We start from the raw sequence: 70,314 nt of genomic DNA on the forward strand, positions 1-70,314 counted from the left end.
ACAGAGACATTCTCTCCGGTTGTGAAATTCACCACTGTTCGTATTCTTTTGGCTCTCGCTGTATCAAAAGGATGGGATATGCGGCAATTAGACATTTCCAATGCTTTTCTCCATGGTTTTTTAACAGAAGATTTATATATGGAGCAGCCCAAAGGCTTTGTTGATAGTACTAAGCCAGATTATGTTTGCAAACTTCAGAAATCTCTTTATGGATTAAAACAGGCACCGCGGGTCTGGTTTGAAAGACTCAAGCAATTTCTATGTTCTCTTCAATTTTGCAGCACACAGGCTGATCATTCTTTATTTATATACACCAATGGCGTTGATAAATTATTTGTGCTTGTCTATGTCGATGACATTCTTGTCACAGGAACCAAATCTTCAATCATTGATTGGTTTGATCATAAGCTGGCTACTACCTTTCCTGTTCGCGATCTTGGTGAGATAAATTACTTCCTTGGAGTTGAGGCCACAAAAACGCCAGATGGTTTATTGCTTTCTCAAAGCAAATATCTCTCTGAAATATTACAAGCAACACAGATGGAAGACTCCAAGTCTTGTGCTACACCTATGGCAACTACACCAAATCTTAGTAAACAAATAGGAACTTTATTGCATTCTATGACAGAGTATAGACAAGTGGTTGGGGCTCTACAATACTTAACTCTTACAAGACCTGACATTGCCTTTGCGGTTAACAAATTAGCTCAATTTTTACATTGTGCTACAGATGTTCATTGGCAAGTGATAGGCGGTTGTCGAAGCCGTAAAAAATAACCTATTATCAATCACAAATAAATTTGTAAATAGTGGCAATAGGGTCGAACCACAGGGACTTGACTCCAAGTATCTTCCTAATAATGACTAAGGCAAGTAATAACAAGTAAGTAAAAGAGGGGGGTTTGTTTTGATGAGTTAAAATCTAAAAGCAAAAGAGAACAATAATTTAATTGAAAAGGAATTTCAATGAGAAAGAGATTCTAGCTGAAGTGTGAGTCTGATTCAGTTTGTTCAGAATTGATCATTGATTATTAAAGACTCTTATTTGATTTCAATAAATCAGTTTTGGTTGTGGAAGACACTTCTCACAATCCAAATTCCTCCTTAGTTCTAGTTTGATTAGGAAACGTTCGCTAATCAAACACTGACCAACAAGTTGCCAAGGAACGTCCTTGGGGCATTTAGCATCGAACAACCGTTGATCGCATTAAGACTTAGAGAAACCCAATTCTACCCTTGCCAACCGCGTGGTCAAGGCTAGGTTATGCAATTGATTATATTTATGTTCAAACAATTTAAGCAATTACGGACCTAAATCATTCAAACAATTTATCACTAAAGCAATTTAAAAGCAATGGACCCTTATTGATTCTAAAAGCAAAGTAATAATTATGGAGAAGATCAGATTGCATAAATATTGAAATAAACAAGAGTTCAACAATGGAGTATTAAACCTCCAATTCATCACAAATCTGAATATTCTCAACTTCAACTAGAAAAGATGAAAATTAGCCACACATGGTAGACTAAATACACAAAAGATGAAAAAGAAAAGAAAAGGGAAGAAGCTGCAGAATTTCTGGAGAGTTTCTGACGAGTTGAGTTGCTGATCAAAAGATGATTTTGCTGGTTTGGAGGCTCTCTTTTTATAGCTGCAGAATTTCATCCATCTAGGGTTTCAAAATCCCTTTTTGATTTGGTGTTTGACTCCTCTTATGATGTTGAATTTAATTGCAATTGGAATTCCTTGGATGAGAAACTCTTTCGTGGCTCTTGGTTTTATGTTGGTAGTGATTGGGTTGGATTTGGACTTCTGAAAATTCGGATTTCTGTTTTCTGCCCAATTTCCCGCTCTTCTGTCAGTTTCTGCTGTCAAAGTGATTTGCCTGGTGATTTGAGTGTTTTGGGCAAATCACTGACTCAATCACTTTTCTGTGAGTTAGTCCTCTCTGCCTCTGCGAGTGATTTGCCCAGTTTCTTCGAGTGTCTTGGGCAAATCACTGCCCATATCACTTCTGCCTGTTGCCTCCAGTTTTCTGCTTCAGCTTGATCTGGGCAGATCACTGGGCAAATCACTGACCCAATCACTTTTCTGTCAATTTTCTGCACTTTTTCTCCAATTTTCCAAATTCTTCCTTTTCTGTAAAAACAAGATAAAAACCATAAATTAACCAAAAAGAATGTGTAAATAAACAATAATAATTATGATAAAAATGTGGCTAAATTGTGCTTGATCAGCAAGCATGCAAAAGACTACTACGTTATCTTAATGGTACAGCCACTCAAGGTCTTTTGCTTCGTCCTTCATCAACATTCTCACTACAATGTTATTCAGATAGTGACTGGGCTGGTTATCCCGATGATCGACGGTCAACCGGAGGCTATCTAGTTTATTTTGGTGGTAATTTAATCTCCTGGTCTAGTAAGAAGCAGCCAACGGTAGCACGATCAAGTACAGAAAGTGAATATAAAGCTATTGCGAATGCCACTGCTGAGATAATGTGGGTTACTACTCTTTTACGTGAGATTGGATATGCTCCTGCAGCATCTGCAACTTTATGGTGCAATAATGTTAGTGCTATCTATCTGACTTCAAATCCTATTTTCCATGCTCGAACAAAGCATGTTGAAATTGATTATCATTTTATTCGAGATCAGATACGACTTGGCATTGTTTCTATTCGGTTTCTTAAAAGTGCAGAGCAACTTGCAGATATCATGACTAAACCTTTGGGGCAGCAACTATTTTCAACTCACTCATGCAAGCTTCAACTGCAGTCTCCTGCCCTTCAGCTTGAAGGGACTGTTACAGATAATATTGGTTATATTATTTGTTACTAAATAGCTGTATTAGTTGTATTCTAATGATAGTCTTACACTCTTATACTTATCCTTTGTAACTACACAGAGATGTATAAATAGAGTTGTACTATTCAATACGAAATATATAGAAAAACCTAATTCTCTCTAGTTTGTACACTACTTGGCTATTGGATTAGCCGAGGCAATTATAGATTTTAATTCTGGTAAACTAGTTTGGTCAATTAACAACATAACATGGTTAGCAAACAGAAATAGACCTGTTGGTGAGAATGCTACTTTACAGTTGCTTGCAGATGGAAATTTGATCCTCAGAGATGCAGATGGTGCTTTGGTTTGGTCTACCAGAACATCTAACAAGGCTGTGGTGGGTATGAAGATGACCGAAACAGGAAACCTTGTACTTCATGACAGTGAAAATAATACTGTTTGGCAATCGTTCGACCATCCAACGGACACTGCTCCCAGGGCAGAAACTGGTTCCAGGGCAGAAGCTGGTGGCTAGTGTTTCAGAAACCAATTTGTCTGAAGGAGATTTCTATTTTTCTTTGACATCTGAAGGTCTGTTTGCTTTTTACCAATCTGATGAATTAAATTATTTGAGTTATTTTTTCTCGGAACACATTAAAGGATTTGACTCCGTGGAAAGCATGCAACTAACTGATAAAAGTAAATTTTCTGTGCGAGCTATGGCTATTGACGGCCGAAAGATATCTTACACTTTCCCAAGGTTTCCTAAATATACTAATTATACTAAATATACTAATAATACACTGGTGAAATTCGATCCTGATGGGCATCTCAGACTTTATGATGATGATAATTCCAACTCGACCGACCTGTTGATGGATTATGTCAGTGAATGTGCTTATCCAACAGTTTGTGGTAATTACAGCCTCTGCTCAAATGGAAAGTGTTCGTGCCTTCCCGGGTTTGTTCAAGATGATGTCTCTGAAGCCCAAGGCAATTTCAGATGCAAAGAGATAAGTCCGACCACTTGTGAAAATCCCTTATCCCACTCAATTCTTCCCGTCAAAGGTATCTATTATTCCAATAGTAAAGGTGGAATTCTGAAGGAAACAAACATGGAGGATTGTAAACGGACGTGTTTGAACACCTGTTCATGCAAAGTTGCTGTGTTTCAGTACGACGATAGCAATGTTTCACATGGGGATTGTCTCTTGCCTTCACCAGTTTTTTCACTTACAGATTCACCATTTGTTTCACTTACATATAAAGGAAATGAAGTATATACAAGTGGCCAATTTCAAACGGTAAGCTCATTTGCCCTCATCAAAATTTCAAATGATAGTGGGAGTGGAGGAGGATCTGATGTAGTTTTGACTCCTGAAGAACATAGAGGAGGATCTGATGCAGTTTCGACTTCTGAAGAACATAGAAGAGGATCTGCTAGAAGAAAAATTATAGCAGGAATAACTGCAGTAACCTTTCTACTGGTGGGTCTGACTGTTGGCTTTTCTTGGATAGTTGTTTTTGAAGAAGAAATCTGATGAAGAGGATGGAATGGAAGATTACTTGGACCAACTATAAGGAATGCCTACGAGATTCACTTATGAAGAACTAAAAGCAGCAACTGGAGATTTCCAGAAAAAACTAGGAGGAGGAGGGTTTGGGTCAGTTTTTGAAGGAGATATGGCCACAGGAGATAAAATTGCCGTGAAGCGCCTAGATTCTTTAGGCCAAGGGAAGAAGGAATTCATGGCAGAAGTCAAGACCATAGGAAGCATCCATCATAACAACCTAGTGAGGTTAATTGGCTTCTGTGCAGAAAAATTGCATAGACTCTTGGTGTATGAGTTCATGTGTAATGGGTCCTTGGACAAATGGATTTTTCATAAAGAGCCCTTGAGACCTCCTCTAGATTGGCAAACAAGAAGGACAATTGTTCTAGACATAGCAAAGGGGCTGGCCTATCTCCATGAAGATTGCAGACAGAGAATAGTTCATTTGGATATCAAACCCCAAAACATACTATTGGATGCAGATCTTCATGCGAAGATATCCGACTTTGGATTGTCCAAGTTGATTGATAGGGATCAAAGCCAAGTGGTGACGACAATGAGAGGGACTCCTGGGTATTTGGCTCCTGAATGGTTTAGTTCAGTAATCACAGAGAAGGCAGATGTTTATAGCTTTGGCATTGTAGTAATGGAAGTGGTCTGTGGAAGGAAAAATTTGGACAGGTCACAGCCTGAGGAATTCATGCATTTGCTCCCAATTGTCATGAAAAAAGATGAGAAGGATCAATTGGTGGATGTGGTTGACAGGAGTGAGGATATGCAATTGCACAAGTCAGAAGCTCTGAAGATGATGAAGGTTGCAATTTGGCGTCTGCAGAGTAATTACACAAGTAGGCCTTCCATGTCAATTGTAGTTAAAGTCTTAGAAGGCAATTCCGATGTGGATGCTGAGCTAGACTACAGTGTCCATAATCCAGCAGCAATGGCAGCAATAAAAAGAGAGGCAGAGTTAGGGACAACTCCAGTATTGCCATCTTTTCTATCAGGACCAAGGTGAAGAAAGATGATTTTGGGTTTTCTATTTCCTATTGCCTTTATTTTTCATTTCTATGATCTGTGCTATGTTTTCAATTCAATCTGCTTGGTTCCACTTGTGGAAGAACAGTATAATTTTAGAAGCTATTTGGCTTATTTCTCTTCTGCTTTTTGTTGTGACTGATAATTGTAATAAAAATTTTCTCAAGGCATAATCTAGTTGTTAAATTTGCCTTTCCTCTAATTATCAAGTTGTCTACACATATATCATTCCCCTTCTTCAACAATTGTTTATATTTCCATGTTTATTGATTAGATTTGGACAGCTTGTCGTTTTGGTTCATTGACATTTGAAACTATTTATTAATCAAATTTATATAGAATAAGTGTTATTGGTCATATGGATCTCAGTACATATCATCTAAGCCTCATCAAGAACATCTGCTTGTGTTCCATTACTCTTTATTACAAAAATAATGGGTAATTGCAGCAGTTTGAGTTGGTTAAAGTCTAATTTTTGAGCTTCAAAGAAGTTGGGAAATTTCCTTTTCAATTCTGCGGAGAGCGAATTCAACACAATTTGATTTGCATTGATTTTGTGCTATATGCTTAGAACTTCAAAAGGGGGAGAAGAAGAAGAACAAGTTGTACATTATGCTGATTCTGATAAAAACAAAAAAAGAATATAGAAGACATCAGATTGAATTTTGCTGATTAGCTGAGAATAACAGGGGGGGAAAAAGAACCTTGAAGTTTATGGTATGAATCCTAGTAACTACTGTATTCAAGAAAATAAAAAAGAACCCTTTGGGTTGAGGCCCTAATCTATCTCCCTAAAAAAATCCATTGTTTAGGCTGGAAATTGTAATCTCTTAGCGGGAGTTATTGCTTAGGTACAAGGATGTCGAAGTCTGTAACAGTCCATTCAGCAACCTGATCAGGAGCTTTGAAAATTTCAGTTCCTAAATCAACAGACATCCATTGCCTCCTGGCTGGAGGAGTCCCAGGATCCTGCAAGAATTGTTTTACAGTCACATGTTAAAGTATCAAATGAAGCTTCAACAGTTTCAAGAATCCATTTTTTTTGTCATCAAATTTAGACAAAATTCAAACCTGATAAAAGTAAAGTGATTGTGACAACCTCCCAACATCAAGCTCCCATGTTCTTGGATCACCAATCCAACCCTCACCTTGCTTAGTTGGATATCCATACTCACGCCAAACAGGATGCGGCAAAATCTGCAATATTTCCTGAGGCTGAGGATTGCTGTATGGATCACACAAACTGTAAGGCACCTCAAGATGCTCTGCATTCCCTGGGGAACAATGCAAGTGATAGGCTGCATAAGGGAATTGAGCAGTGTCATTCCGATGAACACGTGTTCCATTGGGAAATGTGTGGTGAGGTGGGCAGAGATTAAGGTTGTCAGGATGGCACCATGAACTTGTATTTGGGTTTATGATCATTTCGCAGTATCGTGTAACGTCTGACGAGACATTTCCATCGCAAGGTTGTCCATTGTTCTTCCAACAGCTTCCTATGTCCAGTAGGTAGAATTGACTGCTAGGACCCCCACCTTTGATTACATTCAAAGTGAACCTCACGTTAAAGTTTGGTGATTCTGGTATCTGCATACATAGTACATGTGTCAGGTACTACAAAATTGTTTTGCTTGTAAGAACAACTTGCACAAAGGGCACATTCAGATAGATTTTCATCTGACTGATAAGCCAAACTTAAGGATATGTTTTAATTAAGCATTACTTACAATTTTGGACATTCCCCTGGTGGGGTAATGATAGCCACCAGAGAGTCCACGCGTTGCATCCGATCTCAAGTAAAGCATCAACCATGGATACTTTGTTGAAGTCCTCAAGACATGGTGGAAAATCCAACTGCCCTTTCCAACTTCCTTCTCCCAACTCACAGAATGGTAAGAAATGTTACCCAAAAGTCCATTTTTCAAATCAGCATCCAAATCCCACGTCCCATAAAACCTACCTTTGAGAGTAGTCCTATTAGGCCCTTGCAGAGTAGTGTAGTCATGATAAATAAACGGTTGGTTCATGCACCCTTTTCCAAAGCAAGGGAACCCAGAATTAGGGCCAAAAGGTCCTATTTTCTGTCCATTTTTTGGGCACTTGGCTGCGTAAGTGTCCATGTTCCCACTCTTGAGCATGACCATCCAGAACTGCCATGGATTTGGACTGTCTTCAACTTGACATTTAGAACCTAAGTAGAGTTCTTTCTCTGCAGCATAAAGATTCACATCATATAGAGACTTTGTCTGCACTCCAGGAAAAGGGTCTCCAACTCCTAGTTTGTTGTCTTCCTCTGTGACCCTGTGCACCAACATATAGGGCAGCAAATTGCAGATGGAGCAATTCTTTTCTACCAAAGTAAGAAAAAGAACAAGAAGACAAAGGAATTATTATGTTGCAATGATCAAGCTCTGGGACCAAGAAATCAAAAAGTTTTAGGAAGAATTACCAAGTCCTATTTCATAAAATCAAACTCCTTGACTATTCTTAAAGAAACCATTAGCGGCTTCAAAGATTTGTACTATTCAATCCCTCTAATTTTAACTATACTTATCATTTGGTCCCCAATAAATTTAAATATCCATATTATTTAGTCCCTCTAATTAATACTAAAATAAATTGACTAACAATTTTTTTGACAGAATGACTGAATAGTTTGATTTTACAAAATACAGAGACATTTTGAAATGAGAACGTAGTAGTAAATTTCCTAAAATCTAAGGGCCTGCTAGTAATTCTTCCAAAGTTTTATTTTAGTAAGAACATGCAAATCCATATTTTCAAATTCCTGCTGGATTGTAATGCATCAGCTGCACCCTTTTTACTGTCATAAACACATTATATGTTCTAAAACAAAAATAAATGCTCATTACAAGGACAAAGATAAACCAAGAAAAACATAGAAAATAATCCAGAGTGCTTACCTTTTGCCTGAGGAGAAGCTTTGTATATGTCAAAGCAATCTGCAGCTCTTGGGCTGCCCATACCAGGAACTTCTTCTCCAACCTCATTGCACTGGTTCCATGACTCTATTGCTAATCTTAGACCATCTTTCCTCATGCCTGGATCACCCACTGCTGATGTATACTCATCTCCAGCTCTAACACACAAAGAACCTGAAAGATAAACCACTGCCAACACAAATAGATAGCAATTTGGCTTCCTCAGTTTAGCCATTGATGAAAATGAACCAGAGTTTGATCTCCTATATATACACATGAACATGAAAAGTTTAATTCATATTCAATAGATGAACTAATTATGGGTTTGAATAGAAATGTGGAATTTGATCTTTATGCATTGTCTTTCACTACAAAAACATTGCTTTGGACTCTAGTCTTAACCTTGAATAGAATGAAACGTACTCTTCCTTATATGCCTTCAAGAAAGAAAAAGGGTTAGTGTTATTAAATGTGTTAGTCTCTGTGGAGTCTAATTATTCTTATTTTACTAAATGAAGGTTTGTTCGTTGCACATTCTGTTTCATACAAGGCTACTTATGCCTTTCTTAAACCAACTTTCTTACCAGAAAAGAAAGGGACAGACCAAACAGGAGCCTTATCATTATTGCTTTATATTTTTCTTTTTGGATAGAACATCTCATTTTCTAGTTAGATTAGCATTTGCAGGAAACTTTCATGTAAAGTATTAAAGAACAGTCTATTTAGAAAATTGGAGCAGTCATTGTCCCAGTGGTAAAAAGTTCAATTTCAGGATTTTCTGTTATGCACTTTTACCTTTTGTTCTTGCTTTTCCCTTCATAACAAAATACAAAAGTTGCCATTTTAACTTCTATTATTAATTCTGTTGATTACTGAAATTTTCCATAATGCTCCATGCACCATGATATATTTCTACATGCTGTGTTTGGAACAAATTCTTGGGAAATTTAGCATATGACATATTAATATATGATATTCAATTAAATTTCATGCAAATATTCAACTTGTATTTTCTGAATCCAAAGAAATTTCATGCAAATATGAGTAGACATTAGCCCTTGCGAAGCAGGGAGAAGAATAATTCATCTGCAAGTGATTTGGGCATTTGCAAAGCCACCACTCTATTAATCAAAAGGAATATAAGGTGATCAAGACTAAAAGAGAAACACCCAGAAATTATATTCTTGAGAGTCTAGTCCTTCTAGCTGATAATTATCAACTTTTTTTTAATTTTTATTTTTATTTTTATTTTTTGGCTGTTCAATTACTTCACATACCAATGAAAAAAACAGTGCACAAACCTAAGATAAGCAGCAACTAACTTAATTTGGTCTTCACACGTAAATTCTGATATTAGCAACCTCACTGTGTCTTACTTAGATGCAGTGGTTGTTGGGTTTCTTTTAAACAAAGTGATGCCTCCATTATAACAGAAGTAAAAGTGAAGTTTCTTTGATTCTGTCCTTCGACTGCAATCCATTTCCAAACGTAACTACTGTGGGTAGATAATCAAGTGGACACTTTGAAAATATTGGTCCAATGTCACCATTGATTTGGGCTTTGCAGCTTTTGTGTGTGCATCTTAGCCCTGGCCCTGTTCCAAAACCTGCCAAAATTGCAACCTTGATCTCTTGTGGACAGCCTAGCGGTGGCAAGACATCTATGTTGAACCTGACAAGTCTTACACTGTGTTTGGAAGAAAGTTTTTGGATGTAAGCTATGGTTTTCTAAAATAATTATCTTATTTAGAAGAAGGTTATTTAAGTAGGATATGATTTTTTGAGGCTTCAAAACTTCCAAAACCCTCATTTTTTCTATCCATCAAATTGGTAAGTTGGTTATTTCTTTTGTCTTACATTATTTTAAAAATCCTCACTTCGCCCCATCCAAACACACTCTTAAACACAAAGAAGTTAGAAGAAAAAAAAAGAAAAATCCCTTGAGGAGATAAGGTCATTGTATCCCTTTTTACCTTCTCTGGCAATAATTAACCACTATGGTGGTCTTTGGCCTAAAGTTTGAAAGAAGGGAAAACAAAATGATAAAAATCTAGAAAATCCAAAAAATAATGATAATGATAATAATAATAAATAAAGCAAAAGGCAAAAGAAGGAACCAATTCCATTTTTACAAACAAAAGACACAGACAAAAGAAAGGAACTCCTTCAAATCAGAAAAGCCAAAAGAGAGAAGTGTCAGTCCTAGTTGTGCAAAATCTGTCTCCACTTCAAAGCCGAGTAGCTGTTTTAGATGACAAAAAGCCAACTATTTCTCAAGGATTTGGGTAGTATGCCTTTTTTTTTTTTTAATTATTTGATAACAAATATATTTTAACTCTAGAATTTATAATTTTAAAAATACCCAATAGTGGAATAATTAAAAACAATATTTAGTTATTAAAAACTCATCTTTAATTCTTTGTGGGCATCTCAAATCCAGTTATCATTACTTAAATACTACTCGAACTTTTTTTTGATTTTATATCTATTAATTAATAATTTATACAAAAAAATATATATATATTAATAAATGAAATTGAATTAAACACCTAAAGATGCTCGGAATGTTGTGATACGATGTGAAGTGTAGGGCAATTATACTGGCCTTTAGTTCATGCAGGCTTAAGCAATTAGTCTTTGTTTGGGTGGGAAGAAAATGAAGTGGATTTTCACTTGTAGTTCTTCTGCTCCAAGAGGTCCCCCATCTACCCATGAATTATTTTTCAAGTACAGACCATAAAGTGGAAAAGAAAATTAAAGTTAGGCAAAGTTGTCACAAGATTTAGAGCGGGTCTTTCTTTTGAAAAAAGAAAATAAATAAATAAATAAATAAATAATCTACCAGAAAACAAGTAAGAAACCCACGTTCCTATTTATAAGCCTAACTGCCCTCTAACTGCTAACCCATTATCATCTTATTCAGGTTCTTATCAACTCTTCTTCTCTGCAACTGCATTAACTTTGACAAACCAAGCAAATTCTCTTTACAAAAAGCTGAGAGAACCCCATTTATCAATACTTGAAAAAAGATGAAGTGGGGCAGAAAGAAACCATCTTCATCTGATTCTTCTCGTTCTTTCTTAATCTCTCAAGTTATACCCAATTCTTGGCTGACGAAGTTCAAGCAAATGAGCATCAACTCAGGCCAGAAACATGCAAAGCAGAAAGTGAAGTGGAATTCTGTGTATACAAACTCCTCCCGCTGTTCTGGTGGCGGAGGTAAATTTTATGGAGGTGATGGTGATGCTTTTTGGAGGCTATCGTTTGGAGATGAGAGTCTTGATGACATGAAGAATAGGAATGTTTTGCGATCAGTCAGGTATAATTCAGACGATGATCTTGGATTGCCACCGTCAAGCTATCATAGATCAAAAGCTTCAACTGTTAATGGAAATGAACAGGCTCAGAAGTTCTGTAACATGGTTTCTCACGCGAGAACAATCAGAGGAATGCCAAAAGAAGAGGCTTTGACAGAAGCTATATGTACAAGGGAGAAGGTAGCAGAAATCAGAACACCAAGGCTGAAAATTGAAAAAGCTAAGAGATTGAAGAAAGGAAATCAAAGGGTTTTCGAAGAAAAACAATTAGAACAAGATGGAAGACCACATGAAGCAGAAAGGATTCCAAGAAATGCAGAAGCGAAGAATATGTATGAAACTGAACCTCGAAGAACAGGTGGGATGGTTGAAAGGGAAGATGTTAAGTTGGCAGCTGCTGATTCAAGGAAAGATTGCTACTTCTCTTCCATGAATTCAAGAGATTCTTATGGAAGAAAAGTTGAAGATTGTGTTTTTGCAGCAGAGAATAACAATGTTGGAATTTCTGCAGAGGAGTTTAGCTTTCAGTGGCAGAAATTGAAAGAAAAGAAGATTGAAGGGCTCAAGACAAGAGGTGAAGAACAGAGGAAATCTCTGTACATAAGCAGGGAGTTGCAGAGGAAAAGACCAAAGCACAACAGCAAAGTAAGAGTTTATTCTCCAAGAACAGCTTCAAAAGCCGAAATCTGCAAAATAAAAGCTCTGGAGGACATGAAGAAAGCCAAATTGAAAATGAAAAAGAAGGCAAAGGAAAAACAAATGGAGGAATTCAAGGGTTTAGAGAGCTTTGCCGTGGTGAAATGTTCATATGATCCCCAGAAGGACTTCAGAGATTCAATGATTGAGATGATTAAAGAGCAGAGGATTAGGCAGCCAGAAGAGCTTGAAGAACTCTTGGCATGCTATCTGACATTGAATTCTGATGAGTACCACGATCTCATCATAAGGGTATTCCGGCAAGTATGGTTCGACCTGAACCGAGCTTGTTTCCATAGTGAATTCGATAATGAAGAGGGTTACTAGGGATTAACGACATCTTTGCTAATGATAGAAAACATGTAAATATGCTGTAGATAGGTTGCTGCTCTAATATTATGCTTCAATTTCAGCACATAAGCAGGATTAGTTAGCTGATCACCTAGCCATAAACAACTTCAAGAAATATCCTGACTAGCTAGGGTAAATGTAAATCAAGTAAAGAAGAATCCAGACAACATACCTGTTTACTGCAACTGTTGCTACTAGCTAGGGGGACTTTTGCAATATCATGACTCAATTATATAACAAGTACTTTTTTCCTTTTTCTTTTCAAATTATATTGGCCATAGTACAAGTCTTTTTCAGCAGCCAAAGAAAAATGTAATGGTAGAAGTATAGGTGCAGTGCAATGAACCATCCCAAAATCAAATCCAATGGTGATGGGCAGCAAAGCAAGAATGTCCTTATCGTGAATAGAGCCATCAATAGGTGCAGATTCTCAGGGAAGTAAAATGGGTCACAAGTCCTGAGAATTGTACTTCAGGAGTCCGCTAATAGGTTTCTGCAAGCATCTCAAGAATCTCCCTTGTGAATGCAAGGGTGCATAAACCAGCAATGGTGAAATTGAACTTCTTATTCTTCCTGAAAATTGTAGTCACATTGACAATACATGTAAAAGAGGAGTTGCAGGAAAGCAATTCATATGAACGGCATTACTTTCCAATAATTAAGTACCAACTAGGAAGCCATTTTTATAATAGGAAGCCATTTTTATAAAAGTAGGAAAAGCAAGAAAAAGGATGATTCCATCTTCAGAAAACAGGATTTGATTGATACAATTAAGGAACATATGTACACCAGATTAAGAAAGCTTGCAGTACAGAAGTCAGCTTGTAGCTATCTAGCTAGCGTGGCTACTGCTAATCTAACCGCCTGCTATATGAGAGTGGCCTTGCAAGTTGCAACTAGATTTTGACTTGCATAATGTCATGATACAGGATTATGCATTCATATTCATTTGACTGCTGATGAAGAAAAGAGACCACATAAAACAGAGCTCAGGATAAGGGCAATATTTTTTCACCTAACATCAAGTACATTTCTATTGTTTTAAATTTGTATCTTTAGGGAGAGAGACAGGCTGGCATGGAAAACAGAGCAAGGTTCAGTTGCAAAGGCTTCAGTTTCAGGATTTTGGAGCATTCAGGCCATCAGCATGATGCCCAAAAACAAATAGAAAATATATATTTAAAAAAAGAAATAGAAGGGGAGAAAAAAGCACCAAAACAAATGGTCATTGAATTTTGCAATTTGGTTTTATCTGCCACCACTTAATGAATGATCACCAAATTCAATGATTAGATGCCAAGCCAGCATATATAATCCAATATGACTGCAGACTCTGTTTTCGCCATGTCTCCAAAGATTACCCCTTGGAGCCGAAACGAAAATTCCCCGGCAGTCACCTTCAAAAGACACACACTAACATGCATAAATCGCCCAGTTCTTTTTATTCTTAAAAAGAAAAACATGTTAATTTGCATGTTAAAAAATATCAAGTTGGTTTGAAATCAACCTGCAAGATTCAACAACGTTAGATCTCTTAAGTTGGGCTTCCATTTTCAGCACTACCTGCTTGACTCAACAAGCTAGTACTGTTAATTCCATCATCTCCAGAGTAAGAAACTACGACCACAACAAGAGATGTCCCCGACCATCACTCCTATCCAGACTCATACCGTGACTTGGCATCCTGGTATAAACTAAACCATATCTATTGCTCTCATATTTATTGTGCGTCCAACAGTGATGCAGACTGCTAACTAATGAAGCAGTTAGGTCTACCATGGGTGTTCACTATCTTGCTTATCCTCCGCCTGGGCTGGCTTCCAGCTCCTTCATGATTCGATCAGGGTTGAGCATCCCCCTTCTGCTTGTATCTAGTCGCTCTTGAGACTAATGATGAGAATCCCATCATGAAGCATTTTACCTAGTAATAATCAGAAGTAGCAAACCATTTGAATTTGACAGATGAGAGTGGCTAAAAGCTACAACAGCGCCAGAACGTTTAAGCTTATTAACATTACCAACATTTGCTGATTTTGATTTCCAGTGTGTTGTATCCACCATCAATCCAAATTTGAAAGTAAAGAAAAAGAGAACAGAATAAAACGAATATACATCTTCCCAAATAAGATAAAAGTTTCAATTTCTACTGGAAAATACTCAAGTATGCAACACAATAACACTTTTCTTGATAAACAAAGAATGAGATCAAATGCACACGAAATAAACAGAAGGTAGATGAAAAAGGTGCACCAACTGAATCCAGCATAACCAAACTGTGCACGAAAATTATGACAATTCAAAATTTGTTGTTTAAAAAAAATTAAATAACATGGAAAAATTGGGGCACAAAATATTCCCCCAGCTTAATACACACACAGTGTCTAAATTGCTTCTCCAAGACAGATACCTTCACATTCATTTGCAGCTCATTCCCGCAGTGAACCTTAATATGATCATTCTTCATCTTATAAACAATTTGAACAAAAAAAGAGTAAAAGATAAAAAATTTCTTGTGAACAACCATTAACAGCTAGAGCACCAACAGACCTTGTTCAAATTCCACTACATTTTTCTCAGTTGGTCAGTGCCATTTTTTACCAAGCTAGCTAGATTGTAGAATTAATTACATAGGAAATATCAAAGCTATAGTTAACTAAGCTAGATAGGACAGAGATCATTCACCGACCATAATTTGGCCTCATCTATCTAATCTTTGACATTGAAAGTAACATCATCTGAAGTGTGACACAAATAGAAACAGAAAGCACAAGAGGGACACTTAAAAAACACCTCTAATAAACTATTTCAGAATTATGTACCAAAATCAACTTCATTGCAAAGCTAGCTGACATTTGCTTCTGAGTGTGATAGGCGTTAAACTCATATAACAACCAAAGCATAATTAAACTGAAGGAAAATGCAAAACCTAGTAAATATAGTAGCACTTAAAAGAACCATGGAGAATGCGATCAATAAAGAAAACCTATTATTACCGTATCAAACAAATCATACCTAAACTTATTACAAGTGAGGCTCTGAGGCACCAGAGCCAGAAAAACAATCAAAGCAAATTTCAAGTTCTCTCTGCAGGAGTAAGATGCTCCATCTGTTCAGCAAGATTATTTACATTCCTCATGTTCCACCAAAATTTTCCCTGATCACTGGGTTTCATCTCATTTTTTCTTTCACCAGAATCCTTTCTTTCAGATTGAACTTCCTGTGCATCAGTTGAACCAGGATTCTCAGTCAAAAACTGTTCCCAGAATATATCATTGACTCCAGCTGCCACAGTAGGAGCAGTTCCAGTTGTTTGTTCCTTCAGGGGTTCAGGCTCTGGAACAGAAGCTACAGCAGGCTCAGAATTCATGTCGATAGCAGGAGACTTGGGCCGAATATCAACACTAAATTGTACACAAGATATGGCTGGGCTTTCAGCACAGCTTGTAGATTCATCCAACTCCAAGTTTGAATTGCTTTGCATTTTGTTTTCGACGTCATTTGCAATACTCTCCCAAAATGTCAGAGATGACTCCAATTGCTCAAACTGTTCCATGTTTGACAGTGCAGCAGTATTACTATCCACATTCTCTCTAGTTTGGCAAGTAACCATTTGATTCTCCTCCATGCTGGCCTCGTCATAGAAATAACCAATTCTTGGCAACCTTCTCTTTCTATCATGGCCTGGTTCCAACTGCGACATGAGATTCAGAGCAAGCCCAGGTTTTTGTAAGACTTGAGCCACAAAAGACACCATAGTTTGCTGCCTTCGCTCCATCTGTTGCAATTTCTCCTTCAAAGCCTGCATTTGCATCTCAAATCCCTTTCTCTCCTGTTCATGCCTCTGTAAGTCCGAGATAAGCACTTCTTTCTCACGTTGAAGCCTCTCTATGTCATCCCTCAAAGTCTGTCTTTCTGGATCAGTTAATGTATAAGATCCCTGTCCTTGGAGATTTTGCATAGAATGGCTGTGAACCGGCTTCCTCCTGTGAATGTTCTTCATAAGGTGTGGTTGACCTCTTATAAAATCTTCATTTGCAAATTCCCATTGTTCTGGATCAATCTTTCTAAAGCCCTAATCAGAACATCCCAATTCAACAAGCATGTTAAAAAAGGACGAGTATAAAAGACAAAAGAAAAAGAATTGCTTACATATGTGTTGAGCTGTCTGATGAAGCTTGAGAAGTTATTGTGCTTAAAGAATCTCGGGAGCAAATCCCTTGCAAACTCTGGCGGATTCCATACAATAAAGCTTTTATTGCTCTGACTCCATGAAACTACTGAATCCGTAGAAGGATCATCCACCATCTCATATGTCTTTGAAAGGAAAGGTGGCAATGAATTGGAGCTGCCCTGAGATTCATCCATCCTAATTCCAACTTCTAATCAGAACTGCAACATCAAGCCTCCAAGATTCACTAATTGAATATGAAAATTTTCAGTTTCCCTATAATTCAATTGCAAAAACCCCAAATGAGCCAAAATCTCTATTCCCATAAAGACCCAAAATTCACAAAAAGAAAAACCCAACTCACAACCATGAATTCGCACTGGAAACTTCTCAAGTCAAATCAAAACAAAATAACCCAATAAAGCCCTCTTCTGCTTGGACGACAATACCCTATCAAAAATCAGCTCCACTTTTTTTTTTTTTTCTTGGCCTCTCCTATAGTTCACTTCTGACCAATCAACCGTCCCTTGAAAAATCCTAAAAACCCAGTTCAAAGCCCTAAACTCTTCCCAGAGTTACATACAAATTCAAGTAAAACCCTATTATCCCGAGAGAATTACAAACAATCGCGAAACCCAAATTGGAATTTGCTTCCAATTCTTAAATAATACAGATATCTACAAAAATCAAATGACCCACTTCCCAGCGCCCAATTGAGAAGAAGACAAGAAGAAAAACCCAAGTAAACTCAATAATCCCAAACGCAACAGTGGCGGCTTCCTGTATTTATATAAAAAACAACAAAATTAAAGAGTTTAGTAATGTTATTAGTTGAAAATATCATGGAGGCCCCATTTGCCAAGCCGTTAAACATCACTAATTTATAATCATAATATCATAAATCAAACGAGAGCTATAATTTTTAGACAAACAAAATAAAAATAAAAAATAAAACTTGGAGCTGAAGCAAAAGTTGATTAATTTAGTAATGACTTTCTTTTAGTAAAATCCAATAATAACTTTAAAAAATAAATAAATAGTTGTATTTCACCTTCGACGACGAAGTTGCAGAGAAAGCGTGGATGATTTTGGCGAGGCGAAAACGATTTGTTTCGTTGTCGTTTAAGAAGTTTATTTTGGGGATTCTCTCTCTTGAAGACTTGAACGGTGCGAGAGTTTTCTAGGGGTTTTTAATTCTTTAGAGTGAACCCAAACATTATTATTATTGTGAAAGTTAATTTTTATTAAAATGTTTTATAAATTTTGATTTTGTTAATGATTTTCAATCTTTACTCCCTACTCGTTAGTTAAAAATACTTGAAGAAAAAAATTGTCTTAGAAATTTTATTATAAAATAACATTTTAATTAATTTAAATAATTATAAGTTAAACAAACACTTAATAAAATTTTAAATATGAAGTACATTGAAGTATTATTAATAATAAATATTTTTATTATTGATGAGTGTCGTTTATATTGATAATTTTTCTAATCGTATTCTTTTATTTGTATAATTTTATTTGTGATCTATTATTTATGTGTGAGATTGTGAATTTATAAATTTATATCGTTGATATTATTGTAATTTTATTTTTAGTTTGTATGTGATTGTCGATATTGAAATTAATAGCGATTTTTATCGATAATTGATTACGTGATTAAATTTTAATGTTTGTATTATTTTTCTGATCGATTATTATTTTAGATGATAAAATTTGATAGATTATTGAATGTTAGAGTGCATAATACCTTTTTGAAATTGCTCTATAGCTATCTCATACTGAAATTGCATTCACATTATTTCTTTGCCTTTAATTTTGATCAGCGAAATTAATTTTTTAAGGTATACTAAGAGTTGAGTAATATTTTTGTGTTTTAGATTGCTTTCTTCCTCGCCTTTCAGGCTGCAGCTTTGTGTGTTTGGCTTATGGATTTAGCCTTCTATGTGTGTATTTTGAATTGTTGACTTCGCATGTGTGGTTGACAGCAGTTTTTACTCTTTATCATTGTTGCTTGTCGTTGCCGTTGATGAAGATGAAGCGGTGCACTTAGTTTAATAATTCTCTTTCGGCTTGGATTCTGTTTTATCATACTCATGAGTTAGATTTTCTAGGCCAAACTGGACTTATAATTAAGTGTTCAATTTTAATTTTATATGGTAAAAAAATAATTTACAGAAACATAAATATCCATTAAATGAAAAATTTAAAAATAAAATTATCAACTCAAATCTTTTACACAATAAAAAAAACAAATAAATTATGCATAGTACAACTTATTTTCTTTATATTTAGTACTTATATGCTATTTGATAAAATTTTAAAAGTATAGAAATATAAATTTCAATTTCAATTAAACATAGAATATATTTCCATATGAAGGTATAGACATGTAAATCATATTGTTCCGTGTTTGCATACACACATATATATATATACTGCCATTGATAGTGATATTATTTTCTGGAAGATCAGATGAATCTCATAGAGTTCAGACAACATTATTATTATTTTTATTTTTATTTTCTCTGACTTGTCTTTCCTTCACTTTCTTAGTATTATATGTCTGTTTGAAAGTATGACGTATGCGCTTTGGTTTCTAACAATTAATCAAGTCGTTAAAAATAAAAAACAAAAAAATAAAAAAATATTTCCATCTATTTGTTAAATATTAAAAAAAGCTATTTTATGGACTTTGCTATAAGTTGTCTTTCTTTCCATTGGCTTGATGGTGGTTGCTTTCTTCATCGACGGCGTGGAGTCTAGAGGGACGCTCCTGCTTCTTCCTGCGGGCTCTAGCTGATGAAAATTCTTAACGATGTATTAACAATTAACAATATAATAATATTTTGGAGAATTGTCAAAGTATTTAACAATTACAAAGATCTCAATCTCATTATCAGTTATTAATAATGTATAAAGGGATGCTGATAAAAATGAGTGATTGAGAAGTTCTATTGGCAATGGAGACGCGTCATGGCAGCGTTCATGCATTGTGCGTGCGTAAGAGCTTACGCTCAAAGCTTTGCAACTCTTGGCTGTACACGTAGGCTGGGCTTATTTTTTAAATATATACACCATAGATCAACACATACACAATATTCAATCTGGGTTTAACCCCCAGTCCAGGCCCAAACCCTTTGACAAAATTGCTTGACGTTAAATATCAATTGAGGCCAATAAGATTTAAAAAGCTGATTTGGGCCTCCACCCAAATTATCTATGTATATTATTATTTGTACATGATGGGGACAATGATACGATTGAGCGCCTACGAGGGTGAGAGAGTGGAGACGTACGTGAACATTGAGTATTGAGTAGCACAGGTGAAGGGAAATTACAAAGAAAAAGAAATCCACCGTTACAAAAAAGGATGGCACGCAAATGCAGTGCCTCGTAGGTGGCGGGCATATCGGGCATCACGTGACCCCACCAATTTAACGGATATGATTAGACTTCTTACATAATTAGTGGTCCCCACTCACCACTCATAACATCAGTACACAACACAACACCCCCCTCTCCTTCTTGCTCCATGTCATCCGCAATCGTTGCCACGCAATTTGGGACTAAAAAAGGAATAAATATAAAAGTTTGTTATATTTATTAAATTTTTTTTATCAACCTTTACAAAGATTAGTAACTTTTATATATTAATAAACTATTTTAATTTTTATTTATTAAAGAAATTGTAACTTTTATATTTACCGAACCCAGGAAGCAGGCGATCAATCATGTATATTGAAAAGCAGGGACCCAGCAGCAGAACCACAAACATCGAAAAAAGAAATTAAACAATGGTCCCAAAAGCCGAAAAAAAAACACAATGGTCCATTGTCCAATTTGCCCGGCGAAAACCCACCTGGGCTGTCTAATCATGCAACTCTCTTACTTCTCACGCTAAAAAGGCAGCGTTTGGGAGCAGCTTCACGTGAAGGGATGGTTTTTCAACAGAAACCTCACACTCCCTCTCTAACCATTAATCAAAACCACCCCCCTTCCCTATTACCTATTTGTAATTATCATATTTGAGATAATGTGGCCACCCACTCCCACGCATACATGCATTTCCCTTTTATTCTCTACGCATACGCTGACAAAACTGACACTAATTCATCCCCTCACCTTCAAGCCCACTGCTTCCTTATGTTATTTGCCTGTGCACATTCCCCACCTCCCCCCTCTTTTCATTGGATCTGGGGCTCCTTCTCTCCTTAGCTAATAGTACTCTGTTTGTATTAGTCCATTTGGCTTTTATTTGCCGGTACAAAGTCATGGTCAAACTCTAGTCAAACCTTTCATAAGCTTGTCCAAATAAGCTGCGCCAGGACAAGGGTTCTATAATCTTGATTCCCGTTACTACCCTCGCTCGCATCAGACGACGTCGTTTGCAATTTTGATCTGCTGTGATCACGTCACATCACCTCACCTTAGTGCTTTTGATCTTCTTCTCTTTATAAAAAGCCTAAACACGTGCTTTAACACCGTGATCCCGGAACACAGCATCCAGTGGCATTCTCGTTATTTTATGATCTTTTCCAGGTCAAATTCCTTGCCTCTCTGTATTTAGTTCACCTTCTCTTGCCTCAACTTCATTTAACTAGTACTGCCTCTTGACCAGAAAACCAGAACAAAAATTTTTTAAAGGCCCGAATTTCTGTTCACGGAAATTTTTCTAGCTTTTTGAGTTGCTTGGTCTATAGCGGTAGCAGTGTTGAGGGAGCTTCGTCGGAAAATGACGTCGGGGACGAGAATGCCGACGTGGAAGGAGAGGGAGAATAATAAGAGAAGAGAGAGGAGAAGAAGGGCGATCGCCGCGAAGATCTATGCTGGATTGAGAATGTATGGAAATTACAAGCTCCCTAAGCACTGTGACAATAATGAGGTCCTTAAAGCTCTCTGCAACGAGGCCGGTTGGACAGTTGAAGAAGATGGCACCACTTACAGAAAGGTAATCTCATAAAAGAAATCAATTATTAATTTTAACGACTGTGTATCTGCACGTTAACTGGTTTTAGCTTGCTGCAAGCTGGTGACTATGCGAGTAAGTGAGGTTTTTAATTTTATACTGATGATTAGAAGCGCCGGTCGTTTTGGACACTCAACAGATCTGAAGTATGCATTATATTTTGAAACAGAATTCCCGAATTTATTTCCCCGGCGACCTGAGATGCAAAATAAATGTTAATGGAGCTGGCTTGTTTTTCCTAGCTACTGTGCGCCGGGTAAATCTTGGCGTACGATAGCGAGGGCAAGAATCATCGCCAGAGAAAGAAAAAAGTAACGCATACTGATGGACGGTTGGGATTGGTTTTGGTTGGTTTCATATGACGTTAGATCGTATCCGTTTGTGTTGTTTCTCTTTTTCACTTTTTTCATTTTCCTTTTCAACGCACGAAACACAAGATCGTAAGATTCGGTCTGGGCTTCGATCCTTGTATCGGAACACAGTAAACAGTAACTCAGATATTGCGGAGACACTTTTTTCAGACGAAAATGTCCATATCTGTAGTCACTGGGGGGCAACTAAGTTCAGTAAATTCGAGGGGCGGTTTAGTCATTTCAATGCATAATTGTCTTCTAGATGGAACTTTTCCTTGGAATGCTTTTGATGCAAGTCTGATGTTTCTTTTTTACTATCTGCTTCAATTTTTACCTCTCTTCGGATTCCTGATCCTCCGTCTGTTTTGCGACCCTTTTTTGTGAAAAATCTTATTTTAGTATTCTCTATCAAGTTTATGCTACGTATTGGCGTGGTCATTTTGGTCATTTCAGCCCAAGAAAATTGGGAGTGAATAAATACAATTTACCCCGATATTCTCGCGGGTACTAGCAATAGTTTAATTGATTTTTACTCTTATATGAATTTGTTTGTGGTGATAAAGTTGAAAAGAGTGGTCTTAATTTAATAAATTATGGAGTGCAGAGATCAGATAAGTCGCATATTGACTGCAGTCTTCCTCTCAAAAAGATCAAATCCTTGGATTCATTGAGAAAAGATTTTAAAAGAAGTTAAAGCTTCTGGGGAAACTGTTTGGATTACTGTAGGATAATTTCTCGTTGGGGTGTTGAGAGATGGCGTGTCGTGCGATGCAATATTTTGATAACGCTATTCTTTGGCATTAATTCCTGCTTTAACAAAGTTTTTGTCGGGTTTCAATTACAATGTTGCCCTCCTCTCATGTTGTCCTCCTCTCATGTTGTCCATTGCTTTGATAGTGTACTTCGGATAAAGCGTGTGGAAATGGTGGCTTAGTGGGTCACGCAGTGATCGCTTTTTGTTAAAAAAAAAAGTGTTTGCGCGAAATTTGCATGAGCGGAAGAAAGGTGAGGTGGGGGCGGGAGATGAAGGGGCTACCCGTACTTTGTATCTCATCTTGTTCTATTTGTGGGGTTGAAAAAACTTTTAATTAAGAGATTTATAGAGGCAAATGGAGTTGGAGTAGGTCTTAGTTAATTCTTAAGGGTGTTTTGGTGATGGACCATGCGAGAGGCATCATTAAGGTATGAAGGAACCATCTCAATGTTTATGTCAATCTGTGGCCATTGGAGCAGATCATGACAAGTGTGAGTATGAGATAATTTCAGAGATTTGTCGAATCACGATACGTTGTCCTTTATGAACTTGAATTGTGATGGCACCTATTATTTGTTCGATTAGAGAGAAATTAGGTGCTGTAATCCACCCTGTACTAAACTTACAACTGAGTCAATGGGGTAGGGTTCTCTCGTGCTGCTTACCATAATTTGTGGGTCTGGTCACCGTGGACAAGACCCAATGAAAATTTTCAGCTTTTGTAGGTAACGTCTAACTGCTCTCTGTCCTAAGGTTGTGCACTCAGTCAAATTTACCCTCTCCTGTAGAATGTCATGTATGTGTGAAGTGTTCACATGGCTTCAAAGCTGTGGATATTGTACTTGTTTTGGTGTTATTGTAAAGCACATTAAAACACCTCAAGCACTTTTCCAATTGATGCTGCGATAGTTCCAATCCAATTTCATTTTAATAAGTAACTTGATGCAAATGATGAATTTTGGAGTAATTTAAGGTTGCATCTTAGGTTATAAAAATTGCTGTCATTGGCATAAGCCTTAGCCGATGCATCCACGTGCTATAACCTCTATAGGGAAGCTGAAGGAATAAATACAAGTAGCGCAACTTGTGATATTTAGAAAATTGCTACGGCTGTTTTATTTGTTTTTAAGTTTTGGTTTGCATATATGGACACGTCTCCCTGCATTGTCTTGCTCACTGTGTTCATTTGTATAGGGCTGCAAACCTGTGGAACGCATGGACATTATGGGAGGGTCTGCATCAGCTAGTCCATGCTCGTCCTACCAACCAAGTCCATGTGCATCTTATAATCCTAGTCCTGGTTCATCTTCTTTCCCTAGTCCTGTTTCAACCCGTTACACTGCCAATAATAATGGTAATACTGATGCCAATTCCCTCATCCCATGGCTTAAAAACCTCTCATCTAGCTCCTCATCCAAGCACCCTCACCAGCTCTTCATTCACAGTGGTTCCATAAGTGCTCCAGTCACCCCTCCATTGAGCTCCCCAACTGCTCGAACTCCCCGCACCAAAAATGACTGGGATGATCCAATGGCAGGTTCATCCTGGGCAGGTCAGAACTATCCATTCCTGCCCTCATCTATGCCTTCATCTACTCCACCAAGTCCTGGCCGTCAGGTTTTGCCAGATTCAGGATGGCTAGCTGGTATTGAAATTCCTCTTAGTGGACCATCATCACCCACATTTAGCCTCGTTTCACGGAACCCATTTGGCTTCAGAGATGAGCCTCTATCCGGAGCTGGATCTCGAATGTGGACTCCTGGGCAAAGCGGGACATGCTCCCCTGCTGTCCCTGCGGGTGTTGACCAGACAGCAGATGTTCCAATGGCAGACAGTATGGCAGCTGAATTTGCATTTGGAAGTCACACAACAGGGTTAGTGAAACCTTGGGAAGGAGAGAGGATCCACGAGGAATGTGTATCTGATGATCTTGAGCTTACACTTGGAAACTCCAGTACCAGGTAAAATGAAATAATCCATAGAAGAAAAATGTAACCTGTTTTCCATTTCCTCCAGCTCGTCTTTAACGACTTGCATTCTTGGTGCAGATAAGGGGAAAAGATACAAGGGTGAGAATAAATTATCCTTGTATATTTGCTTTGGCTTCTTCCTTCCCTTTTACGCCTTCATGCCAATTACTTCGTATTGTGCATGCTTCATTCGGCAGGGAGCTGAGATAGAAGTACAGTGAGTAGGAGCACCAGTTCCTTTTTTTTATTACTTATTTTGTTTTCTTTTTCTCTGTTTTTTTTTCAACAGGAGAGAACTGAAAATTAATTTATAAATAGTTCATGGTGGTGACTTTGCCCCTTCAGTTCAACCCATTCTTCCTTGAATTTTCATTTTTTTTTTAATCCTTTTGTCCCCGAAAGAGAAGATCCCGTTGCAACATTGATGCTTGTTTGGTGTGATTTGGAATTGTGCCAATGAAAGGGAATTTGGATTTCAAGATCAACTAATTAGTTCTGACAATTCTCTTGTATCTTTCTTTATTAATTTTCATGTGTTCTGCAATACTATTAATTGCAGTTTTCTTGATATTGTTATATCACCAGCCTCTCTGCTGTAACTAATCACGAACCATGAAAAGGAGAGACCAGGCTAATCACGAACTATAAATTATTCTACCCATGTCAAGATATTTTTTTTAGCACTCTCTCAAATTGTTTTTGAATGTTGTACTTTTTTTTTTTTTTTTTAAATAGGGGAGGGCACTGCTGGAATTGAAATATAAACTCTCTTGCACCGAGAAGCAGAGCTACGAACTTTTAATGTTTCTTTTCTGCTTAGTGGTGTGAGAGAGCGGATATTTCGAGCAATGTAAAACAGATTTACTGTTTAATCAAAATCAAGGTTGCTCTTCCGAATTCCTGGGTCAAAGTAAATCAGACAATCCATGTAGTTATTGATTTGATCCTATAATGATTTGAAACAATAATGATTAGTAATTAACAGTGTTGTTAAAATGGAATTTGACTTGTTAGGTAATGGTGAAGATAATGATTTGTCCACTGCATCATCACAACACAAGACTAGCACTTAGGTGTCGCCCATTACATCCTTATTATGGCTTTGCGCTATTAAGCGTACCACTTGTCTTTCTTCAGCAACATGATTTTGATTAGGAAAAAAACAAAGATTTTCAACCTCAAAAGGCTGTCTTCTAAATGCCTTTTACCTTCTAGTTGGACACGTACAAGTACTAGTACTAAAATAAAGAATAAAAAGCTTTTCTTTTATTGCAAAAGAAAATTTCCACAAATTAATTTATTGGAAAAGTATGGTTGAAGAAGACATACACCTTCCAATAGTTGCTCAGATTTGATTTAAACTGTACATTGATAATTTTTAACAGTGAACAGGCATTTGTCTCAAATCAACCTTTTTTTGCTAACCAAGGTAGGATCTCATTGCAAAGCCTTACAATGGGTAAAAGGATAATGCAACATAAAATTAAGAGAAAGTATTGATGTAAAAGGAATCATTTAGCACACTCTTTTTAGCTAAAGTATAAGCTGCCACGTTCCCCTCTTATTGACACGAGCAATAGAGCCACCATTCCAAGAGAATAATTTATCTCTGCTTCTTTGCTTGCCCTGATATTATTTATCAGATTGAAATCTCATATTTTCAAATTTCCATCCAAACACGAGGTTAGATGATTGTATTTACATCCAGAAATCTTTTCCATTGTATTATTACGTACATATGTAAACGCCCCTCCTTTTTCTTCCTTGAGCCATTTTGTACAAACAAATTATCAACTGCTTCACTTGGCAAAGAATCATAGTGAATAAACTTTACAAGTGTATGTCCAAATAATTGATGGGTGGGACCGACACTGATCCCAACAAATCACCTCTCAAGCTTCTGAGATAGCTCTGCAAGTGCCCGATAAAGAATTGCTGCAGCAGGTGGGCTTGGCAGACACCCAAGAAGTATATCTGATGCACTTATCGACTGGCTTCCATAAAATCTTGAATTCTCTTTTGCACGTGTAGTCACAATACTCCCTTCAAGTGAACATCCAACAAATGCTCCTGCATATTCAACGATTCACATATAAGCTTTAAGGAACAGTATTCATAGTCAGAAATGAGATCCAAGAAAAAAGAGAGGGATTTAGCAGCTACAGCATTTTGTTAGACGTGACGGATATTAAAAACAGAAGGCGATTTTCAGGTTAAATATTACCACATCTTGAAATTTTGAGAACATGGCAATTTTAATTAACAAAATATTAACTGAGATGTTAAAATTTACAAATACCTTTACTGCAGCTGTATGTGTAACATGCAGCATGCCCACGGTCACCAGCTCTCAGATCAGCTTCAACTGCTCGTCCAATGATACCAACTGCTGCACTCAAACCAGCACCTAGTGAAACATGTGCATTGCTGCAAAACGTCTTGACAGCGTCATTTGTTCTCAACACAATTACGAAATCTGTCAATTCACCTCCAGCCTGCATATAAATCAACCCCTTGTTAATAGAAACGCACACCCTCCTAAAAAGTTCCTAAATCATACCAAAAGCTAAATTCATTAAGCAGAGATTTATAGAAACAAAAAAAAAAAAGGGCATCAGACCCTTTCCAGCACAAATAATTGGAAGTTGAATCAAACCCAAGAAAATTCTAGGAGCAAGTATCAACTGCATGACATACACTAAAGTGCTCTGTTTAAGGTATCAAAACCTCCTCAAGTTGTGGTTGAAAAAGTAGAGATCTTGGAGGTCTTGAAAGACCTAAAAACCTTAACCTCCCTAATAAATCTCTCTCAAACAACATACTTGATCCAAAAATAGAGTAAGCTTATCCAACCATAGAATGATAAAATGGTTTCCATTCTAATTACATCAAACATGTAAAGTTTACAAGTTGTAATCAAAGTTAGAGAGACAGAGACTTGTAACCTGAGCTCCCCAACCCATGCCAAATGAAGATACAGCAGAGGGTGGAGACCATGAGCCATCTTCTCTGCGGGCAATTACAAGTCCAGTTCCAACATTATATGTAACCATCACTCCAACTTTCACAACTGTGATTATTGCAAGGCCTTTTGCTCGTCCTAGAATGGCATCTGGAATTGATTTCTCAGGTTTTAGACAAACTGCCTGACAAGTGAGAATGGAGATACATCACTACAGTTTCAAGAAAGATAATGCAGTTATAGCAGAAAACTTCTTTGGCTACACAAGTCTGCTGCACCTCATTTCCTTTTTTATCATTTTCACATCCAGTTTATGTATAATTGCATATATAATACGAGAGGTGAATAGCAGATTCTCAAGGCTAATGCAAACACTTTCTAAATAATAGGCAGGCTTGATTGAATTCCAATTGAACAAGAGAGTGCAGAGGATACCCCTAAACTTAATTTATTAAGCAACAAAAATGAGAGAGAGAAAGAAAGAGGACAGATTTAAAAATGGGTGAGATCTAAAGCCTTACCTTGTTATAGCCCTGAATTGTGTTTGCTGCCTTATAAATCTCATATTCCATGGTCTGTCCCCATGGAAAGTTAACCCAGGATCTCAAAGTACTAAGGTCTGTCAAGTCATGTGTTGGCAACTGGGCAGCATGGCTTACTTGGTCCATCAGGTACGGCTGGACTGTCTCAAGCCGCACACAACATACATCACAGACACGTTGAGGATCTGCAATACGGAACTTCACTGGCAACAAACTCCTTCCTTTGGAGCACTCACCACAAAATATTCCTCCACAAAACCTGCAATGATGCCTGGAGCACATGATTGGATGAAACCGCACACCACATAGCATGCAAGCTGATGCAGCACTATCAGCCAACCATTTTGGAGGCTCTGCTTCAAGAATCTCCGTTACATTACCAAAATTGACTTCTGTGAGAGTTTGAGCCATCTCTTGCCAAGCTTGCTCTAATAGATGGCTTGATATCCATGAAAAATTGCTACTACGAATATCACCTGAAGCAATAGCTCTCACTTTTCCGTTAGCTGCAAGTAACATTTCCACTATCACATCCCACATGGTTAAATCCTTCTCTTCTCCAAGGTACTGGTTCCAGCCCATGTCACCTTCAGGAAAATAACCACCATTTGAATGAAAACCTCTGCTCCACTCTTCATGATCATTTTCCACCATGGGAGGAACAGAAACAGGTATCCAAACGCCAGTTTCTTCAGAAAGAGGTGAATCATAGAAAAAGTATTTCCCTAGCTTTTTCTCACTGGTCTTTGTTCCTTTCTTCTCATTGTTTCTAGCATCATTTTCTGCAGGGGTAGGAATTTCATGGGTCCCAAGCCCAATGGTGGCTGCAGAATTATAGAAATCTGTAGAACTTTCAAGTCCCCCATTATCCTAATATCAGAATAATCATAAATTAAAAGAAAAAACGAAGAAAGGGACATGTATAATTGAAAGGAGGAGATAATAACATATCATATCAAATTTCTTTCTTTTCAATTTCCCTCTCATCATTAGGAAGCATTATCCTAGTTTCTGATTTCCAAGTAAAACCAGCATTAATATACTAGTCTAGAGTTAGTGAATTTGAATGAGTTCAAGAATTTTAGTAGATAATTTAAGTACTGTTGCGGTGTTATTTTAAGATATTAGACACCAATTAGTGTAAATGGCTCTCATGGATTAAATTTCACAGATAGATGCTCTATTTTCCTTATTCAAGATGAACAGTCACAAATTTATCTGAAACCAAAAAAAAAACCTCAGGTTTCAAGGCGGAAAATCACTGAACTACATGACAAAGTTAATTTTATTGATGAGTGATAAAGGTCAAACATTGCTTTCACAGCTATAACAAGCTCAAAATTATAAATGAAACAATCGAAATTTGACATAACCGATAAATTAACAAGACCTCTCATCACAGGGAAAACAGAAACCTGAAATCATTCAAGTCAAACCAATAATGCAGAAACACGCAACCAAGTAAAGGAAATAAACATTCAATCCAAAACTTTATCGATGAGTACAAGGGACAAAAGTTTACCGGGAGAGAATTGGAAACCCTAGTCTCCAAATTCCCAATTCCTTCAACTTCAAGGTGAGGTTCAAAATTTAGAGAATTACCCTCCATATCAAACAAGGGAAGAAGTAAAATTCGGCATATAGAAAAAGAAAAGGGTAATACTAGAAAGAAAACGCGATGAGAAAATTCAAAGATAAGAAGCAGGCAGAGAGACACAGAGAATAGAATTAAGGGAAGGACAGGAATTAGGGAAGAAGGCGGTAGTGATTGAGTTGATGAAGGGAACTGGGCAGGCGTAAAGGCGTCTTCTTTAGCGTAATTGAGCTCTCCTGTTGCTTGTATATCTGTTTTTGTTTTCCTCATTCCGTGTCTTCTCATCCTTCTTTTTCAGTAATACCAAATCGGAGATAATGGCTTTTTTTTTTTAATTTCTTTTTTTTGGAAAATCAGAAAAATATAATTTATTTATCAAGATATCTCTATTTAACAAAGAAACAAAAAATAAATGTTTAGAATTAAAAAAAATATGAATTATTTAACTTTAAGATTCTTTCATTATATTTAACTTTATGGTGATGTGAGGTATATTGAAAGGATGGGACGAAAATTATTAGTTTAATTATATAATTTATATTTTTATATTTCTTAAGAGTTGCATGATAAAATCAAATAATTGTATTTTCTAATGAGGCAGCTATTTGTTATTTGTGAACTTAAAATTATAATAACATAAATATCACAACAATTATATTAACAGTTTCATTGAAATTTATATAAAATTATATATTTATTATTTTTGATGATCTGAGATCCAGAAAATAGGGTTTTATAATGGGTTCTATAAAATTGGAAAAATCTAGACCTAAAGGACTGTATTTCTCCTTTTATCTGTTTCTTTTTGTCCACTAATGACGTGTAACAGAATGTATATCATTGGGCCACCTGTTCCTGTCTCGTTGATATGGACGTACGAGGAAATCAGATCGCTACCCCATGCATAACGGTTTCTGATTCTTCCCGGGCACGCATGCGGGTGGTCCCCTGTGACGGATGGGTAGGCCTCCCTCCTGATCCTGAACTGAGCCGAAAGGTAGAATTAAGACTGAACCTAGAGAGAATCTGTTCGTTGGGCCGACAATGCTGGGCCGACCTGGTTGAAGAGACTAACTGGAGTCCGGTCTCAAGGCTGAACGGATCAGACCTGGTGCATGTGTGAGACTTGAGAGTCTCTAAATAATGAACTAGTATCGTGGGTCTGGCCCCAGATCGGGGTGGAGAAATCCAGCGGTCATCAATTTTAATTTTTATAATGAAGAAAAATAAGCAAAACATAGCAAAAAGTAGAAATGAAACCAAAAAATAATGAAGAAAAATCTTGTTAACCGATAATTACCGCTTCCTCTTCCCCTCGCTCTTTTCGTCTTCTCAACTCACTTTTGTAATTCCATTTACATATTTTTGTAATTCCACTTGCATATTAATAGCCTATGTATAAGTTTTAATGTAAATATTTTACTCCAAAGTTATTGGTTCATTATTTATATAATTTTTGAATTTCCTATTATTTATTGTGGTTTAAACTCCCTTCTTTAATAATAACATGAATTACTTTTTAAACTCTAAGTAACAACTTATATTCATTTCCACTAAAAAACAACTTAGATTATATTTAATTGAATACAATTGCATTTGATATTGAGACTTCCTTTTACAAAAATTTTATTGTCAAATTTTTTTATTTCGGCAGGACTCTAGAAATTCGGGTCCAGTTGAGACCCACGCCAGAATGATTGAGTCTAGATCCAATTAGGACCCAAGATACGACCCTACGTCTTATAAAAGTTCGGGCATGGTCGAGGTAAGCTGGACTTGGCCAAAATTCATTTGAGGGACTCTAACCCCATATATCTAATGTCCACGTGGAACAATAGACCCCATATCGTCCGGAATTGTGTCCCAATGACGTTGTATGGAATTAAATGGCAACCTAACAAAAGAAGAGGATAGAGTACCTTCGTACGTATGGCCAGCGTGAATGTGACAGGAATGGACTAGCACTAGACGACAGTTACACATCACTAAAAGATAAAAAGAGAGGAGAATAAAAGGATACGCAAGAAAAATAGAAGGTAAGCTTACCAAAATATGCTATGAGCCTAATCCTGATTGGATCTCAGACATCAATTGGTGTCGTCTATGGAACGAAGGAGATCCTATCGTCATTGGAGTTCTCATCCTCATTCCCCATTGAGATTCACATAGCCAATCATGACGAAAACCATACTGAAAATATCCCAAACGACCTAGGCTCAATTCAGAAAGGTCCACAATTCTCGTTCTCTAGCCCAACCATCCCAATAAATTAGCCATCCATATTATTTAACCCTTCGCCAAGCTCAGCCAGGACCATGCATTGAACAACCTTATCTGATCAAGAACTGCAAAGCATGGCTCTCCAGTTACAGAATACTGCCTACTGGCTAGGCCAGATGTTACAGCAAAGAGGACTTAGTACTCCATTGAGCATACCCCCTATAGCCGAGAGGCTCAACATTAATGAGCTCTAACCCACATTGAACTATCAAATCTTCCAATAGAGCAGTAGGAGAACAGACAATGGAGACGGAGAGGCTAGTTAGAGAAACGACCTGATAGCCCGAGCTAGAGGTAGGATAGTGAGGGAGATTATCGAGAATGATGCAGCTGAGAGCTACTCTTCCGAATCAGTAGAAAGGTTGGAGAGTGAAGAGCTAGAAAGAAGCTACTTCCTAGAGAAGAGGCCTAGAAGGAAAGACGTAGACATAGATAAAAAATTAGAAAGATTTAAAGAGCAACTATTAATAAAGTTGGGAGCACGAGACAACAACAGTCCCCTATTGCTAACCTCATCGCCGTTTGTAAAATGGGTTCAATAGGAAACTATACCAAATAAGTTCATGGTGCCAGCTATGGCAGTCTATAATGGGACGAAAAACCCCCGAGAGCATGTCTTGAACTATAAGCATTCATGGAGTTGCAAACTCCTTCAGACGCCCTGATGTGTAAGGTCTTTCTAACCACCTTAACAAAACCAACCTGGACATGTTTTAACAGCTTGGAGTCAGGGAGCATCAAGAAATTTATAGATCTGGCTAGTGTATTCATCAGCAAATTCATTGTCGAAGTTCCTGCAAAAAGAAAGATGAGTTATTTAGAGACCATGCAGTAGAGGAAGAATGAATCTCTGAGAGAGTATGTTGTCAGAATTAACTCTGAGGCTTTGCAGATACCTGAGCTGGACGAAGGAAGAGTGGTAGAGGTTATGCAGAAGGGCACAACCTCTCCGAATTTCTTTGGGTCGTTGTGCCAAAAGCCCCCTACTACCCTGTCAGAGCTGATGAAAAGGGTAGAGAAATATATAAGACAGGATAATGCCTTGATGACTAGCCAATTTTCCAGGGATGACAGAGAAGGAGGAAGGGTTGGGAAAGACAAGAGACAAGATAGGTCAGAAAGGAGACAGGAACAAATACTAGAGGCACTGAACAAACACCGATGGGAAAGAAACGAACAGAGACCTTATCAACCCTGGCTCCCTACTGAAGTCACTCCTCTGAACGTGTCCAGAGCCGAAGTGCTCATAGCAGTTCAGGATAAAGATTTCGTATAATGGCCCAAGCCCATGAAAGTAGAAATAAGCAGAAGAGACACAGATAAATATTGCCAATACCATAGCACACATGGCCATGACACAAACGACTGCTATCAGCTAATAAACGAGATAGAAAGGCTGATTAAGAAAGGCCATCTTCGGAATTTCGTGAAGAAGCTAGAGGGCCAGAGGCAATAGCAATGTGCCGCTAGAGAAAGGCCTAGGAGGCAGATCGGAGTACTAATAAACGACGGCTCTAGTGGAATAATCAACATGATTGTAGGAGAGACTGGAGGTTGTATGAGTAGGAGGGGGAAAAAGAGAAGCAAAAATGAAAATGAAAGTGGGGTAAAGGTGATGCAAGTTGCTAAGCACTCTCCGATAACCGTCTCCTTCTCCCCAGAGGATGCACAAGGGGTGCAGATGCCCCACGACGATGCCCTGGTCATCGAAGCTGTCATCCATAACTTCAGGGTTCGTAAGGTGTTGGTTGATGATGCGAGCAAAGTGAATCTATTACGCTACCGAGTCTTTCAGTAGATGAAGATACTTAAGGAGCAACTCGTCAGGGACCAAGCCCCAGTCAAAGGGATAGATAGAACCACATTAGCGGCGAAAGGTAAAGTGAAAGTAGCCCTCACTTTAGGGGAGCCACCCCTGTCACGGACTCACTACGCAATATTTCTGGTGGTGAAGTTATCGTTGAGTTACAATGTCATCCTAGGAAGACCAATGCTGTATGATTTTAAAGCCGTGACTAGCATTCGATATCTGACCATGAAATTCCCAACAGAGGCAGGGGTTAAAATTGTCCGGGGAAGGCAGGAGGAGGCCAGAGCTATACACCTAGCCACGGTAGAGGAACAATGCATCCAGCCAAAGGAGATAAAACATGAAGTTATGGAGGTTAGAGACGAAAGGAAGGAGGCTAGAACCAAACCTGTGGACAAGTTGGAGAACTTCCCATTATCTAGAGAAGAAAGCAACAAGGTCTTCAACATCAATTCGAGCCTAGAAAAAAGCCAAAAGGAAGCTGCAATGGCCTTAATCTGAAGGCATGCCTTAAGCTTTGCCTGGAAGCCCTCGAATATGCCAGGGATTGATCCCAAGGTAATGACCCACAAGCTGAACGTCCTCCCTGATATCAAACCAGTGAAACAAAAGAAGAGAGTTTTCAGGAAGGAGAAACAATAGGCCGGGAAAAAGTGGAGAAATTAGAAGAGGCCGGGTTTATTAGGGCAGTAGTATACCCACAGTGGTTAGCTAACCCTGTGTTAGTAAAAAGGACAATGGACAATATAGGATGTGTATAGACTTCACTGACCTAAACCAGGCCTGCCCAAAAGATTGTTATTCCCTCCCTGATATTAATAAAATAGTCGATTCTATGGCCGGTCTTGACTACTTATTGTCTTTGGATGCTATGTCGGGTATCACCAAATCCTCATGGACAAATTAGATGAAGAGAAGACCTCTTTTATAACTGAAGATGGAACATATTGCTATAAGGCTATGCCTTTTGGGTTGAAAAATGTCGGGGCTACATACCAATGTTTGATGAATAAAATCTTCAAAGACCAAATAGGGAGAAATGTAGAGGTGTATATTGATGACATGGTAGTTAAAGGCTGAACCTTCCAGCAACATTTAATTGACCTATAAGAAGTCTTTCGGGTACTGCAGCGGTACCGAATGAGGTTGAATCCTGCAAAATGTGCCTTCTTCATCAAAGGAGAGAAATTTTTGGGTTACATAGTCAGTGGGAAGGATATAGAGCCAAACCCAAAAAAGATAGAAGCTATATTGAACATGTCTGAGCCAACCTGCGTAAGGGATGTACAAACCCTCATAGGTTTGAGTAGTAACATTTAACAGGTTTATGTCCAGGTCTGCAGATATATGCCTACCCCTCTTCAAGAAGTTAAAGAAAGTCCCGAATTTTGAATGGTCAGAGGATTGTCAAGAGACTTTCAAGAGCCTTAAGGAATATCTCAACTCCCCACACGTACTCAGCAGTCCCTTAGCAGGAGAAGAGTTGTTGATCTATTTAGCTGCATCAAAACAGACAGTAAGTGTCGTACTGGTGAGGGAAGAGGTAGGAATCAAAAAGCTAGTGTTCTATGTTAGCAAGGTACTTAAGGACGCCAAGGTCAGATATATGAATATAGAGAAGTTAGCATTTGCTTTGTTATTGACAGTGAGAAAATTTAGGATGCATTTGGAAGGCCACCAAGGAGTAGTGATGATTGATCAGTCTTTGAAAAATATCTTATAGAGGCATGAAACTTCAGGACGGATGCTAGCATGGTCAGTAGAAATCAGCCTGTACTGTCTCATTTACCGACCTCGAAACAGTAATCAAAGCACAAGTCTTGGCTGACTTCATAGCTGAATGCTCCTTTGGCATGATTGAGAAAGAACAGAGTAATGCACTGCCGGACTCGGTGGAAAAAGGGGTTGGGAACAACAGCAACATGAGTTCGTGTAGAATCTCTTTATGGATGGGGCATCGAGCTCCACAGGTAGTGGGGCAGGAATCCTTCTAAAAGGACCTTATGAGTTCAAAGTATGTTATTCCATGTGCTTCAGGTTCCTAGCGTCTAATAACATGGCCGAGTATGAAACTTTTCTGAATAGAATGAAAATAGCCTTAGAAGTGGGGGCAACTGACCTCAGAATAAATAACAATTCACAGCTGGTAGTGAACCAAATAAAAGGGGTATACCAAGCAAAGGACCCGATCATGCAAGAGTACTTAACTAAAGTACGAGTCCTAGAAGCCAAGCTCGGTGAGCAAGGAATTATAGTTGAATATAGAAGAATACCTCAGCAAACTGTCTGTAGAAGAGCTTAGCAGTTATGTGCAGCAAATTGACATCTCTACTTTTGAAAAGCAAGCCTCCATTATGCAAGTTGATGAAGAACGAAGCTAGATGACCTCATACCTTGAGTACCTCACGGTCGAAAAATTGCTAGACGACAAAGCAAAAGCTCAGAAAATCGCAGCTAAAGCTATTAATTATCATGCGATAAGAGGGACTCTATATAGGAGAGGAAAGTCTAGCCCTTGGTTGAGCTATATAGGGCCAGAAGAGGCATCCAGGATAATCTAGAAAATACAATAGGGGATCTGCAGAGTTCATAAAGGAGCGACCACATTGACAAACAAGATTTTTCGACAGGGGTATTACTGGCCCACAGCGAAGAAGAAAGCCAGAGAATTTTTAAAGAAATGTGATATCTGTCAAAGGTTTGGCAATGCCATCAATAGTCCGACTGCACCATAGTCAAGTATATCAAGTCCGTGGCCATTCTCGCAGTGGGGGTATAGACATTCTAGGATCATTCCCTAAAACTGTGGGATAGAAGAGATTTGTGATTGTGGCTGTAGAATACTTCTCGAAGTGGCCCGAGGCAGAGGCTGTCCCCACCATCACGGCTCGAAAATTGATAGAATTTGTATGGGGCAACATCATCTGTCGATTTGGAACACCCAGAACACTCATATCAGATAATGAAAAGCAATTTGACTGCAACTATTTTTGGAATTTTACAAGGAACACGGGTATATGGCACAAGTTTTCCTCAGTAGCTCATCCACAGACAAATGGCCAAACCGAAATGACAAATCGAGTTATCTTTCAAGGGCTAAAAAAACGGTTAGACGGTGCTAAAAAGAATTGGGCAGCCGAGCTACATAGCAACTTGTAGGCATTCTGAACTACTCATCGAACACCAACTGGAGAAACCCCACTCGCACTAGCATTTGGAAAAAAAAGCTGTAGTTCCCATAGAGCTGAAGATCCCCACTCATCGGGTTCAATTCAATGATGAAAACACCAATAACGAGAAATTGAGGAGCAACTTGAATGCCCTAGAGGAAATCAGGGATGAAATACAAGTGCGAACAGTCATTTATCAGCAGAAAGTAGCTCGGTACTACAACCAGAAAGTCCGAGAGAGGAACTTGAAGATTCAGGACTTAGCCTTGAAAAGACTAGAAGCCACAGGAAAAAGAGCTACTGTGGAAAAGCTAGCACCAATCTGAGAAGGACCATTTAGAGTCACCAAAGTCATCAAACCGGGAGTATACAGGATTGAATATTTGCAAGGGAATCCAGAACCTCACGCCTGGAACATCAAACATTTGAAGAGGTATTTTTTATAAGATGTATAATGTAACTGTTATAGTGAGAATATGAATAAAAATCCTCTTTTCTACTTCCAAAATACTTTTGATAAAAGATGAAGACCTCAATGAGGCAAGTGACAGGTCTCAGAAATAAGATCGCTGACACCACAAAATCAGTTAAGGAGATGAAGATCTCAATTAGGTAGATGACTGGTCTTTAAAATAAAACCATCGGCACCACAAAACCGGTTGAGGAGATGAAGACCTCATTGAGATAGGTGATCGGTCTCAAAAATAAGACTGCTGACACCACAAAACCAATTGAGGAGATGAAAACCTCAATGAGGTAGGTGATTAGTATCAGAAAATAAACCATCGGCACCATAAAATCAATTGTGGAGATGAAGACCTCAATGAGGTAAGTAACAGATCGGCACCACAAAATCGATTGAGGAGATGAAGACCTCAATGAGGTAGGTGAGCAGTCTCAGAAATAAGACTGCCAACACCAGAAAACCGGTTGAAGAGATGAAGACCTTAATGAAGTAGGTGACCGGTCTCGAAAACAAACCACCAACACCACAAAATCAATTGAGGAGATGAAGACATCAATGAAGTAGGTGACCGGCCTCGAAAATAAGACCGCCGCACCACAAAATTGGTTGAGGAGATGAAGATCTCAATGAGGTAGGTGACTAGTCTAGGAAATAAGACTGCTAGCACCATAAAATCAGTTAAGGAGATAAAGACCTTAATGAGGTAGGCGACCGATCTCGAAAACAGACTGTCGGCACCATAAAAGAGGTTGAGGGGATAAAAGCCATGCTAAAGGCTTGTACTAACAAAAATATAAGCAAAAAGAAATAAAACAGAAGGCATGGTGCAGACTTCAAAGAAAGGGAGTTCGACACCCTTAACGCCTTACCAGAAGAAAAGCTAAGACAAGGCGCCAACCTCACAAAAAGACCTCGACACCAAGGCCCAACCAAAAATAAAGTTAAGGCATGGTGCCGACCTCATAAAAGGACCTCGGCACCAAGGCCTAACTGAAAATAAAGCTAAAATAAGGTGTCGACCTCAAAAGTGGACCTCAGCACTAAGGCAAAACCAAAATAAAGTTGTGCTGACTTCAGAAATGGACCCCAGTCCCACAAATATCGAATTACAAATAAGGAAAAAAATACAACTTGAGAATAATATGAACCAAGATAGAGAGTTGTTTTAAAACTAAGGGCAATCACATGAAACACCAACCTAAAAAAACTAGTCTCTAGCGTTAAAACAGCCTAGATAAAGAGCTCACGACTCGACCATCTAAAGGCTCTAGAGGAGCAGAAGGCATAAAAAACTAAGGCATTCAATCAACAGAACCCAAAATGCAATAAGTTAGACATTGTGGCGAGCAAAATATCAAACGGGTAGCTCAGCGTTATTCACATACAATATACACAAAAAATAATCTAAATATGAAAATTCAAATGAAATTCAAACAGACAGGAAAAAAACAAACAACTGAAAAATAACAAGAAAGGTTCAAAGTTTTAATAATTTAATTATTCTTTCCCTACGCTATTCGAATGGGTTACAGAAGCAACAAGGGAAGGGGGAGCAAAGCTAACTAAGTCATTTACAGGATTGCCCTCTTGCAGTATAGGGGGCAAGGAAGGGGGTTCTTGGGAAGGGGATTATCGTCCCCTCCGTAGCAGACCTCCTCACCATCAAAATCAAGTTCGGGGGCTCGTAAGTCAGCCAACGAAGTGAAGGGAGCATCATGAGCGGCTTTGAGGCCCTGGTTGAAGCCTGAAGTGAATATGCGAAAGGCCTCCTTATATATTTTTTCCTTCAACTCCACCGAGCCCTTATACTCCTCCAACTGTGCTTCACAGGCCTATTGAATTTTCTCCTTCAGCTTTATGGAGTCCTTGTACTCCTGTAGCCGTGCTTCACTAGCCTGTTAAACCCTATCCTCTACAGCCCAAGCATCCCTTAGCAAGATGGCACACCTCTCCTTCAGGGCAAAAACCTCTTGGCGAAGTTGTTGCTGCTAAAGTCAAGACTTCTCTGCTACTGAAGTCATGCCTTTCAGGTCCTCAATGTGCTTGTTAAGCTCCTACTAGAGGACAGTAGCATGAGCCATGGCCTCATCGCACTGAGCCCAGGCCTCATTGTGCTGATGGCAGATCACCTCCAAAGCGAATAGCTGCGCAAGGGCCTTATCTCGCTAAGAATCTGCCACAGAAGCCCATTGGGAAGACCTAGCGACCTCCTCCCTCACCTCCCCCAATTGCTTGGTGAGGTCTTTGCCCCCGGAACTCGATAATATCCCCATGAGCCTCACCAATGCAACCAAATTTTTGTCCTAGTGTGCCTTAGCAATGCACTGGTCCATCAAGCTCTAGAGATATCGATTTCGTGCATTGATCTCCATGAACATGTCGAAGGCCTACCACAAAAAAGAAAAGATAAAGTTAGAAAAGTCACAAACTTAAAAATGCTATTAAAAAGGACAAACAACTTACCATGGTGAACATTTCCCTCAAACCATCCCCAAGGGCCTCCATAGAGCATGAGCTAAAGGCGGCCTGTCGTTTGGTGGCACAGGCCAAATGGCTAATGAAGGCCAGAAAATGGGGGTCAGAAGCATCGGGGACCCCCCAAACATCCTCTTACACAGCATTCCGGCCACAGAGGTTGACGTAGACTCAATAATCACCTCGGTGGCATTCAGTAGCTCATTATTTAAGGCAGACAACAAGTGCTCTACCACCTTTTTTCCCTTATGAACGAGAAGAGAAGGGGCTACCCCTGCGCATTCTAAAGTCTGGGCACGTTTAGCGGCCTTGCCTTTGATAGTGATAGCACCCATAGCTTGAATGGGTGGGACATCCAAGGGAGCGGCCTTGGTGCCCTCTTCCAAACTGCTCTCAGTCGACCCACTGACCACAATAGGCTCCTAAGGAACTTCCCTTGGAGCAGTGGCAGCCTTGGAAGAAGCTGGCGCTTTAGAAGGGACTGGTGTCCTGGAAGCCATTGAACATGAACTCCCTGACACAGGCACCAAAGCTAGAGAAGGTGCAGACTTATTGGCCTTAAAGGCGTCCAAAGTCTCCTTCATGCTCTCCTTAGATAGAGTGAAGTTCTTGGAGAGCTTGATGGAACCCATTGGCACGACGGAAGCTGAAAAGGAAACATCAGTTCAACTAGAGCTCGAAACAAGGAAAAAAGGGACATAAAAGGAAAAAAACTAAAGAATATCAGCTTTCCGGCAGTCCCGCAGGTTAGACATAAATATGTACTTCTCGACGTTATATTTCTTCTTTATAGAGCTTAGTCAGAGAAGGCAAATTTGGTCTACTAGGTTTAACTTAGGAAAGTTGTTACAGCCCTACGGGATCTCCCCCTCAAGAGAGGTCGACATCCTAGATAACCCTTGAGCTTTCCTTTAGCTCGAAAACCACAAAATTTTCTGTCCAACATTTAATTGAGTCCTTATATCTAGCGAATATAGACAACCTAGCCCGGAGACCAAAATAGTAAAACCCATTGTCTAAACCTAACAAGGTGAAAAAAAGTACAAAACAACTTGATAGAAAGGTCAAAACCCCAACACATGCAGATAGACTCAAAGCAGCACATGAATAAGATAGAGGAGATAACATTCGAGGAGTCACCTTAAACTGATGGAAAACGTCGATGAAGAAAGGGGTAAAAGGGAAGGCCAGTCCGAAGTCGTGTTGTTTAACAAAAAAAACCAAGTTATGCCCCTGCTAAGCGTCTATCAGGCCCGCCGGCGGTGGGAAAGAGAGAACAATTTATTCGTTGGGCAAATAAACACTAATTTTAAAGATGGTGGTGTTAGAGTAGTCGCAGGAAAAATAATAGGAGAAGGAGGAAGGAGTAACAGAGGACATCAGTTCCATTATATCGGGAATCCTAATAGAAGCCATGAGAGAAGTAAGACGTACCTCGAATTGGAAAATCAAGAATTACAAAGAAGAGAAAAAGCAAGGTGGCAAAAGTAGCGCAAAAGACAAAGCAACGAGTGAAAGCAAGAGTGCAAGTTTAAAATGAGTAAAGGCAAAGAAAGAACGTTTTGACAGAACTCTCCCAGAGTCACGCGGTAATGATTGACTCTCAAAGTTTACCCCCTCATAAATCATGAAATAATTAATAAGCGGGTAAAAGCGCACTTGATGACGACCGTACTCTAGAAGCCCGAGCCCATGTGAGGCCCACGCTAAAATGGTTGAGCCTAGGTCCAATTAGGACCTAAGACACAATCCTATGTCTTATAAAAGCTCGGGCATGATCCAGATAAGCCGGATTTGGCCAAAATCCATTTAAAGGGTTCTAGCTCCATATATTTGTTGGCCCACATGGAACAACTGACCCCATAACGTCCAAAATTGTATCCCAATGACACTGTATAAAATAAATGGCCGCTTAACGAAAGAACAAGACAAAGTACCTTCGTACGTACGACCAGCATGAATGTGACAGAAAGGTACTACGTCGGATAACAGTTATACGTCACTAAAAGACAAAAAGGGAGGGGAATAAAATGATACGCAAGAAAAATAGAAGGCAAGTTTTCCAAAATATACTCTGAACCTGAACCTGACCCATGATTGGATCTCAAATATCATATTACATAAATTAATAAGTTTGGTGTAAAATTAAGTTAAGCGTCCTTCTCATCCTTGTCATGCCTCTTTGATTGAAACAGCGAAGGGAACCAATCTCTGCCCATAAACAAGAATAAAAGCGTCTCCTTCACCCCAGATTTAGCTCAACAATATCAAAATTCCTTTTCTTCCTAATGTTGTTGAGCATACTTGCTGACTTCCTAATGTTGTTGAGCATACTTGCTGGTGTTGCTTGCAGAAAATCTTAATATTAACCAAGGATCAAGAACTGAATTACAAATAAATGAAACGATGTTATTTTCGTCTGAGCTTCATTTGGGATTGAACAATTTTTATCATTTCTGATCAAGAAAAAATCATAAGAAAAACAAACTGTATTGATGATGCTATCGTTTCCGTATCATTTTTTCACAAAGGTATTGCTTTACAGCATCTCTCATATCCTCGTAACGATCGCAACCATCAAAAAACTTAACCAACTTCCCCAACTCCCCAACTCCCCATCATCAAGATCATCAATGAAAGGCCTTACTGGAACTGCATTTTCCGGCTGGAATATGTAGCAGTTAGGATTATCATCTACAATAACTACCCTATTCAAGTCCCTTCCCATTTCCGACAAGTCCTTGACAAACTTCCCATCAATTTGCTTGCACGAATCCCTGTAAAACCGGTGGGAAATTAACCCCTTAACGTCTAGCTTGTTGAGAACCAGAGACGCATATTCTTTTAATCCGGCGGTGAACACTACCAACTCGTACTTTTCAGCCAGTGCTTCCAAGAAAGCATCAACTCCTGGCCGCTTCAACACATAAAGATTCATGAATTCTCCATCAATATTTGGCCTCACCATAAAATCAAACTTTTGAGGTGGTGGGTCTGTTTTGGAATGCACCAAGGTCTCATCAAGATCAAGAAAGATGGTTCTCTTAGTTGGGGAAATCAAGGGCGGTAATCGTTTACTAAAGAAAACCGCTCGGCAAATGTTATCTTTTTCAAGGTCGTTTTCTTGTAGGAGTCCTTGTCTTTGGTCCTTAAGTTCCTTCATCAAGATTTGGTAACCTTTGTGGTGGCTACTGGGGGTTCTAATGCGTGCCAATTTGGAGAATATCTCGGCGAAGCGGCTCTTGCATGAACAGATTGTTTTTTTGATAGATGCGAGGATGGCTGCCGGAGATTTCTTCCGTTGGCGGCGGCGGCTGCCTATCTCTAATGGAATTTGTTGGGTATTTCTTGAGGGCCTTGCACGCCATTTCTAGCGTTATACAAAAATCAGAGAGAGCGAGAGAATTGATTTTGGGTCTGATTCGTGTGGGTGGAATTTAAATTTTGGTCCGGTGCAACGGTAATGAAACGATTCGGGCCCAAGCAAGAGAGAGTAGCAGTTAAAAGTTGATACAGGAGAGTGGTTTTATTTAGGAAGTGGCAGTTAGATGTAGTAGAGAATAGGGCTTCAACTGTTTTTTAAACTTTTAAAAGTCTCTTCTATTTCAATTCCACTTTGCAACCATCTCCTAAATTTTGCACATAAGAAAAATATGAACCCACTAATTAATGGGCCTCGATCCATTTCTTAAGGTTTATAAACGAAAATTAATTTCTCATAAATTACTTTTCGATTTTATAATTTTTATTTATTTTTTAATTATTTTAAAATTATTATCTAATATATAAATTCTTTTAAGTAAAATTTCCACTTTATACTACTAAAAAGAAGTGTGAGGCTGATTGGTTGCCACCCATTTGAATTAGCAAGAGAGGAGTCTTTAATGCAACATGGGAGACTTTATGTGTGGAATATATTGAAAAGTAGTGTTACACATAAATAGAAAGCCAATGTGGATAGAGAGATTCTATGAAGAAATTGTAACTACACATGCTTTACCAATATAGTCTAAAAGCTAAAGATAAATGGGGACTCTTCTTTATCAAATATTTTCCTTTGACTAATGAATAAATTAATTAATAACTCCCTAACTTGATCAAATAAAGAATTTTGAGGGTAAAAGTTGCATAAAAAAGAAAAATAAAAGTAAACGAGAAAATGTCGACCACCTGTACAATGAATTAGTAAATTATATTTAGAGTTTTTTAGTGATTAGAATTTGATTTTATTTCTACTCAACAAAAAAAAGTAAAAACTAATAATAATAAGCAAATATGAGTATTTGGAAGGGGCATGGCCTTAAAATGGTTAATAGTGGAATGTTAGACTTTGAACATGGTTTGTTGGTGGGTCATTGACCTGGTCCATGTCTAGTTTCAAATTAAAATTAAATCAATTTAATTTAAAATCAAAATTAATTAATTTTTAAAACTTACCAATATCCATACCTATACAATTAAATAACAGGTCATAGTCGAATTCTTATACGAGAGTCATATCCAAAATTCATCAGAGTTTATTACGTAAGGTGATCCATTAACGCACAACTCCATCTATAATTGATTAGGTCGAGTTAACCGGGACTCGAAACTTTTAAAAAAGAAACCCGAATCATCTAATGTAATGAGAGAGTAGGAGAGCATATTCAGCTATACTACGACCCTATCAGCATAAGCGCTGAAAAGGAATTAAATAATCATCTAATAATTATGAGAAAATAAGTACGTTCGTATGTACGATTTTATGTAACAGCAACATATGATATTATATTATGATAGCGATTATACGTCAGGACAAAAGAAAAAATGAATAAAAGAGAAAAGAATGAACTATTCAGACTAAACTTATTCATACACACAGAAATTCTATTTTTTTCTAAATCTCATATTTTCAAATATCGTTTTAGTTAAATTCATTATAATATTTATATTTTTATATGGCTATTTTTCTATTAGTTGAACAAATCAATATTTTAACATAAATAAAAATTTTATAGATACTATTTAATGAAAAAAGATATAAATTTAAAATTATTAATATTTAAAATGTATTATATATTAAATATAATATGATACGATGGTTAATTATAAAATTAATTATAATTTAATTTAAATTTAAAATTAAAATTAATTTCAAATTGATAATTCTGTAAGGCTTGATCTTTATTAACATAACTTGAATCTATTTATACAGAGTATACACGTGAGTTTTGTTATCTATTCTACCAGAATTACAAGTTTAAATATAACAATATCTATCTGTACAGCTATCAATATTAACAACCAACCCTTATCTCTAATATGCCCCCACAAGTTAATCTATCCTGGTGAAGAGATAGTTAACTTGTCCCGCAGCTGTAGAAAACGTCCTTTAGAAAGTGGTTTGGTTAAAATGTCGGCTATTTGATCTTTAGTGGAAAGATAACAAACAGTCAGTTTCTTTTGAGCAACTTGATCCTGAACAAAATGAACGTCAATTTGAACATGCTTCATTCGACTATGATAAACAGGATTAACAGTTAAATTAGTTGCACCCAAATTATCACACCATAATAAGGGAATCTGAACTGTAATTCCAAGCTCTGCCATCATGTTTTGAATCCAAATGACCTCAGAAGTAGTATTGGCAAGTGCCCTATATTCTGCTTCCGTCGAAGAACGAGAGACACTTTTTTGCTTGCGAGAACTCCACGAAACAAGATTACATCCAAGATAAATGGCATAACCCGTTGTTGACTTTCTATCATCAACCGATCCTGCCCAATCGGCATCACTGTAAGCATTTAACTTAGTTAAAGAGGTTGGAGAAATTGTTATTCCAAAACCAGCAGTACCTTGCAAATATCGTAAGATCCGCTTAACTTCCTGCCAATGCGAGACCATTGGAGAATGCATATATTGAGCAAGCTTATTAACGGAGTAACCAATTTCAGGACGGGTGAAAGATAGATACTGAAGGCGGCCTAGCGTACTTCTGTAGAGTGTTGTATCAGAGAAAGCCGTGGTCAATTCAGTGGACTTAGAATGAGTGACAGCAGCTGGAGTGGAGACAGCCTTAGAGCTGGTCATTTGTACGCTATGAAGTAGATCATTAATATACTTTGTTTGAGACAAAAACAAAGAATTACCCTTCCATGTGGCCTGCACTCCCAAAAAATAATTCAATTGGCCCAAATTTTTTAACAAAAAACGATCACCCAATTTGCCTTCAACATCGGAGGCCATTTTGAAATCATTTCCCGTCAATAACAAATCGTCAACATAAGTTAAACAATATAAAACAGAAGCACCACTTCGAAGAACAAAAAGAGAATGATCCAAGTGAGATTGAACAAAACCACAACTGATCAAAGCCTCTTTTAAGCAATTATTCCACTGCCTTGGAGCTTGCTTTAAGCCATACAACGAGCGATGTAACTTACACACATAATTCGGCTTAGAAGAATCAACAAACCCAGGAGGTTGAACCATATACACATCTTCATCCAATGTGCCATGGAGAAAAGCATTCGAGACATCATACTGTGTAACTGTCCATTTATTAGTAACAGCAATCCCAAGAACTAAACGAATAGTTGTAGGTTTTACAACCGGAGATAATGTTTCTAAATAATCAACACCCGGTCGTTGATGAAACCCTTTAGCTACTAACCGTGCCTTGTAGCGAGCAATAGAGCCATCAGCATTCTCCTTTACCCGAAAAACCCATTTGCAACCAACAAGATTAGCATCCTTTGGTGGCACAACTAAGTCCCAAGTGCCAAGCTTAATGAGAGAATTTAACTCATCATCCATGGCCGCACGCCATTCTTTAAATTTCTTAGCTTCAGAGACACTACCTGGCTGCCTTGGAGGTGTAATGGCTGCTAAGAGTTTTGGTCTTGAATTCCCGGTTTTTGACCTGGTCTGCATTGGATGAACATTACTAACAGCAGTGGAGGATGAAACAGGAAGTGTCACCGACGGCACGAAACGGTCAGAAGCATCTGCTGGCAAAACAGTCGAACCAGCTTCCTGCAACTCTCCTCTTGGAGCCACGAAATCAACTAACTCAAGAGAAGCAGAAGTATTAGTTGGTGTCACTGGTTGGAAAGAAGGAAAACCAAGAGAAGGATCCTGCAAACTCGCATTAGTTATTGGTGGAAAAATTCTGCATGTTTTATTAAGTGGCGCCGGTGGAGGACCTAAAATCCCAGACTCCATATTTTGAACGAATCGTGATAAACCAGGTGCTGCAACCTGCTGCTTTGGAAAATAATAATTTAACTCATCAAAAACAACATCACGCGAAATATAGAGCCGATTTCTAACAACATCCAAACATTTGTATCCTTTGTGTATAGTGCTATAGCCGACAAACAAGCACATAACAGACCGATTTTCCAGTTTATTTTTATTGTAGGGTCTAGTAAAAGGATAACAAATACAACCAAAAGTCCTCAAAGCATGTAAATTTGGTTGTTTTCCAAACAACCGAGCAAATGGTGACATGTGAGGCAACAAAGGTATGACAAGTCTATTAATCGCATATACAGCAGTCTCAAAAGCATAATCCCAAAATTGAAGAGGAACAGAAGCATGATTAAGTAAAGCAAGACCTGTCTCAACCACATGACGATGTTTACGCTCAACACACCCATTTTGTTGTGGAGTATGAGGACAAGACACTCTCAACGAAATACCATTGTCAGACAGAAAAGGAACCAACGACCTAAACTCACCACCCCAATCACATTGAAAAATTTTAATCTTTGAATCAAGAAATTTCTCAACAAAAGCTTTAAACTTAACGAAGGTCGCATAAACATCGGACTTGTGTTGTAAACAATAAATCCAGGAATATTTACTAAAATGATCGTAGAATAGAACATAATACCGATTACCATTAGAAGAAACAACTGGAGCAGGTCCCCACACATCAGAACATATTAACTCAAGAGGAGCTGAAGCGACATAATCAGAAGAAGAATAAGGTAACCGATGAGATTTAGAAACGCAACAAGCTGAACACAAAGAATTTTTATTAACGGAACAAGCAATATTATTTGATTTCAAAGTAGAAATAACAGCTTTATCATGGGCATGACCCAATCTAGAATGCCAACAACGGAAAGAAACATGATGAGCAGAAATTAAAGAACTCTTGACAGGGAAGAACTTGTATAAACCACGATCAACTGGGCCTTTGTGAAGAACTCGCCTCGTGCGGATATCCTTAACAAGAAAATAATCAGGAAATAATTCGAGTGAGACACAATTATCACGTGCAAAGGAATTCGCAGAGAGTAAACTAAACGGTGATTGAGACGAATATAAAATATTGTTCAAGCGAAACCTAGAATTGTCACACAAAACAGTGTTGCCAACATGTGAAATAGGAATAGAATTACCATTGCTCACCATAACCTCATCAGGACCAGTGTACTCGGCGTCAATCGATAAGTTATTCAGTGCTCCTGTAAGATGATGTGTAGCACCAGAATCAACAATCCATGGCTGAGCCGCCTGTGAGCTTGGTGCAACATGATGAGCTTGAGGCGTCTTTCGCGGACTGGGACATTGACGAGACATATGGCCAGTACCGTTACAATTGTAACAAATAACAGACCCAGCAGATGTGGAGTTCTTCGAAAAAGAATCAGATTGACGGAAATCAGACATGCGACCACTACCCGAAGATCGACCACCACCATAATAGCGTCCACCTCCACCACGCCCAGACCGGCCACCTCTGCCACGATTTCCAGACTGTTGACGATATCCAGAAGTATCTCGACTGCTATAGAGAGCAGTAGCAGGAGACATGTGAACAGTAGCATCAAACTTTTGAAGTTGTTGTTCTTCAGAAAGCAATAGTCCCCGAAGCTCATTGAATGAAACAGGTTGCAGCCGAGCTTCAATCGATCTAGTAAAAGGGCGATAATCTTGTCCGAGCCCATCAAGAATAGCACCAACAAAGTCCTCATCTGCCATAGTTCCTTGAAGAGCACGAAGCTGATTCAACAATGTTCGAGCACGAAGCAAATAAGCCTCAATAGATTCAGTATTATTGCGCTGTAAGTGATGAATCGCACTCTTCAGATGTCGAGTTTGAGTTCGACAACCAGCAGCAAAAGATGCTTCTAAACACGTCCAAGCTTCCAACGCAGATGAAACTCCAACAACATCTGCCAACATAGATTCTGATAAAGAAGAATTAATCCAACCCAACACAATTTGATCTTCAAAATACCACGTAGTAAACTCTGGATTGGACTGACCATTGAGAGTAGAAGGTGGCGGCGTAAAATTCTTATCAATATGGTTCTCCAAATTATAACCCCTCAAAATCGGCAACATCTGAGTCTTCCACAAAATATAATTGGTGGAATTTAGTTTAACAGAGAGTTGATTACTAACATTAGGGACAGAAGACAAAGAAGCAAGAATCGAAGAAGAAGAAGAAGACGAAGAAGCAGAAGGGAATTTGACAGGACTCTGATCTTTTGGCGATGTATCACCCATGGTTGCTAAACCTAATTAAGGCTCTGATACCATGATAATTCTGTAAGGCTTGATCTTTATTAACATAACTTGAATCTATTTATACAGAGTATACACGTGAGTGTTGTTATCTATTCTACCAGAATTACAAGTTTAAATATAACAATATCTATCTGTACAGCTATCAATATTAACAACCAACCCTTATCTCTAATACAAATCAATTCGAAATTAAATTGAATAGGAAATTACGACAACTTCAACTTTAATATCTTGAACTATGAATTGAAACTGCAGATTCTGATTAAATGGATCTTTCAATTTTCAAATGAGCCAATTTTTTCAATACTCTGCTTTTTTCTTATTGTCTACCTCGACAGACACTTGACATTGAAACGCAGTGAGGTTTCCTCCATTTTTGAAGTCTTTGTTTTCACATTCTTCTGCTAATAAATAAACTAGAGAAAGGGTCTCGATTGGGAGACTTTGCTGAAGCCAGGGAGAAAAATAACACCAGTAGTTATTTCCATCCCCATTCTCCGGCCAACATATCCTAATCATACTTCAATTTAAATAAGACTAAAGAAAATTCTTTATTAAATCTCTGCAAAAGATTGATGGAAACGCTTCATTCTGTACCTAATCAATCAAAATTTGATTAATGACATAATTATGACATCACTATTAACTCATAACTGTACACTTATATTATTAGAAAAGGAAAATAAGGCAATAATATAAGTCAAGCTACAATTTGAAGATGATTATATTTACATTTATTTAGAAATTTATTTAAATTTTATAATAGATAAAAATCATTGATAAAATTATAATATAATTAAATATAATATATATAATTATATATAATAAATAATTTAATATTTTAAATTATTGTTAAACTCGTAATAAAATAAGAATTAAATACATTCGATCGGTTCGATTTAAAATTGAATTGAATCGAATAAATTAAAAATTAAAATTTTAGTATTTATGAAAATTAAATGGAACTGATTTTAATTAGAAATTAAATTAAATTAAATTGATTCAATCCAATTCAATTTAATTTGAATTTTTAATAAATTTTTATTTTTTACACTTTAATTTTAATATTTTAAAATTTAATTAAAATATTTTAATTTTAATATAATATAATCTCTTTATATTATTAAAAATAATATATTATTATTCTTACTATTTAATTTTTATAATTTTTTTGAATTAAAATTAAATTGAATTAAAATAATTAAAATTTTTAAAATTAAAAAATAAATCAATTTGTATTAAAATAAATAAAAAATTAAATTAAAATTTTAAATTAATTTAATTAGATGTCAGTATCGGTATTTACTAACACCAACCCTTTCCAATTGTGGGCCAGTAGGATGCAGGAATTTTCTTTTATTCATTTTATTTATTGATTTGACTTTTACGTGCTTTTATTCCATTTTGGGCCATACCCAAATTGACCGAAAAGTAAAGGCCAAAAAAAAAAAAAGGAAATATTAAGGATTTTTTTAATAACAAAACAGTAGTTCCATTTTTTATATAAATATTTATTAGTTTTCTTAAAATGTTCATTCTAATACATATATACATTTAAAAAAAATAAATTCTACTCATTTATTTATATTACGCATTAAGGGATTAGTACAGTATTATTTAAAACTGAAAAAAAAAAATAGAGTTTACCGTATAGTATTTTAGCAAAAAAATTAAAATGTGGTGAAATTAAATAATTGATTATTGACTTCTTACACTTTGAGATGAGGCCGAATTCTCGAAAAGAGTATAGACTCAAAACTATCAAAACCTTCCTACAGCATATCAGTCCAATATCGCATACTCCAGTCCATGACTAAGATATATCGGCTTGATCCATGCGCGAAACTATTAGGGAATGACCTAGTTCGATGATGTAATGGAATGTAGAAGAGTAGATTCAGTCATATCGCAATTCTATCAGCATATGCGCCGAGAGAATTAAATAGTCGTTTGACAGAAAAATGTATGTTGACACGTTTATACACACGGATTTAAGTGACAGAAGTAGGTAACAAGGTGTAGTTATGGGTTATTAGAGAATAAAAAAAAGAATAAAAAGGAAATGAGGTGATTTTTCCAGACTAAACTTACACTCATACTATAAAACTATATTTTTTGAATCTCAAAATATTATATTTTCTGAATTTCAGAATATTAAAAATCATTTAACTCTTGTTTGGAATTAAAATTTAAAAATATATATTTTTTATTAAATTTTATATTTGAAAGGTAAAAATTACTGTTTTTTAAAAATTTTAATTTGAATTATATTCTTACAAAAGGAATTATGTATAATCTCTTTTAAAATTCAAAGAGTAAGTTTTATTTTTTTTTTTTAATAGTTTACTCAATTTAGACTTTTATAATTTAAAAGAAATGTTTGATAAATCCTCCGTAGTTGATGGAACTAATTGATGGTATTAGGGATTTCATTTGACTAATGCATAAAGCACTCACATATTTGGCTTAGCACTAAAATGTATTTAATTGATTTTAAAATTTTTAAAATAAAAAAAAATAATTTAATAACTAAATCTTAGAAATATTAGTAAATAAATAAATAAATAAAACATATAGGTATCTTAAGAAGTTCAAAGAGTCAGTTGACAAACAAGACAGTTGGAGAAGTTAATTAAGTAAAATCAGATGAGGTTTTCTACATATTAATTAATTATCATTGGCCACCACAAGTCCACATAGCATAATAATTTATAACTGATGAATAAAACTAAAGACATTTGAAAAAAAAAAAAACTGAAGACATACGAGACAAATATTATCAAAACATTATTTTCATTATCAATTAAAAAAAAAAATGTGAAAACGAAATTTGAAAAAACTAATCTTAGAATTTAAGAAAAGTGATCCTTCGGTGCAAATACAATTGAGCATGCTAGACAAATTTTCCTCCTATCTTTATTTTTTTACTAGACAAATTTTCCTCCTATCTTTATTTTTTTAATAAAAAAAAATCATTAAATTTATATATATTTTTAAAATATTAATATTGAGATAAATGCTAAAGCGATCGTTAATGCCTTCTATATAAAAGGAAAATTTGGTTAAAGTTAAATTAATTTTAACAATTGTAGGGTTTTTTTTCTCTCGAGAGTTTAATTAACTTTGTTTTAGATTCATAATAAGATTATGAATAAAAGTTATCTAAAATGGTTGCATGTTATATTAATTTCATTGCTTAGATTGAGCTCCCTAGCTTTGTAGTTTGGTTATTTTTGGAATTGCTCTAAGTTTTTTAATTTAGTATTTTAAACTCTAAGGTTGAGTTTTTATAGATAGTCTGACGATCGGAGTTAATTTATAGAAAAATAATAATTTTTATCTAATTTGAAATTGATATTACATAACATCCCTTTAAAATAAGGTTTAAACCATAGAAAATGCAGACCAGCATAAGAAATAAAAGATTCGGACACTTTAACACATAGACTATTGCTAGAATATGCACCCCTCCATCAATAAAGCGAGTCGTGATACAAAGTTATCATTATCAGATATAACCTAGTATATCTGCATTACACCTGTGATCGTCGAATTTTCATTTAATGGTTGGCAATGCTTCGTATCAAGTAGATGGCTACATTACCGCGGATTATCAGAAAAATATCATATTCATCTCCATCTCTTATAGTATAAAAATAGAACCCCTACAGAGACCAATGTACGCTATTCTCAAACGCTAAAAGCTCTAAGCAATTCATTACAATTTCTATCTATTTTTTGGTATACTGACTTGAGTATCATAGGGGTTGCCGTGAACATCCACCACCGCCTCACATTTTCTCCCTTGCAGATTCTAGCCAATCACAATACTATTCCATTCCATGTACATTATCAATCTCATCTCAGACACATCAATTGGTTTCATTATCGGACAAGTCCCATTGAATCCCCTTTATTCATCTGGATCACGACCAGTTTTCTATCATCTTCTTTCACTCTCAAAATCTTAGAGCTGCTATTAATATCGCTACCAATGAAGGAGTCATCATTTTCTATGCTCTAGATAACAGAGAAAACACGCCCCCAGTGATCAACGAAGCAGACCTTAATAATTTAAACAATGAGTATATACTCTAGTATATCCAAAGTTTGCAGACTACTCTCGGGCAGTATAAGTCTCGAGAAAAGGCGTCTAAAATGGACCTGGAAAGAAGGAAAGAAACCTCTATAGACACCCCAATGGCTCAAACAGAAGTGGCCAAATTGCAGCCCAAAGGAAGGATCGAATATGAAGATGAGTCAGACAAGGCTTCAAAAGGAGTGGATTGAAAGCTAGTACGGGGTTGTACAAACATACCAAAAGAAACAAGAAAAGAATTTCAGTTTAGATGGTATCTCACCTTTGTCAAAAGAAATATTAGCGAAAACTTTTCCCACCAAGTTTAAGTTGCCCAGCTTAGACAAGTTCGATGGAATGGCAAACTCCAGAAGCCATCTGGCCATTTTAGGATGACCATGCAGCTTCAGGACATTAATGATTTTGTATTATGTCGAGTGTTTCCGTCAGCACTCACAGGTTTGGCTCAGAAATAGTAACAATACCTAAGTCCAAGTTTAATTCAAAACTTTACACAGTTTGCTACGATATTCAAGTCTAGATTTATTACTTGCATACCTCCTAAAAACCTTTCCTTTGACCTGTGGAAGATTTGCCAAAGTAAGGGCGAGTTTTTAAGAAGTTTTATTTTCCGTTTCAATACTGAACCCATACAAGTGGAAGAGTTAAACCATGAGATAGAGTGTGAGGCATTGAAGAAAGGAACCCGTAATGTCAAATTCATAAATTTCTTAATTAAAAATTCAGCCACAATGTATCAACAGTTGATAGACAAAGCCCAAAAGCAAAGGTGAGCAATTGATCGATTCGATTCAAAATCGAACCAAACCGAATAAACTAAAAATTGAAATTTTGGTATTTATAAAAATCGAATCGAATCGATTTTGATAAAAAATCGAATCGAACTGAACCGATCTGATTTGGTTTGATTCAATTTGATTTGATCGGTTTAAATTTTTAATAATTTTTTATGTTTTTTATACTTTATTTTTAGTGTTTTAAAATTTAATTGGAATATTTTAACTTTAATATGATCTAATCTCTCTTTATATTATTGAAAATAATATACTATTATCACTAATCAGTTCGGTTTGATTTTTTCGATGTTTTCTGATCAAACCGAACTGAAATAATCAAAATTTTTAAAATTAAAAATCAAACCAAACCGAACTAAATAAAAAACCAAACTGAATTTTTAAATTAATTCAGTTCGATCGATTTTTTTCAGTTTGAACGGAATACTATTCACCCCTGCCTAAAAGTACATTAGGTTAGATGGTGAAGTTCATGCACTGAAAGAAGATAAGAGAGTAAATCAGAAGCAAAGTCAAAAGCTCGAGAAATGAGAACATAAAGAAAATCATAAGAGCTATCCCGTCTCATGAAAGAGGGACGAACAGAGTAAATATAAGAATTATACTCCTCTAAGTGACTCATGGACCCGTATCTTGATGTGGATCTGGAGAAATAATAAAGAAATCAAGTAGCCACTCAAACTTAATCCCGAGAAGGCAGAGAAACGAGATAAGATAAAGTATTGTCGCTTCCATGAAGATCATGACCATACAACAGAAGAATATCGATAGCTGAAGGACGAAATCGAAAGACAAATAAGGGATGACACCCTTCGAAAATTTATAAGGGAGGGTAAAGAAGAAAAGAGATCTAAACCCGAGGAGCTGAAGGACGAAATCAAAAGACAAATAAAGGATGACACCCTTCGAAAATTTATAAGGAAGGGTAAAGAAGAAAAGAGATCTAAACCCGAGGAGATAACCCCTGATAGAGAGCCCATAGGAGTAATACACATGATAACAAAAGGACCCAGCAAGGGATAGGGAAAGTAAGTAAATTACAAACATAATTACCCGTGGCAGTCGTCTGCTTAAAATCTCATAATTCAGCCATTCGGGGGAACTAAATGGTTTCACCCTCATATGTAGGTGAAGAATATTCTTTTAATAACAATGAGGTATTTTCATATGCTATGTTCTTCGGGAACAGGAACGATAAACTTCCCTCCCCCTATATTTGCTAAACAATTTAAAGTTATCATAGGACACAAAGCAGTTTTTGTCAGACCATTCGGGCGTTGGTCCCACTAATCAAGGCCATAAGGCGATCTTCCCCAGGCTAGGTCATAAGGCGGTTTCTACAGACCACTCGGGTGTTGGTCCCATAAATAAAAGCCATAAGGCAGTTTTCACCAGACCAGATGACAAGGCGGATTCCGCCAGACCACTCAGGCATTGGTCCCACTAATCAAGGCCACAAGATAGTTTTCACCAGATCATTCGAACGTTGGTCCCACTAATTAAGGTCATAAGGCAGTTTTTGCCAGGCCAGGTCATAAGGCGGGTTCCGTCAGACTACTCGGGCATTCGTCCCGCTAATTAAAGCGATAAGGCAGTTTTCGCCAAGTCAGATCATAAGGTAGGTTTCGCTAGACCACTCGGGCGTTGGTCTCGCTAATCAAGGCCATAAGGTAGTTTTTGCCAGGCTAAGTCACAAGGAGGTTTTCACCAGACCACTCGGGTGTTGGTCCCACTAATCAAGGCCATAAGATAGTTTTTGCCAGAGCAAGTCACAAGGCGATTTTCGCTAGACCACTCGTGCTTTCATCCCACTAATTAAAGCCATAAGGTAGTTTTCGCCAGGTTAGGTCACAAGGCGGCTCTCGTCAGGCCACTTGGGCATTGGCTCCACTAAATCAAGGCCACAAGGCTATCCTCGCCAAACCAGGTTACAAGGTGTATCACGCAATTGTCGGTCCCACCAAACAAAGCTGCAGGACAGTAAACCAATAGAATCATGGTCGGGTGAATGTAAAAAAATAATATCCTAAGGGAGTTCATGGCCAGGCCACAGGACGGACATTTGCTGTATTGTATGGTTGAAAATCTACTAAGTCCTTTGTTTTATGACTCTAGGACAGGTCAGTAACCAGGTGACATAGACAAGTGTTAACCCCTTAAAAGAAAAATTCTTAAAAGAGATTATTTGCAAAGCATGCAAACACTTAACGAAAATAAAGGCAAAAAATTCCTACTAAAATCATAAAAATTATAAAGGGACAAGGTCTTCTAGCTCATCCGCCCGAGCCTCCAATGAATCGATATTTTCTACATCTATTAAATTAGCAGGAGAAACTCAGTCGAAGGAAATGTCTTTAGCATGCCCCTCATTTGCGAAGCATCTTTAGTGCACTCCCCCTCACCCTCATCTTCCTCCTCGGTGAGAATGTCGTCTATCCAGGAGAAATCTTGAAAAGAAAAACGTTTCACCAACTCCTCGGCAGAGCATAGGCTAATCTTAATGGAGTTGGATAAACATAGGGTGTCTGTTAAGATCAGAACCACTCTGGGCCAAAATGTCTTTCCAATTCCTTGGCAGATTTCACCCTACGCTTCACCAAATCTTGGCCTTAGATAAATATCTCTTTACTCTGCGCCACTGTTTCCTTAAACTCTGCCTCAAGCTCAGCAACCTCGGTAGAAGTAGTGACTGTGCGATTGTCGAAGCCGGTCAAAAATAACCTTTTTGGTTATCAACAATTTTACAGCTGTAGATAGTGGCAAAAGGATCGAATCCACAGGGAATTAATACTTACCTATTTTCCTTATCAAGACCAAGAAAATAAACTGAAAGTAAAATAAACTGAAGGTAAATAAACTGAAAGTAAAATAAAGGGGGGGTTTTGAGATTGATTCAATTAAACTAATAATGAAAGCAATAAAGTAAAGCGAATAATAAAATAAAGAAATTCAAATATGAAAAAAGCTCTAGTTGAAGAATTGGATTCACTTCAGTTGTTGGGATTAATCATTGATACTTAGGTTCCTTTGTTTGATTCAATAAATTAGTTATGGAGATGGAAGACGCTTCTCACCACCATATCCCTCCTTAAGCATAAATTAATTAGGGAACGTCCTCTAACTAATCACTAATCAACAAGTTGCCAAGGAACATCCTTGGGCCTTTGGCATCTAACAATTGTCAATTGCATTAAAAAATAGAGAGACCTAATTCTAGCTACCCAAATGCATGGTGATATCGCTAGATCATGCAATTTCCTTAGTTTTTACATCAAGAGTTACTTGTGTTTGAATAATCCAAGCAATTACGGACTTAAAACTATCCAAACTAACAAATTATTACCTTGCAATCAAGATTCAATTGACCTTATTGATCTAAATAACAAAGCAACAATGGAATTAAGCATGAAATTGCATAAATATTGAAAAACAAAAGATAAACAATGTATGTTTAGATCTCCCAATCCATAAAACAACTAAAGTTTCAACCAATCTTCAACTAGAAAAAAAGGTTTCGGCCACTCATGGCTGAAACAAAACCAAAAATAAAGAAAGAGATGAAAAAGAGATGTGGCCACTTGCAATCCCTTATGTGTGTCCAAGGGAGAGTAGAAAAAGCATGGGGAGGCTCCTTATGTGTCTTTTTATAGTTGAAAGTGTTGCCCTAGGTCTCCTTGATGAGATGGAACCTTCTTTTGAATTTCAAATTTTGAATCTTGATTACTTGGAAGGCAAGTATGTCTTCTTGAGATTTAGCTCCCTAAACAAGCTGAATTTTGAATTTTGAATGTGCATTTTCTTGAGATTTGGCTTCTTGAATAAGGGAAAGACTTCTTGAAGATTTGAAATTTGAATTTCAAATTACTCTGCTAAATGTACTTTCCTTATTTACCACTTTCCTTATTTAGCACTTTTCTTATTTATCTTCACTTCAGCTGCAACTTGACTTGGACAACAAGCTTGTTCTCTTTTATCTTATTTTAGGCAGTTTTAAGAGCATTTTCTCCAAATTACCCTTTTATACTATTTTCTGTAAAATAAGATTAAAATCACAAAATTAGGCAGAAAAAGTGTAAATTAACATTAATAACATCACAATAAAATGGTCTAAATTTGGACTGATCAAATACCCCCACACCTAGCCTTTTGCTTGTCCTCAAGCAAATAAACTTAGTCAAACAAGCTCTCTTTGCTACTTGATCCTTTATTTTCACTTAATCTCTTACTCTAGATCCCTACTTTGAAGCATTGCAGTGAAGAGTGTATGCACTAAGGTTACTCACCTTATTTTCTTGTCTTCCTTTACCTACCATGGCTAGTATTTATTTTTCTCAGGAGAGAGATTATTCATGCACATATTCTTGTTCAATTAAGACTTTTTCTAGCTTTCGGAGTGACTTGCCCTTACCTTGAAGTACTCTATTAAGCCTTTTGCACTTAAATCTTGCTTGAAAAAGTCACCAACCTTTTGACGTGAAGGTACATATTGGTGATACCCACCCCCAGTTACTCAGTTGGTCACCTGTCCAAGTGGCTACTAGCTCTGTTCATAGTCTTTTGACCATTGGAACATTTTTTCATTTGTGCTTTTGAAGTCCTTACCTTTGCTGAATTTCTTTCTCAATGAATTGGGCAAATCAACACCAATTGCTAAAATAAGCTATGTTCAGTTATTCACACATCCTTCAATTTATTCTCTCTAATGAGTAATATATATTTTTTACCATGGCAAGCTCAAAAATTCAATTCAAAAGAAAATTTCCAAAAATGAATACAACTCACTGTAATTGATTCAACTTAGATTTAAAGAGTCATCGCATCAATGGGGTCATGGAAAGAAAGCTCATCCAACATAGCCTATGTTTTTTAGTAAAGCATATCAGAACAGAAAAAAGAAAAAAAAACTATGGCTACATGTGTGTGTATTGAAAGCAAAAATAACAAAAATGAAAAATGTGTGCAAACTAAAAAAAAATCAAAACCAAAATGGACTTAAAATAAAAATTCAGAGATATATGCACCCCCACACCTAATTCATGCATTGTCCTCAATGTATTGGAAATATTAAAGTTCAAAGGAAACTGAGTACTCCCCTGGTGTGGTTGTGAGGTGCGATTCACTAGGCAAGTTGAGAGGGTTGATCCAGTGGAATTTCTTCCACTACTTGCACTGCAAACCCTTCATAGTATGGTTTCAGGTGATGCCCACTCACCTTGAAGATCTTCCCTGTCTCTATGTTGCGGATGTCTACGGCTCCATGGGGATAAGCATGCTCCACAATAAATGGTCCAATCCATCTAGACTGTAGCTTTCCTGGGAACAGTTTCAAACGGGAATCAAAGAGTAAGACTTTATCACCAACCTCAAAACATTTTTCTGAAATACGGTTGTCATGGGAGGCTTTGGTTTTAGCTTTGTAGTTCCAAGAAGTCTCATATGCATCTCGTATTATTTCTTCTAGCTCTTGGAGTTACAATTTCCGATAGTGTCCAGCTTCCTTAAGGTCCATGTTGCAATTCTTGATGGCCTAGTAGGCCTTGTGTTCAAGCTCAAATGGAAGATGACAGGCTTTTCTGTAGACCAATCTATAGGGAGACATCCCTATAGGTGTCTTGTAGGCTGTCCTGTAGGCCCATAAGGCATCTTCCAATCGTACACTCCAATCTTTTCTGCTGGGGCACACTGTCTTTTCTAGAATGGCTTTGATTTCTTTGTTAGACACTTCAGCTTGCCCATTTGTCTGAGGGTGGTAGGCTGTGGATGTTCTGTGTATTACATTGTGCTTGGTTGCAAAAGTGAGTCCCTCTATCACTGATGATTGCCTTGGGCACTCCATGCCTGGCAAAGATGTTGGTCTTCACGAAGTCCACTACTGCCTTTGTATCATCGGTCTTGGTTGCTCTAGCTTCCACCCATTTGGACACATAATCCACTGCAAGAATGATATAAGTGTATCCAAAGGATGGTAGGAATGGCCCCATGAAGTCTATGCCCCATACATCAAATATCTCGCAGACCATGATGGGATTCTGCGGCATTTGGCTTCTGTTTTCTAGATTCCCAGTCTGTTGGCATCGCACATGATCTGCAAAATAAATAGGAATCTCGAAAAAGAGTAGGCCAAAATAGTCCATTTTCAAGTACCTTATTGTAATATCCGGCTAGACTCCGGTATCAAAATTCCTACCGTCCGGTGGAATCTCGGATGTCGGAGACCTCTAGAAGGGTAAAACCATGTTTTCATGAAATATTTTAGTATTTTTTATGATTTTAAGTAAAGAGGAAATGAGTTTTTGAATAAAAACAACCTTGGAGGAAAGCTCAGGTTCGGCCGCCGAAACTCAATGTTCGGCCGCCGAACATGCATGCATTTCGGGTGAGTCTTAGGCCCCCGAAGGCATAAGTGAGGGGAGCCCAGGTTCGGCCGTCGAACCTCAAGTTCGGCCGCCGAACATGGCATGCATGCGGAGGCACATTCGGCCCCCGAACGTGGCCTGGCCAGCCACTATAAAAGGGTCCCTTAGCCGAAAACGGGCGAGCTTTTCCCCATTTTCGGCCAAGGTGAGCTCTCCGCCGTCCCTCACCAATCTTTGATGTTTTTCCTCTAGATCTTTCAAGTTTTTCATTTGTTTTAACTTTGTTTTGAAGATTTGAGCTTTTGAGCAAAGTTTTGGAGCTTGGAGGTTCAAGAACCCAATCTCTCCCACCTCCGAGTTTTAGGTCGTCTCTCTCTCTATCTTCAAGAGGTAAGAGCCGATCTTAAGCTCATTGTATGTTTTAAGTAAGTTTTAAGTAGATCTATGGGGGTAGAATACATGTTTAGGTTATGGTTATGTTTATGGGTATAAATGTATGTTAATGAACAATGTGGCTTGTAAATGTATGTTTGATGTGTTGTAGTTGGGGTTTAAGGTAGCTTGAGACCCCTAGGAGCTTGTATGCATGTTTTGGTTGAGCTAAATGCATGATGGTTTGAGTTTGGAGGCATTTGTGCATGTTTGAACCAAGTTTCTGCCCTTTTGGGAGAAACCAGGTTCGGCAGCCGAAGGGACTTTCGGCCGCCGAACCCTCTTGTGGAGGCAGCCTTCGGCTGCCGAAGCTTGCCCCCGAAAGGAGACTTTCATCTCTGTCTGGGAGTTTCGGCCGCCGAACATGCATGAGTTTCGCCTCTGTATGGGAGTTTCGGCCGCCGAAGGTGCCGCCGAACCTGCCTGACTTTCGGCTCTAGAGGGACTTTCGGCCGCCGAACCTGCCGCCGAAAGTGCCCTGTCCAGGCCTCCTTTGCATGTTCTTCTATGGTTGTTTCATGATGTTTTAGGGGGTTTTTGGAGGATGTTTTTAGAGTTATATTCTAGTTGTTTGGTCCCTCATTTGAGTCCACCTGTGTAGGTTCAGACCCGAGGAACCGAGGACCTCAGCAGTGAGTCAGCTGCTTCAGTCAGTGTCAGAGCTAGCCAGAGGTGAGTGGAATAACTCTTACGCTTTTAAATAAATAAATCAGTTTTGAGCATGTTCATGCATCACGGATGCCATGTGATATTTTAAGTTGTTTGCATTAGAAATCACGGATATGTTGCATTGCATAATATGTTGTTGATGTGGATGAATGTTGAATGATCCATTAGCCCTCATATGTTATGACATGATGATATGATATGGAAGTCCAGGTGTGGCCTGCACTACGCCCCCGGCACTATGGAATATGTATGTTATGTTATGTTATGTATAAGAGAAAGACCAGGTGTGGCCTGCACTACGCCCCTGGCATGATTGGAATATGTAGAGGGCTAAATGGTGACAAGTTCATCCTTGGTGTGATTAGTTGTGATGTGATGCATTTCATGATAGCATGTGTTTTAAATGCTTTATGATTCTACTCACTGGGCTCTAGTAGCTCACCCCTCTCCCAATTTCCCCAGGTTTGCAGGTACGGGTTAGACAGAGAAGTCAAGAAGAGTAGTGAAGTCTTATGTATGTAATAGTTAGAATGTGAACATGACAGATTGTATAATGATGTATAGATATGTAATGTAACGATATTAAGGTTAGAAGTGTGCTTGACCATAGTATAATGTAATCCCTTTTTGAAACATGATCTTAATGTTATTGATGTCTATGTTTAGCCAACTCAACACTTGTTATGCCACCCATTGGGGGCATTGATGAGATCCCACGGAGGGGTCTAGTTTATGATTATGGCTATGTTCAGCGCATGCACGGGTTGAGTTTGGTGTATGATAGAAAGTATGAAAGAAAAGTTTTAAATTTTTATGTATGATTGTTGATCATGTATGGGATTAAACAGGTTTACAGGTTACATGTCAGGCTTGCTACGGGTCCCGGCGGCCTTAAGCTGATCTGGATCCTAGCGCCGGTAGCGGTCCGATTTTCGGGTCGTTATAGAATGGTATCAAAGCCCTAGGTTCATATGGTCGGACCTAGAGTGTCGGGCTCATAGTTGTGTTAGAAGGTCAAGCACAATAGGAAGATCATGTCCACTAGGATAGGATGTGAAGTCCTGTCTTACATGATGATGTGAAATGCCATGATTATATGCATGTACATTAATGATATGCTATGATGTGTGATGTGGGTTCATGTGTGCCCACATGAACCATATGATGCTAATGTTTATGTGATGTGAACTTTTTTTCAGAAAACAGGATGAGAGGAACTCGTCGATCAGCAAGATTGACTGGAGTACCACCTGAGGATGAGGGCATGAGCTCCCGTCCTCTAGCATTGCCTAGGGCAATGTCTAGTAGGTCTAGCAGAGAAAGAGCAGTAAGAGATCCTAGAAGGTCTTTGGATCTGGGTAGAAGCAGATCAGTCAGAGGAACAGTTCAGGGAGGAGCGTCAGAAGACATGAGGGATGATATGGATGTAGAGCAGAGGAGGAATGGCAGTTTGGGAGTTAGCATGTCAGAAGAGGGAATGGGAGAATCCCAAGGAGGCACTCAGGCCTCGGGATTTGTACAGCCACCTTACTACCCACCCTTCTCACAAAACCTTGGGTATTCGATGGGAGGCACATCGGACTACCACAGCTTTAGCCCTTATCCCACACAGATGCCATACCCACCTTATTATCCACCATATTCACAATACCCAATGTATCCACCCCCACCTTACTATCCAAATCCAGCAAACCCTACCCCAGGGGATGCTGCACCTCCTCCTCCTCCAGTAGAACCAGCAGCCCCAGTTGCTCAACCTTCTAGACCTAGCTCAGCCAGTGGGAGCAAGGTCAAGATGACCGACTACATGAAGTTGGGTGCTCCCCAGTATGAAAAAGGGGATGACCCGTTTGTGTATCTTGAGAGGGTCAAGGTGAGCACAGATGAGATTGGGGCTGATGATAGTAGAGCCATTCAGATGGCTGGGTTCACACTTAAGTGCAAGAAGGCACGAGAGTGGTTCAAGAATTATGTGAACCCGAAAGTGGATAGCATGTCTTGGGAGGAATTTGCAAACGAGTTTGCAGGATGGGCTTTCCCAGATAGTTCAAGGGAGCTGAAGATGATAGAGTTTGAGCAGTTGAGGCAGACTGATGAGATGGGTGTAGAGGAGTTCACAGACAGATTTTTGGAGTTGTTGCCATTTGCAGGGCAAAACCTTGACTCAGATCAGAAAAAGTCAAGGAGGTATATCATGAAACTCCACTCCAGATATTCCTCATTGATCCAGTCAGCAGATAGGGAGAGCTTCCATGCCATAGTGGATATGGCCCGAAAAATGGAGGCCAGTGCCATCCTTCAGGGGACAGTTAAACAGTCAGTGGCACAACCTTCTGGTTCTAAGACCCCAGGCTCTTCTTCAATGAGTGCAGCAGCTTTAGGTAGCAAGAAGTGGGACAGAGGTCCCAGGAAGTCTAAGAAGAACAAGTTTTGGAACAAGGTTAAGTCCAGTCTGGGACTAGGGAGTGGCTCAAGCTCTGGTGCGGATAATGCAGTTTGTGCAAGGTGTGGTAAGCCACACAGGGGAGTATGTCAGTTTGGGACGACAGCCTGTTACAGATGTGGTCAGGAGGGGCATATGTCTCGAGAATGTCCAAGAGCAGCCCCGATAGCACAGTCCCAGCAGACAGCTTCAGGTAGCGTAGCGCAGCCAGCTTCAGGTAGCGTAGCGCAGCCAGCAGCTCCAGCCACGACTCAGGCCAGTGGCAGAGGCAGAGGGAGAGGGGCAGCCTCTTCTTCAGCGGGTTTCAGAGGTGAAGGTCCATCAGCTCCAGCACGGATCTTCACAATGACACAGCAGGAGGCAGATGCATCTAACACCGTGGTGGCAGGTAACTTAGTCATTGGTTGTTCAGATGTGTATGCCTTGATGGACCCGGGCGCATCTCACTCTTTTATTGCACCGAGAGCCGTCCAGAGGTTAGGGTTGATGACCTTTGAGTTAGAGTGTCCTCTCTGGGTCAGTGGACCCAAGTGTGATCCATCAGTGGCAGAGTCCATCTGCCAGTGTAGTCCTATGTTTGTTGAGGGAAGATGCTTGTCCGCCGACCTTGTGGTTCTAGATTTGACGGATTTTGACGTCATTCTAGGGATGGACTGGTTATCTACCATGGTGCTACCTTGGACTGCAGGGACAAGGTAGTCAGGTTCAGCGGTCAGGATGGGTCAGAGGTAGTCTTCAGAGGAGACAGGAGGGGTACACCTAGAGGTCTGATATCAGCTCTTCAGGCTCGTAGGTTGCTTAGGAGGGGATGTCAGGGGTATTTGGCTCATGTGAGAGAGCTTAGCAGTCAGGTTAGAGAGCCCGCCTCGGTGCCAGTGGTTAGAGAGTTTCTAGACGTCTTCCCAGACGAGTTGCCAGGTTTACCACCTGTTAGGGAGATAGAGTTCGAGATAGAATTGATGCCTGGAACCCGACCGATCTCTATCCCTCCCAACAGGATGGCTCCAGCGGAGTTGAAGGAATTGAAAGAACAGTTGCAAGAGCTGGTAGACAAGGGCTTCATTCGACCGAGTACCTCACCCTGGGGTGCTCCAGTCTTGTTTGTCAGAAAGAAGGATGGATCCCTTAGACTTTGTATCGACTACAGGCAGTTGAACAAAGTCACTACCAAGAACAAGTACCCTTTGCCAAGGATCGACGATCTATTCGACCAGCTAGCAGGAGCAGGTTGTTTCTCCAAAATAGATCTGAGATCTGGGTACCATCAGCTGAGGATCAGAGATGAGGATGTGCCAAAAACAGCTTTCAGGACCAGATATGGGCATTTTGAGTTCCTTGTGATGCCGTTCGGGTTAACTAACGCCCCTGCAGCATTCATGGACCTCATGAACAGAGTGTTTAGCCAGTACCTGGATCACTTTGTTATTGTCTTCATAGATGATATCTTGGTGTATTCCAGGAATGCAGAGGAGCATGCCCATCATCTGCGGTTGGTTTTGCAGACTTTGAGGGAACATGGCTTGTATGCCAAGTTCTCTAAGTGTGAGTTCTGGCTGAGGAGCATTTCGTTCTTGGGGCATGTAGTGTCAGAGAATGGGATAGAGGTGGACCCCAAGAAGACAGAAATTGTGGCTAACTGGCCTAGACCCACTTTAGTGACGGAGATCCAGAGTTTCTTGGGTTTAGCAGGTTACTACAGGAGGTTCGTTCAGGACTTCTCGAAAATAGCAGCTCCTCTGACCAGACTAACCAGGAAGAATCAGAAATTTCTGTGGACCGACCAGTGCGAAGAGAGTTTTGAAGAGCTTAAGAAGAGGTTGACTTCAGCACCAGTTTTAGCTCTGCCATCTAGTGATGAGGGTGATTGCTTATGCTTCTAGGCAGCTAAAGAAGCATGAGTTGAATTACCCCACACATGACCTTGAGATGGCAGCAGTAATCTTTGCACTCAAGATGTGGAGGCACTACCTCTATGGGGTAAAATGTGAGATCTTCACAGATCATAAAAGCCTGCAGTACATCCTGAGTCAAAGAGATTTGAACTTGAGACAGAGGAGATGGGTGGAGCTGTTAAGTGACTATGATTGCAAGATTTAGTATCATCCGGGTAAGGCGAATGTCGTGGCACACGCCCTAAGCCGGAAGTCACTAGGCAGTCTATCCCACATCACGGAAAAGAGGAGACCAGTGGTGAAGGAGTTTTACAAGCTCATTGATGAAGGTCTACAGTTGGAGTTGTCTGGTACCGGTGCTTTAGTGGCCCAGATGAGAGTGACACCTGTGTTTCTGGAGCAAGTGGCTCAAAAACAGCATGAGGACCCAGAGTTAGTGAAGATTGCCAGGACTGTTCAGTCAGGTAAGGACAGTGAGTTCAGATTTGACAGTAAGGGGATCCTCCGCTATGGGAGTCGATTGTGTGTACCAGATGACATAGGGCTAAAAGGATACATTATGAGGGAGGCTCATAATGCAAGATACAGCATTCACCTCGGGGCCACCAAGATGTATCAAGATGTGAAGAAAGTTTATTGGTGGCCAGCGATGAAGAAAGAAGTGGCACAGTTTGTGTCAGCCTGCGAAGTGTGTCAGAGGGTGAAGCTGGAACATCAAAAGCCGACTGGGATGCTTAACCCGCTACCTATTCCAGAGTGAAAATGGGAGAATATAGCTATGGACTTCGTAGTGGGGTTACCGGCGGCGTCCAACAGATTGGACTCCATATGGGTGATTGTGGACAGACTCACCAAATCTGCTCACTTCATCCCCGTCAGGAGTGGCTACTCTGTGGACAAGTTGGCGCAGGTATATGTGGATGAGATTGTCAGGCTGCATGGGGTTCCTGTTTCGATAGTGTCGGATAGAGGGCCCCAGTTCACCTCCAAGTTTTGGCGGAGTCTGCAGAATGCCATGGGTACTAGGTTGGATTTCAGTACTGCCTTCCACCCCTAGACGGACGGACAGTCCGAAAAGACCATCCAGACTATCGAGGATATGCTTAGAATGTGTGTGCTGGACTTTGGCGGTTCTTGGAGGCAGCATCTACCTTTGGTGGAGTTTGCCTACAATAACAGCCATCATGCTAGCATCGGGATGGCTCCATATGAAGCTTTGTATGGGAGGAAGTGCAGGTCACCTGTTTGCTGGGAGGAAGTTGGAGAAAAGGCCTTGGCAGGGCCTGAGCTAGTAGAGATCACCAGCAGGGTGGTACCCATAATCAGAGAGAGAATCAAGACTGCTGCAAGCAGACAGAAGAGTTATGCAGACGTCCGCAAAAGACAGGTAGAGTTTCAGGAGGGGGATCTGGTATTGCTCAAGGTGTCTCCAATGAAAGGAGTGGTTCGCTTTGGGAAGAAGGGTAAACTAGCCCCACGATACATCGGACCCTTTGAAGTCTTGCAAAAGATTGGGAATGTATCGTACAAGCTGGATTTACCTGCTTCAATGGCAAGAATCCATCCGGTTTTCCATGTTTCAATGTTGAGGAAGTTCGTGTCAGATCGGAGTAAGGTTCTTAGTGAGCCTGATGTGGAGATCCAAGAGGATCTCACCTATGTTGAACAGCCAGTACGGATCCTAGACACCCAGATCAGAAAGCTAAGAAACAAGGAAATCCCGATGGTGAAAGTCCTGTGGAACCACCACAATATAGAAGAATGCACTTGGGAAACACGGGAGTCCATGCTCCAGCAATATCCTTATCTCTTCTAAGGTTAGCCTCTTATGTGTATGTTATGTTGTATGCCATGCTATGTGTTAGTTGAGGAACATTCGGGGACGAATGTTCCTAAGGGGGGGGAGAATGTAATACCCAGCTAGACTCCGGTATCAGAATTCCTACCGTCCGGTGGAATCTCGGATGTCGGAGACCTCTAGAAGGGTAAAACCATGTTTTCATGAAATTTTTTAGTGTTTTTGATGATTTTAAGTAAAGAGGAAATGAGTTTTTGAATAAAAACAACCTTGGAGGAAAGCTCAGGTTCGGCCGCCGAAACTCAATGTTCGGCCGCCGAACATGCATGCATTTCGGGTGAGCCTTAGGCCCCCGAAGGCATAAGTGAGGGGAGCCCAGGTTCGGCCGCCGAACCTCAAGTTCGGCCGCCGAACATGGCATGCATGCGGAGGCACATTCGGCCCCCGAACGTGGCCTGGCCAGCCACTATAAAAGGGTCCCTTAGCCGAAAACGGGCGAGCTTTTCCCCATTTTCGGCCAAGGTGAGCTCTCCGCCGTCCCTCACCAATCTTTGATGTTTTTCCTCTAGATCTTTCAAGTTTTTCATTTGTTTTAACTTTGTTTTGAAGATTTGAGCTTTTGAGCAAAGTTTTGGAGCTTAGAGGTTCAAGAACCCAATCTCTCCCACCTCCGAGTTTTAGGTCGTCTCTCTCTCTATCTTCAAGAGGTAAGAGCCGATCTTAAGCTCATTGTATGTTTTAAGTAAGTTTTAAGTAGATCTATGGGGGTAGAATACATGTTTAGGTTATGGTTATGTTTATGGGTATAAATGTATGTTCATGAACAATGTGGCTTGTAAATGTATGTTTGATGTGTTGTAGTTGGGGTTTAAGGTAGCTTGAGACCCCTAGGAGCTTGTATGCATGTTTTGGTTGAGCTAAATGCATGATGGTTTGAGTTTGGAGGCATTTGTGCATGTTTGAACCAAGTTTCTGCCCTTTTGGGAGAAACCAGGTTCGGCAGCCGAAGGGACTTTCGGCCGCCGAACCCTCTTGTGGAGGCAGCCTTCGGCTGCCGAAGCTTGCCCCCGAAAGGAGACTTTCATCTCTGTCTGGGAGTTTCGGCCGCCGAAAGTGCCGCCGAACATGCATGAGTTTCGCCTCTGTCTGGGAGTTTCGGCCGCCGAAGGTGCCGCCGAACTTGCCTGACTTTCGGCTCTAGAGGGACTTTCGGCCGCCGAACCTGCCGCCGAAAGTGCCCTGTCCAGGCCTCCTTTGCATGTTCTTCTATGGTTGTTTCATGATGTTTTAGGGGGTTTTTGGGGGATGTTTTTAGAGTTATATTCTAGTTGTTTGGTCCCTCATTTGAGTCCACCTGTGTAGGTTCAGACCCGAGGAACCGAGGACCTCAGCAGTGAGTCAGCTGCTTCAGTCAGTGTCAGAGCTAGCCAGAGGTGAGTGAAATAACTCTTATGCTTTTAAATAAATAAATCAGTTTTGAGCATGTTCATGCATCACGGATGCCATGTGATATTTTAGGTTGTTTGCATTAGAAATCACGGATATGTTGCATTGCATAATATGTTGTTGATGTGGATGAATGTTGAATGATCCATTAGCCCTCATATGTTATGACATGATGATATGATATGGAAGTCCAGGTGTGGCCTGCACTACGCCCCTGGCACTATGTAAGAGAAAGACCGGACGTGGCCTGCACTACGCCCCCGGCATCATGGATTATGTATGTTATGTTATGTTATGTATAAGAGAAAGAACAGGTGTGACCTGCACTACGCCCCTGGCATGATTGGAATATGTAGAGGGCTAAATGGTGACAAGTTCATCCTTGGTGTGATTAGTTGTGATGTGATGCATTCCATGATAGCATGTGTTTTAAATGCTTTATGATTCTGCTCACTGGGCTCTAGTAGCTCACCCCTCTCCCAATTTCCCCAGGTTTGCAGGTACGGGTTAGACAGAGAAGTCAAAAAGAGTAGTGAAGTCTTATGTATGTAATAGTTAGAATGTGGACATGACAGATTGTATAATGATGTATAGATATGTAATGTAACGATATTAAGGTTAGAAGTGTGCTTGACCATAGTATAATGTAATCCCTTTTTGAAAC

At 38.7% G+C, this 70,314-nt stretch overlaps 8 protein-coding genes across 16 annotated transcripts; 4 read left to right on the forward strand and 4 right to left on the reverse strand.

Annotated features, from left to right (window-relative positions):
* Positions 1-3,227: 3,227 nt before the first annotated feature.
* On the forward strand, positions 3,228-4,331 carry LOC110605060 (putative receptor protein kinase ZmPK1). Its single transcript, XM_043952523.1, has one exon. It carries the CDS (start codon positions 3,228-3,230, stop codon positions 4,329-4,331), a length of 1,104 nt encoding a protein of 367 aa, XP_043808458.1.
* A 38-nt stretch (positions 4,332-4,369) lies between these two features.
* LOC122722272 (G-type lectin S-receptor-like serine/threonine-protein kinase SD2-5) lies at positions 4,370-5,620 on the forward strand. Its single transcript, XM_043952524.1, has one exon. It carries the CDS (start codon positions 4,375-4,377, stop codon positions 5,356-5,358), a length of 984 nt encoding a protein of 327 aa, XP_043808459.1. The 5' UTR covers positions 4,370-4,374; the 3' UTR covers positions 5,359-5,620.
* Positions 5,621-5,968: 348 nt separating this feature from the next.
* LOC110605098 lies at positions 5,969-10,661 on the reverse strand. Its single transcript, XM_021743413.2, has 4 exons — positions 8,303-10,661; positions 7,106-7,728; positions 6,450-6,965; positions 5,969-6,347 (listed from the first exon to the last, which is right to left on the reverse strand). Exons 1-4 carry the CDS (start codon positions 8,601-8,603, stop codon positions 6,219-6,221), a joined length of 1,569 nt encoding a protein of 522 aa, XP_021599105.1. The 5' UTR covers positions 8,604-10,661; the 3' UTR covers positions 5,969-6,218.
* Positions 10,662-11,225: 564 nt separating this feature from the next.
* On the forward strand, positions 11,226-12,669 carry LOC110605099 (transcription repressor OFP5). The gene has a single exon (XM_021743415.2). The coding sequence runs from the start codon at positions 11,349-11,351 to the stop codon at positions 12,657-12,659; it is 1,311 nt and encodes a 436-aa protein (XP_021599107.1). The 5' UTR covers positions 11,226-11,348; the 3' UTR covers positions 12,660-12,669.
* Positions 12,670-12,912: 243 nt separating this feature from the next.
* On the reverse strand, positions 12,913-18,034 carry LOC110605100 (heat stress transcription factor A-4a). 6 transcript variants are annotated; one of them, XR_006349197.1, is made up of 5 exons: positions 17,903-18,034; positions 16,833-17,631; positions 15,696-16,755; positions 14,191-14,604; positions 12,913-13,256 (listed from the first exon to the last, which is right to left on the reverse strand). XR_006349197.1 is itself a non-coding variant. In XM_021743416.2 (3 exons), exons 2-3 carry the CDS (start codon positions 17,046-17,048, stop codon positions 15,757-15,759), a joined length of 1,215 nt encoding a protein of 404 aa, XP_021599108.1. In that variant the 5' UTR covers positions 17,049-17,631; positions 17,903-18,034; the 3' UTR covers positions 15,648-15,756. The 6 variants fall into 6 exon arrangements, 2 of the variants coding, with proteins under 2 accessions (XP_021599108.1, XP_021599109.1); XR_006349198.1 differs by having other exon boundaries at positions 13,897-14,604; XR_006349196.1 differs by lacking the exon at positions 12,913-13,256 and adding an exon at positions 13,424-14,080.
* Positions 18,035-21,409: 3,375 nt separating this feature from the next.
* Positions 21,410-25,583, forward strand: LOC110604989 (BES1/BZR1 homolog protein 4). Of its 3 annotated transcripts, none has more exons than XM_021743269.2 (3): positions 21,415-21,802; positions 24,122-24,888; positions 24,976-25,583. In XM_021743269.2, the coding sequence occupies exons 1-3, from the start codon at positions 21,587-21,589 to the stop codon at positions 24,977-24,979; spliced, it is 987 nt and encodes a 328-aa protein (XP_021598961.1). In that variant the 5' UTR covers positions 21,415-21,586; the 3' UTR covers positions 24,980-25,583. The 3 variants fall into 3 exon arrangements, with proteins under 3 accessions (XP_021598962.1, XP_021598961.1, XP_021598963.1); XM_021743271.2 differs by lacking the exon at positions 21,415-21,802 and adding an exon at positions 21,817-23,418; XM_021743270.2 differs by lacking the exon at positions 24,976-25,583 and having other exon boundaries at positions 21,410-21,802; positions 24,122-24,892.
* A 946-nt stretch (positions 25,584-26,529) lies between these two features.
* On the reverse strand, positions 26,530-30,317 carry LOC110604988. 2 transcript variants are annotated; one of them, XM_021743268.2, is made up of 5 exons: positions 29,924-30,312; positions 28,381-29,271; positions 27,843-28,043; positions 27,197-27,392; positions 26,530-26,967 (listed from the first exon to the last, which is right to left on the reverse strand). In XM_021743268.2, the coding sequence occupies exons 1-5, from the start codon at positions 30,278-30,280 to the stop codon at positions 26,783-26,785; spliced, it is 1,830 nt and encodes a 609-aa protein (XP_021598960.1). In that variant the 5' UTR covers positions 30,281-30,312; the 3' UTR covers positions 26,530-26,782. The 2 variants fall into 2 exon arrangements, with proteins under 2 accessions (XP_021598960.1, XP_043808456.1); XM_043952521.1 differs by lacking the exon at positions 27,843-28,043 and having other exon boundaries at positions 29,924-30,317.
* A 12,380-nt stretch (positions 30,318-42,697) lies between these two features.
* On the reverse strand, positions 42,698-43,564 carry LOC110604898 (carboxy-terminal domain RNA polymerase II polypeptide A small phosphatase 1-like). Its single transcript, XM_043952431.1, is given in 3 exon segments — positions 42,698-42,805; positions 42,808-43,510; positions 43,512-43,564. Coding segments are annotated over 3 exon segments (864 nt in total).
* Between the last annotated feature and the right edge of the window lie 26,750 nt (positions 43,565-70,314).

Source organism: Manihot esculenta, chromosome 17 (assembly GCF_001659605.2).
Source record: "Manihot esculenta cultivar AM560-2 chromosome 17, M.esculenta_v8, whole genome shotgun sequence".
NCBI lineage: Eukaryota > Viridiplantae > Streptophyta > Magnoliopsida > Malpighiales > Euphorbiaceae > Manihot > Manihot esculenta.

What these genes read in the sequence shown, in the direction of transcription:
- LOC110604989 (XM_021743270.2), top strand. Translation starts at nt 21,587, where the DNA reads ATGACGTCGGGGACGAGAATGCCGACGTGGAAGGAGAGGGAGAATAAT. An exon ending in ATGGCACCACTTACAGAAAG is followed by an intron (nt 21,803 to 24,121) that starts GTAATCTCATAA and finishes TCATTTGTATAG; the next exon opens with GGCTGCAAACCTGTGGAACG.
- LOC110605060 (XM_043952523.1), top strand. Translation starts at nt 3,228, where the DNA reads ATGACAGTGAAAATAATACTGTTTGGCAATCGTTCGACCATCCAACGG.
- LOC110605099 (XM_021743415.2), top strand. Translation starts at nt 11,349, where the DNA reads ATGAAGTGGGGCAGAAAGAAACCATCTTCATCTGATTCTTCTCGTTCT.
- LOC110605100 (XM_021743416.2), bottom strand. Translation starts at nt 17,048, where the DNA reads ATGGATGAATCTCAGGGCAGCTCCAATTCATTGCCACCTTTCCTTTCA. An exon ending in TCAGACAGCTCAACACATAT is followed by an intron (nt 16,756 to 16,832) that starts GTAAGCAATTCT and finishes TGTTCTGATTAG; the next exon opens with GGCTTTAGAAAGATTGATCC.
- LOC110605098 (XM_021743413.2), bottom strand. Translation starts at nt 8,603, where the DNA reads ATGTTCATGTGTATATATAGGAGATCAAACTCTGGTTCATTTTCATCA. An exon ending in AGCTTCTCCTCAGGCAAAAG is followed by an intron (nt 7,729 to 8,302) that starts GTAAGCACTCTG and finishes TTACTTTGGTAG; the next exon opens with AAAAGAATTGCTCCATCTGC. An exon ending in CCAGGGGAATGTCCAAAATT is followed by an intron (nt 6,966 to 7,105) that starts GTAAGTAATGCT and finishes CTATGTATGCAG; the next exon opens with ATACCAGAATCACCAAACTT.
- LOC110604988 (XM_021743268.2), bottom strand. Translation starts at nt 30,280, where the DNA reads ATGAGAAGACACGGAATGAGGAAAACAAAAACAGATATACAAGCAACA. An exon ending in GCATGGGTTGGGGAGCTCAG is followed by an intron (nt 27,393 to 27,842) that starts GTTACAAGTCTC and finishes ATTTATATGCAG; the next exon opens with GCTGGAGGTGAATTGACAGA. An exon ending in CACATACAGCTGCAGTAAAG is followed by an intron (nt 26,968 to 27,196) that starts GTATTTGTAAAT and finishes TTGAATATGCAG; the next exon opens with GAGCATTTGTTGGATGTTCA.
- LOC122722272 (XM_043952524.1), top strand. Translation starts at nt 4,375, where the DNA reads ATGCCTACGAGATTCACTTATGAAGAACTAAAAGCAGCAACTGGAGAT.